A 54,774-nucleotide genomic window follows, 5' to 3' on the forward strand; every position below is an offset into this window, starting at 1 on the left:
GGCACACAGTGAGAAAAAGGTACAGCTGGTCGGAGAACCACAGGCCTTTGCCCCCCACCAGGGCTCTGCCATGGCAGCCTGAAGCCTTCAGCGGGCCTGGGGCACAGGTGAAGGAAGGAAGAGGGACTCCACAAAGCAGGGGGAGGAGTCAGTTACGCACCCCCCACCCCCCGGCTTCTGGTTCCCGACGCTCAGCTAAAAGCTGGGGTTCACTCACCAGTTGAATAGAAACACAGGCGGAAGGTAGCAGCTAACACATAGATGATGCCCAGGAACCCGCTGAGAGGCCCGTCCACGCCGAGGAGCATGGCTGAGGCCAGGCCAAAGGTGGTGTAGACCGCCAAGTCATTCAGCTCCACTCCTGCTCCAGAAGGCCAAGGTTAGAACTTATACTCATTTGTCTCGCACCTTAGTCCACTCTGGTGGGCTCCCCCTGGCTCTGCCTCATGCTGACCATGTGGCCTTGGACAACTCTTCCCCTCTCAGGTCTTACTTTCCCACCCTTCAGCATCCAGCACTGGACTATAACAGGATGCAAACTGACAAGCTATGGAACCATTTTGCGAGCACAATCTTCCATGAAAACATTTTCTTGTATTTGGAACCAGCGGCTCTGCTGGGGGGATTGTTCATTTCCCCACTCCTGACTACCACTGCAGCCACCCGATCCCTGGATCTGTCCCAACTGGGGGCAGGGCAGAGAAGGAAACGGCAAGGCCAGGGCAAGGATGGCTGAAGCTAACAAGTGAGCCAGCAGAGGGTTAGCTCTAGACTGTGGGGCTCCCGGACGGCTCTAGGGCTGCTTCTGCCATCCTTGGAGGGCTGGGAACAGGACTGGTGAATGATGGGAGGCTGGCTGGATGTGAGATGGGGGAGGAGTGACCTGAGGTGGGGGCTCCTGGGGTCAGGGATCAGGGGTCTGAAGCCTGGACTCACCTGACTTGGAGCAGAGGCTGAGGTGTCTGGTTATCACCCCGACTGCCATGTCTAACAGGAAGCTGATCAGAAGCATCCAGGAGGCACAGTGACATCTCCTAGAGTGTATGACAGCAGGTCCAAATAGGACGGCTCTTTCATGGTCTCCACTCGCCAGCCCCTCCCTGTCCCCCCAGTACACCAACACACTCCTTACACTTGCACATAGGCACACATCCCTGCCCTGCATGTTCCCCCTCTCCTCTGCCATACTCTCAAGCCACCATCTGAAAGGGGTGCTTGGAGCCCCCTAGATAATCATTAAGGTCCCTTCCAGCTCTAAGTCCCAGGCGAAGGTCCCGGGGTCCTATGTTTTAGCCCAGCCTTTGCAACCATCTCACTGTGGATTCTCAGATAAATCATTCCCTACATCTCTAGGTCTCTCTTCCTCCATCTGTAAAATGAGGGGTTTGTGCCAAATGACTTAATAGATATAGATTAATAAATATATGCCTATTTAGATGATCTATTTCTCCTAGTGCAAGTTTTGGTAATTTATGACTTAAGGAATTGGTCCATTTCATTTAGGTTATCAAATTTATAGAGTTGTTCATGATTCCACTATTATAATTTTAATGTCTGTGGGATCAGTAGTGATGACTCCTCTTTCATTTCTGATATTGGTATTTTGTGTCTTCTCTTCTTTTCTTTATTTTTCCTGGTTAGCCTGCTTAGAGGCTTGTCAATTTTATTGATCTTTCCAAAGAATCAGCTTTTGGTTTCACTGATTATCTCTTTGGATTTTTTTTTTTCAATTTCATTGATGGCTGCTCTTGTTTTTATTGTTTCTTCTCTTCTACTTACTTTGGATTTAATTTGCATTCTCCCCTCTAGTTTGCTGAGTTGGAAACCTTACATTATTGACTTTCCATCTCCCTTTTTTTCAGTTCTTCTAGACTTATTTTTTTAAGAGAAGTTTTTAGGTTTAGAACAAAATTGAAAGGAAGCTACAGAAATTTCCCATATACCTCCTGCTCCCACACATGAATAGCCTCTCACAATAGCAATACCACTCACCAGATGGTACATTTAGATTCTTGGTACATACCAAGGATGAACCTCCACTGACACATCATAATCACCCAAAGTCTGTAGATTACCTTAGGGTTCACTCTTGGTGTTGTACATTCTATAGTTTTGGACTAATGTGTAATGACATGTATCCATCATTATAGTATCACACTGAGCATTTCCACTGTCCTAAAAATCCTCTAGGCTCTACCTGTTCATTTTCCCCATTCACCCCTGTCAACTACCAATCTTTTTATTATCTTCAGAGTTTTGCCTTTCCAAGTATCATATCATATTATTGTAATCATACAGTAAGTAGCATTTTCAGATTAGCTTCTTTCACTTAGTAATATGTGCTAAAGATTCCTCCATGTCTTCCCATGGCTTGAGAGTTCATTTTTTTTTTTAGCACTAAGTAACACTTTTTGGAAATACCACAGTTTATTCATCTGTTCACTTACTAGAAGAGATCATGGTTGCCCGAAAGTTTTGGCAATTATACATAAAACATCATAAACATCCAACTGCAGATTTTCATGCGGACATAGCTTTTAACTCATTTGGATAAATACCAAACAGTGTGATTGCTGGATCATATGATAAGAGTATGTTTAGTTTTGTAATAAACTGCCAAATTGTCTTCCAAAGTGGCTGCACCATGTCGTACTCCCATTGTCGCTCCACATCCTCGCCAGCCTTTGGTGTTATCAGTGTTCTGGACAATTGGATTGGCTAATGAGTGTAGAGTGGTATCCCATCGCTATTTTAATTTGCATCTCCCTGATAACATATGGTGGAGAGCATCTTTTCGCATGCTTACTTGCCATCTGTAGATCTTCTTTGGTGAGGTGTCTGTTAAGGTCATTGGTCCATTTTTTAATTGTTTATTTTTTTACTGATGAGTTTTTAAGTTTTGTCTATTTTAGATTATAGTCCTTTATCAGATGTACCTTTTGAAAATAATTTCTCCCAACTTGCGTTGTCTTTCAAGTCTCCTGACATTGTCTTTTACAGAGCAGTTTTCTTTTCCAGTATATGCATTTGATGCTATACATTTCCCTCTAACTAATGCTTTTTCTGCATCTCACAAAGTTTGATAAGTTGTCCTTTCATTTTCTTTTGGTTCGAAACACATTTCTTCTTTAAGCCATGTATTATTTAAAATTGTGTTCTTTAACCTCCACATATTTGGGGATTTTCTAGTTATCTTTCTGTTACTGATTTCTACTTTAATTCTATGTGGTCTAAGGGCACACTTTGTATGATTTCTATTCTTTTAAATTTAAGCTCAGTCTTATAGCCTGAATGTGTGAAGAGAAGAATGTGTATTCTGCTGTTCCTGGATAAAATATTCTATAAACATCAATTAGATCCAGTTGATTGATGGTGCAGTTCAGTTCAACTATCTCCTTCCTGATTTTCTGCCAACCGAATCTGTCAATTTCTCAGAGGGGTGTTGAAATATCTAACGATGATAATGGATTTGTCAAGTTCTCCTTGCGGTTCTATCCATTTTCGGCTCACATATTTTGATGCTCTAAACTATTTCCAAGATCTCTTGCAGACCCTACATTCAAGGATTCCGTGCTACAGTCCAGCACATGCTCCCAGACCGCTCTGAAAGCAGCCACCGCAGTCTCAGGCAAGGCTGACCTAGACTGCCATTCCTGAGTCTACACCCTGATTGCAGTGCTCAGATTGTCAAGCAGAAGCAGAGAGCCTGACCCCAGACTTCAGCAGTCTCTAAACAACCTCAGGACTACCTTCCTTTAGATCCATACCTATGTGTCTATAGGAAGCTGGGTTTACCAACCTGCCATAAAAACTACACTTCCTGGCTCAGTCATTTAAATGTCTGCCTTTGGTTCAAGTCATGATCCCGGGATCCTGGGATCGAGTCCCGCAACGGGCTCCTTGCTCAGCGGGGAGCCTGCTTCTCCCTCTACCTGTGGCTCCCCCTACTTGGGCTCTCTCTAGCAAATAAATAAATAAAATATTTAAAAATATATACTTCCAGAAGATTAGATAGAAGAAGATAGAAATTTTCTCTTGCAGGTATGATCTACTTTATAAGACTCCACAAATCCAGACTTAGAGAATCATAACATTTTCAAACTGGAAGGGAACTCAAACATCATCAGGTAAGATCATCCTATTTTATGGATGAGAAATGGATCCAGAGAATTCATGCGCTGATGGTTACAGAGAAGCAAATAATTAGGAGGCAGAAATCTGCATTATAAAAGATTTCTCTTTAAAGAACTGATTTGCCAAGTCATTGAAATATGATTCAATTTACAGAAATAGAATTTCCCTATAAAATATAATTTGCTTTGCTTTGTAGAGGCCCATATACATGTCTCAGATATTCCACGATAGTGCTAATTGTAAATATTCCCCACATCATAGGTTCAAATTTAAGAATCAAAAATTTCAAATGGTAGCTTGCCTACCCGAGAATTATATAAGGGCCACCAGAACAGAACCTCTGATTTTTCTCGCAAAAACCATTCTAGACTGCCATAGCCCAAAAGCATTACAGAGATCACAGTGCACGCTCCTTGTTTTAGCAATGGGGAAACCAAGGCTCAGGATGTGACCTCGCCAAAGTCACATATCAGGATGGCGGTAGAACTGAGGCTAGGATCTTGACCCCATGACTCCCAACCCACTCCACTTTCTCCTGCCCCTGGTTGATTCTGTGCCTCAGTGCCTGGCTCCCTAGGCTCCCCACTCCTTCCCTCATGCCGTTGGCTCTAGCTCTTGACTAGGAGCCCGCTGGGCCCCAGACCTACTTGCAGAAGCTGCAGAAGATGGAGAAGAGCCCCAGGATCAGGTTGGCCAGAGACAAGGCGTTGGTGACATCCTTCCAGGAAAATTCATTCATCTGGAGACAGCTCTGGTCGTTGGTCAGGAAGAAACTGGTGCACGGATCTGGGGCTCAGGGGAGATGGGTAAAGGGTTCCCAAGGTCAAAGAGTCCCAAAAGAGGCTCCCAGAGACCAGGCAGTTCCTGTTCACCGGACCTCATCCCCGAACCGCACCCTCCCAACACTGTTTCACTGACCGTAGTGAGAGAGACAGGAGGCAGATGGCGGAGACCAGGAGGTAAAGACAAAGCTGCTGAGGACGAGTGTCTCGGGAAAGGGCAACGGCCAAGCAAGTGAGCCCGCAGACCAGTTTCCACGCCCTCTGTCTGTACCCCTTGCCTATAGTGCAGACCTCCCTCCAGCCCATGTGGTGAATCCTATTCTATTCTTTTTGAATAAAAAAGAACACTGGGGAAAGGTAACCCTCTCACCCCCCAGGAGTAGCCCAGGGGAAGAGGGTCCCTGAGGGGTAGAAAGCCCAGAAGAGATAGCTATGGAGTCAGACTCCTTTGTCCCACCAGCCGCGCTCGCTCCCTCAGACAGAGCTGCTATTGGGGTGCCCCAAGGTCCTGTTCTGACAGGCCTCAACCAGAACAAGCAGGCCCAGCTCCCGCAGAGGAAGAGGTGAGAAACAAGAAATGAACGTGGACAGCATAGAACATGGACACCACACAACGTGGACAGCACAGTGGATAGTTCACAGGCCCCTTCCACTGTGTTCTCTCTCCTGATCCTGACGACCTCAGAAGATGGTGTTGTCATGATTTTATGGATGAGAAAACTGAGGTTCAGAGAACTGAGACATTGGCTCAAAGTCATGTGCTAGGTGCGTAGAAGGTAATCCTGCCACTGGGTTCTCAGTCTGGTGCTTCCTCGGCTCAGGGCACAGCTCTGAGCAGGAGGAGCTTTGTGGGGTAGGAGACCAAGGAGGAGCTGGGTTGGCCAGCCCTGGAGAGCAGCATCAGCCTCCCCCTGTGGGAGCAGCCTGGCCCAGGGCTTCTCACACCTCCCAGCCCCTCAGGGCGGTGGGGAATCAGCTGGGCCTGCCGATTCTCACAGCCTGGCTGGCTCCACTCTTCCTCTAAGACCAAACATGCACTCCGTACACACAGACTCCTTGTGACCCGAAGTCTCTTTGGGAGAAAGAGCCTCAGGGCTCTCTGGAACAGAGAGGCCCTGCTGGTTGCTGCCAGCACACTACCCACAAAGGGTAATCCTGCCCCCCGAGGAAAATATACAAGTTCCAAGGTGTTTTCAGGACCTTTTCCTCATTTAATCGTCAGTCATTTGAGAGGGGAGGAAATAGATCCTCTGCCTCCGCTCAGCCCGTGTCTAGCCGTGGGCCCTTCTGGTCTGGGCAAGAGTTAAGACAGAGTAGGGTCCTTTCCCATAAACCCAGTCACCGAGATGTTAGAGGCTGGGAGGTGCTGGGTTTGGAGTTTAGAACTGGGAGTTTATCAGGGCAGTCTAGTGGGGCTCACTGCTCCCCCAGGCCATTTACCAAGGCCCTCAGGACTCCTGAGACCCTTTCACGTCAGGGCCCCTCCAAATGTAAGACAGGAAGAATGCTGCCTGAGAAATCAGGGAGGGGAGGGAGGGGAAGGAGCCAAGGGCTGGCTGTGAACTCCCTCCCCAGGAAACGCCTCCTCCCAGGCTCTCCTGGGCCTCAGGGCTGACCCCCACAAGACAAAACACCTCAGCGCCCTGCCCAGCCCACTCCTGCCTGGAGAGCAGCAAGCCAGCCTCTCTGCCCCTCAGAGGCAGTCAGCACATACCTGGGGCACTTCTGCCAATTACCAGACACACCTCAACTGCACTACTTTGGTTACTTTTCAAAATTTATGGTCAATTATCTACTATATTATCCCTTTCATCCAAAGGAAGCACTTTCACATTCATGGCTTCCATTGGCTTCGTGAGGTCGACCAGATGAGGGTTACTATCCCTACTAACAGGATAAGGCAAAGAAGACTCAGAGAGGAGAAGAACCTTGCTCAAAGTCACACCAGATGTGGCAAAACAGGATTTACAATGTCACCTTAATTGTTCTTTCCCTCCTACTCTGCACTCTGCTGTCTACCAACCAATAGAACAGAGCGTCATATTCCCTGTAAGCTCAGACCAAGCTAGGTCCTGGGGAAAATGTTCATGGCATGCCCATTCTACCCAGAGAAACAAGACTCATGCATGCATGTGGGGACTCCCAGACTGTTTGTCTTACAGGTGAGGAAACTGTTTTCAAGATAGTCAAGTGACTTGTCCCAGTGAATGATGGAGCCGGGATTTGAATCTGACCTCCTCCTTTCCAATTAAATGCCATTTTCAGCATACTGCACAGGTCCTGGGTATGAAAGAATGTGGACCTCAGAGTAAGGGCTCTAGAAAGCCAGAGAAAAAAGGAGCAATCCATTCATTCAGCAAACATTTGGTCATGAGGAAGATTCAGTGCCTGGTGCTTGGGACACAGAGGAGATTAAGACCTGGTCTCAAGTCCCAAGGAGCTACGGAAGGCAGAGGTATTCAACACCTGCACAGAGAAGGGGAAGTGGACAAGCTGCCAGGGGAGCACAGAGGAGGGGTCCAGCCTGACAGGGAGCTTAGAGAGGTCTTCTCGGATGAGAGGGTCCTAGCAGAGGCATTGCTGGAGTGTGGCCGCCAGGACTAGATCATGTCACTCCCCCGACTTTGTGCAAGCTGTCTGTGGCTCCCTGGACGCCCAGGATGGAGTCCATCTCTTTCCTTTGATGTATAAGCCCTTATGATAAGGTTGGCTCCATTGTCAGCCTCCTCTCTCGACTGTCCCTTGCTCTCCCTCTGCTCTCAGGGAAGCCTGAGCCCCTCCCCTCCCCGGAGCCAGGCGCCCCTCTACTCTGCGGCGTCTCTGTGTGCTCACCGTGTAACCCCAGGCACTCTGCATTGGCGCAGCCTATCCTGTCTTCCTCCTCTACTACAGGGGAAGCAACTGGAGCGCAGGCTGAAGTCCCCTGTGCCCAGCATGAGGCCTGACAATAGAAGTTGTTCGATGATTGTTAAGTTAGTAGAGGATGTTCCTCTAGTGCTCCCCCAACATCCTCTGGCTGCACCAGGTCACATCTCTCCCCTGCCAGAGTCTGTTCAGTCTATCCTCCAAGAAGCCTTCTCAGATGAACTCTCAACTATCCAGATCCTCAGCACACCCAGCATCTACCCAACGCTTACAATCTCCCATTTACTCATTTTTAAATATATGTGTTGATGCCTGCTCCGAGCCAGGACTGTGTCTGGGGACAGAGAGAACAGAACTCGGCTGCATCCTCAAGAGGCAAGGAGTCTGGTAAGGGAGGCAGATCCGTGTAGGGAAGTCAAGGCAGCGTGGCAAGGCTCCTGTGGGACAGGCGACGTCCCCTTGCTGCGGTGCGCCAGGGAAGACCAGCCTATGTCTGCTGTGGCAGCAGGGGAAACATCCAAGGACGAAGGGGGGCCCCCTCCTGGCAAAGCGAAGAAAGGTGCCAAAGCACAATGAGGAGGCTGGATTCGGGGGGGTGGGGGGTGGTGACTGGAGGTGCGGTGGGCAGGGAGGCCGCCGTTGGGGATATGCCCTTGTGACCCTGTATCGTCGCGGTGATGTTTGGCCAGGAGGTGTCTGGGTCAGATATGGCTGGGAGTGGAGAGGAGAACGGGAAGAAAAGGAAGCCAGTCCCGAGGGCAGCGAGGGCAGAAAAGCCAGCAGGAATGGCAGGCCGCGAAAACTGTGGGCAGCGGAGAAGGGAGAGGCGTATGCCCCCGAGGCCGTGCAGCTCCCGTGCCTGAACGCCAGGCGCAAAATGGAGTGCGCATGCGCTCGGCGGGGACACAGGGCGCAGCCCCTCCAGTTAGAGATGCGTGCACGCCCCGCCCCGCAGGCCGCCTCTCGCCACAGATAGCCACAACCCTCTCCCCGCCTGCAGTTCCGCGGGAGGGTCCCGGCCCCAACGGGCTACGGCGCCAGCCCTAACGCCACCCCGCACCAGAAGATGGAAGAGAGGGAGCCAGGCTGGCCTCCAGGACGGTGCCACACACACACACCAGCCCTCCTCCGGGGACCTGGTCGCAGGGAAGGGACGTGCGCTGCCTCCGATGCCTACCTGGGGACCAGACATCCCTGGAGGGGGGTGAGGGCAGCACTCTTAACCCGCTTCCTGTGCGGTGGAGCAGGCCAGCCGGGGCCTGGAGGAGCCGCACAGGTCCCAAGCCTCTTACCCTGGCTCTTAGCTCACAATCCCCGAGAGGCAGGGGAGGGGCAGGGGGCTCTAGTTGGCAGAAAGAGGGGCTTCAATTAGCAGAGGAGCCTAGGCCACCCTGTGGGCGCCTTAGGGAATGGAGGGATCAGAGGAGAGGACTGGTCTCTCTATGGTGGCCAGCAAGGGGAGGCTTGGGAGGTGAAAGCCCAGAGTGCAGGCAGGGCGTGTGGCAGGCGGGCTGGAAGGGCTTTGGGGAAGGTGGGCATCTGGCTGGGGTCCAGACTGTGAAGGGCCTCCAGGCAGGGCTTTGGTTGTCTGGTTCATGGCTCTTTGCACCTGTAAGAACTGCTTAGGCATATGGTAAGTCCCCCTTCCCACTCCAGTATTTGTCGGGTGGGTGAATGATAAGCCAAGTAATTTACACTTAGTCCTGAAAATAGTTGAAAGTAGGGAAGTGACATGGTCAGGATGGTTCAGAAAGATGACTCTAGCAGCTACTGTGGATGAAGGCTCTGTAAAACTACAAGAGAGTTGGAGCACCTGGGAGGCTCAGTGGGTTAAAGCCTCTGCCTTCGGCTGGGGTCATGATCCCAGAGTCCTGGGATCGAGCCCCGCATGGGGCTCTCTGCTCAGCGGGAGCCTGCCTCCTTCCCTCTCTCTGCCTGCTTGTGATCTCTGTCTGTCAAATAAATAAATAAATAATCTTTAAAACAACAACAACAAAAAAAACTACAGGAGAGTTGAGACAGCCCAGAGCAAGGACATACTGTGGGACCACATACTGTGGGACCACAACAGAAGGGAACGGGAGGAAGTAGCTGGACTAGGAGTGATTGTGAAAGCATCCCAAGGGTGTGGGAGAGAAATGAGAGGGAGAAGGTAAAAGCCTCTCTGAGGGGTCTCGGTTTGGCAGCTGGATGAATAGTGTGCTACAGGAAGAAGCTTGGGTAGGTTCCCAGACACACCTGCCCCACATCCTCCCACCTGCCCTAATGCCGGGTTAGCGCCGCAATGGCTTCCAGGACCCCACAGGAGACTATGCAAGAGAAGAGATGGAATTGGGTGGTCAAATGACACTTTGCTTCTCCTAGCAACCTGGAGGGGAAAGAGCATGCCCTGAGTGGCGACTAGCCACCTGCTCTGTGCTCAATGCTCTACAGACATCTTTATCATCTTCCTGGCCGTTCTCAAATGCTCTCGGCATTAGTTTTAGCATTCCTGTTCTCCAGAAGAGGAAATAGAGGATTTGTTGATTTTCATAAATGATGGAGCTAAGACCTGAACACAGTCCAACACTAAAGTCAGACCTAAGGTGTCCGAGAAAATAAAAGAGAAAACGAGGATGGAGGCATCAGAAACAAGAGGTCAGCTTCTTTCTACCCTCTGTGCTTACCTTAATTTGTCCACGCCACATGGACCATTAGTGGCAGACTAAAAATTACAGCATACGCATTCTAATGCTGGCTTTAACAATTAATCAAGTTCATATGGCCGCTCTAACACCACCGGATGTGTAAATCTGAACACGTTACTTTGCTTTCCTGAAACTATTTCTTCATCTGTAATACGGGATTGTTGTGCGAACTAAGCGAAGTGCTCAGGACAGAGTAGAAGCTCCGTCATTATCATTACTACTATTCTAAGGACCCAATCATGCCTCTATTAGCCTGGACATCACCAAAGCTTCCTTCTGAAGAGGGAGAGGAAGCAAGGGCGGTTACAAAAGACATGTGTCTGCAGCTCTCAGAAGTTTCTAGCTCCCTTCTGTTCTGGATCTCACAAGGAAGTAGAGGACAAGAACGGTAAAGTTAGACTGTTTACGCTTGTACTAATGTGGTTGCCGCCACACATGGCTCTTGACACCTGATATGAGGCTAGTCCGAATTGAGATGTGCTGTAGGTGTAAAAAAACACCAGAGTTTGAATACTTAGTTTAAATATATATATATGTATATATATATATACATATATATATAATTATATATAAATATAATTTTTTAGTATTTGTTGAAATGTTAACATTTAGGATATATCAGGTGGACTTCAAATATATTATTAAGTTCACCTGTTTTTATATATATATATATGTGTGTGTGTGTGTATATATATATATATATATATATATATATAAAAGATTTTATTTATTTACTTGACAGAACGAGACACAGCGAGAGAGGGAACACAAGCAAGGGGAGTGGGAGAGGGAGAAGCAGGCGCCCCTCTGATCAAGGAGCCTGATGTGGGGCTCAATCCCAGGACCCTGGGATCATGACGTGAGCCAAGGACAGATGCTTAATGACTGACCCACCCAGGTGCCCCACCTGCTTGTATTTTTTAATGTAGCTACTAAAAATTTAAAATTGTTTGTGACTTCCATGATATTTCTATTAATTTCTATTTATGACACTGACTTAGATCCCTTGCAGGATATAAGTACACAGACATAGGTGTCCGTGCACTCATACATTATTAGAGTATTTTTTATGTCCCAGGCACTATTTCAGGTGACAGAGCAGTGGACAAGACAGACACTGCTTCTGTCCTTACAGAACGTAAGCTTGAGTATGGAGGAAAGGCAAGCAGTATGTCTGCTCATGAAAAGGGCGAATGGAAAACAAAGCAGGCCAAGCAGTCACTTGGACGTGGGAGGGTTTGGTATTTCTGACAAGGTGATCAGTGAAGTGATATGCAAGCAATGACCAAAATGACAAGAAGCAGCAAACTATGCAAAGATCTTGGGGTCAACTTTGTAGGCAGGAATGCAAAGCCTCAGAAGCAGACATGAGCTTGATTTGTTGAAAGGACAAGGTCATCGGGAACAGGGCGGGTACGGAGAACGCTCCCACAGAACCTTGGCAAGAGGCTTGGATTCTGTTCAAGTGTTTTGAGAAATCGTTGGGTCATTTTTAAAGAGTGGGGATATGCCCCGAATTCTCTTTGTAAAGGACGATGTCCCCAGTCTCTGTGGAGCTAGACTGAAGCAGGGGGAGAAAGAGGGCAGGGAGCAGAGCTGGGAGGCCACTGCGCTAGCCCAGGCCAGAGTTACCGGTGGTCTGGCCCCAGGGGCAGGGGCTGAAGCTGTCAGATTTGTGATAATATTTTGAAGATGGCTGAGAAGACCTGCTGACTGCTGTGGGAAGAACAAGCAGAATCAAGGATAACTTAGACTTCTGGCCTCAAAAAACAGAGGGAGCGAGGTGTTGATGGCGGGAGAGGGGCTCATGATGAAACACGTCTGGGGCAGAATTCAAGACTTCGGGTTTGGACACGTTAGGGTTGTAATGACGTCAAGTGAGGCCGTTGATAGACAAGGCTGCGTGAAGCTGGGGAGAGACCAGGGCTGGAGGCAGGCTATTGAGTCAGCAGGATGGGGGTGGCATGTGATCCCTGGGGACGGATTAGATCCTCTAACAGGGAGAAGAAAAGAGGGTTAAGGAACAGGCCCCAGAGCAATCCAAATGCTAGGTGTCAGGAGACAGAAAAGGCGTAGCCAGCAAAGTGGGAAAAAAGGCAGGAGATCCTAATATCCCGAATAAAAATGAAGAAACGAGCTTTCAAGTAGAGGGTGGTCCACTGAATCAGAAACTTCTTTAGAAATAACTACTCCAGGCACTTGTAGCTCCTTCCTCCCAAGCTCCAGCTCCTTAAGGGCTGAACCCCATCTTGTGCATGAGGGTTTTGCACAGGCTTTAGTGCCAGAAACATGGGCTCCCCCGCTTAGGAGTTGCATCCCCTTGGGTAAGTTACTTAACTTCTCTGGGCCTTGATCTACAGCCCCTCCATGCTCATCACTACACACCCAAGGGAATGCCTCCAATAGCATCCCATAAGCACAGCTTACTGTCACTTTCGTGTTTTAACTTCCTTACACGACTATGTTGGGATCCCCTAGGACTGGTTATAGGCAGACTTGAATCAAACAGGACTGTTCGATCTATATAACCATGGGCCTGTTGCTTAATCTTTGGGCAGATGTTCCCGCTTTTTAAAACAGAGATACTAGGGTGGTTAGGTGGCTCAGTGGGTTAAAGCCTCTGCCTTCGGCTCAGATCATGGTCCCAGGATCCTGGGATGGAGCCCCCCATCAGCCTCTTTGCTCAGCAAGGAGCCTGCTTCCCTTCCTCTCTCTCTCTGCCTGCCTCTCTGCCTGCTTGTTATCTCTGTCAAATAAATAAATAAAATATTAAAAACAAAACAAAACAAAAAACCAGAGATACTATTGGTGCCTGGGTGGCTCAGTCAGTTAAGTATACGCCTGTGGATCAGGTCATAATCCCAGGGTCCTGTATCAAGCCCCATGTTGGGCTCCCTGCTCTATGGGGAGTCCACTTCTCCTTCTCCCTCTACCCTTATAGCCCCACTTGTGCTTGCTCTCTTGCTCTCTCTCATGCTCTAATAAATAAAATCTTAAAACAAGGATACTATATACCTCATAGACAGTTGTTATATGAAAATTAAATCTGATAATGATATGCTTGGCAGAATAAAAGCTCACTAAGCTGTATTTATCATCTTGGTATCTACAACACCAATACTCTCAATGCCTGTGGACTGACAGGTAACTTGAGAAGCTAAGGACATAGCAAACCCTCCTTCCAGACAGCTAGGATGGAGAAAGGGAGGTGTAGTCAGCTGCTACTCACACCCAGTGAGCCTGGACAGGGCCAGCATGGTGAGCTAATAAAGCAAATACAGATCACTCATCATTCTGGGAAGTATCAGGGATGTCTCCCCCTTCCCTGTTTTGTTGAGTGGAACCCCACCATCCATATCAGCATTCAAGCTAGAAATTCAAGCATTATCTGAGAGTCCTTCTTGTCAGTCATCCCCTGCCATCTTATTAGTTAACAAGATGCAGTCTATTGTGGCTTCAAAATGCCATACTTCAGGGTGCCTGGGTGGCTCAGTGGGTTAGGCCTCTGCCTTCAGCTCAGGTCATGATCTCTGGGTCCTGGGATCGCGCCCAGCATTGGGCTCTCTATTCAGCAGGGAGCCTGCTTCCCCCTCTCTCTGCCTACTTGTGATCTCTCTGTCAAATAAATACATAAAGTCTTAAAAAAAAAAATGCCATACTTCCATCAAATCCAAGACGCCAACCCTTCTAAGACACGTGAGACACACCATTATGTTCTGCAGTTCTAAGAAAGAAAAAAATGCTGCCACTGAAACTGTGACATGCCACTGACTTTTAGAAGCATCCAAGTTCCAGAGATATTAAAACGTGGGAGAAGAACAGTACATCTTACAGTTGATGAAACTGTATGTCTCATTCCATCACTGCTCCCTTCGCTCAGACCTTCACCATTGCTTGCCTAGACTAGGGTTGGAAGCTCCTACTCATCTTCCCTACCCTCATCCTCTGATGTCAGAAGGCCAATATTACCAACTCCCTACCCCAAATCTTTCAATTAAACCTTCTCTTGTGGCCCCTGGCCTGCATTCTTCACTTTAAATTGGCTGCAGCTCCCCAGATGTCATATATTCCATAGTCTGGAATCCCTTTTCCTACCATTCTTCAACTACTTATCTCCTAGCTATTAGAAGTAAGTTTTCTAGCCAGGGCTTACCTCACCCCAACCCTCTTGCCTGCCGGGACTGGTTTGGTTAACACGGCTTGTTAAATGGAGATCCCTTTCTTCATTCACAAATAAATGAACCCTACTCCAAACTCCAAAGACAACTGTCCTGCAGAGGACAGTCAGGGTCTCCAAACAAGCTCTAACTCTTGTTTTTTTTTTTTTTTTTTTTCCCTTTTTAAAGATTTTTTTCTTTATTTGACAGACAGAGATCACAAGTAGGCAGAGAGGCAGGCAGAGAGGGAGGAGGAAGCAGGCTCCCTGCTGAGCAGAGAGCCCGATGTGGGGCTCCATCCCAGGACCCTGGGACCATGACCTGAGCCGAAGGCAGAGGCTTTAACCCACTGAGCCACTCAGGCGCCCCTCTTGTTTTTCAATACCTACATGGGCGTCTGCTCTTCCAAGAAGTCTTCCCAGATTCTCCAAGCTGAGTTAGGTACCCTGATGTGGTGCTGCATATCCCATGCATACCACTGTCATAGCCCTTTTTATTCCACATTGTAATTGTTGACTCGGTTTCTCCCCCACTAGGCTGAGAGCTCCTTGGACACAGGTGCCTGTTTTACTCAGCTGTGTTTTCTCCAAAACCTGGATCCTAGAAGGCACTTAATACTTATAAAATGGTTGAATGGAGTGTGGGCGGGCGGTGCCTGGGTGGCTCAATTGGTTGAGAGTCTGCTTTGGCTCAGGTCATGGTCCCAGGTCCTGGGACTGAGCCCCATATTGGGCTCTCTGTTCGGTGGGGAGTCGGCTTCTCCCTCTCCCTCTGCTTGTGCTGTCAAATAAATACATAAAATCTTACAAAAATAAAAATAAAATGGTTGAATGGGTAAATGGCTGGGTGAATGGAAAATGGTTACTGTCTATAGCCAGTGCGTGCTAGTTCCTCACTCTGAGATGCTACCTCCAAAATCACTTCACTTTGCCATGGACTTTCCCGAAGCTTGGTTAATTGGCGGAAGAGCAAAGAGCAATGGCACTACCTGGTGGTCAGTGCGGGAAGCGCACCTTACTGAACGGCAGGACTTTTTTTTTTTTTTTTTTTTCTCCAGTGAGGAGGATTTGTATTTTAAAAAGCCCAAGCTGATGACTGTGTGCAGAATGGATTGGAGAAGGGATCCATGAGGAAGTGGGGATACCAGCTGGGAAGGTGATTTTGTCAGACCTGAGTCCAGGTCCAGATCTGTGACTTGAACACTACCATGCTTAGCCACTTGGTAATACTGCCTCTTTTTCCCAGGACCTTCTTTTCTCCCTCTCAACTGAGCACTGTGGCAGGGATTCCAATGATTTCTGCCTTCCAGCATTCCTGCCTTTGTGTACTTCCCTCCTTCGAGCGTGGGCCTGCCTCTGACTTGCTTCTTACAGACAGAACACAGCCAAAGGATGAACTGTCACTCCCGTGAGGAAGACTACACAATACTGGCACTTTCATCCTGCTGGCAGACTCGTCCTTGCTGGTTTTCATCAAGTTGCCATGTCAGGGAGACCCATGTGCCAAGGAACTGAAGTCAGTTTGGGGTTAATAAGAGTCAACAAACTCAGTCCAACACCCTTGAGGAACTGAAATTCTGCCAACAGCCTAAGTGAGCTGGGAGACAGGCCCTTCTCCAGCCTTCAGATGAGAACCCAGCCCTGGCCAACCATGGGATTGCGGTCTGTGAAAACCTTGAAGCAGAGGGCCCAGGGAAGTGTGCATCAACTCCTGACCCAGAGAAACTAGGGGACCATAAACGTGTGCTGGTTTGAACTACCATGTTTTTGGTCATGTGTGCAGCAACAGACGACTAATAAGCACCGGTTCCAAATGTGTTATTAGAATGCAGGTCAGGAGCTTGTGAAAACCTCGGGAACCTTCTGCAGTCAGAATCAACTACTGTACCACTAATATGTGTGTGTGTGTGCACGCATGCACGCGTGTGCACGTGTCCCCAAGGCCATATCCAACAGAGGCTTTTACAGCTGACTTGTCAAAGCGTTCCCCTGTGAAAGGAGTGATGGGTCACCTGGGTGACCCTGTCAGGTTCTAGCCACGTCCTGTGCCAGAGCTGCACTAACGGCTAACTAGCCTTGACCCCAACTTTTTTTTTTTAATTTTCAAGTTTCTTATTAAATTCTAGTTAGTTAACATATATGCAATATTGGTTTCAGTAGTAGAATTTAGTGATTTATCACTTAACGTGCAACACCCAGGACTCATCACAACAGATGCACTGCTCAATCCCCAACACCCATCTAGCCCGATCCTCCCACCTCCCTCCAACAACCCTTAGTTTCTTCTTTTTTTTTTTTTTTTAAGATTTTATTTATTTCTTTGACAGAGAGATATCTCTATCTCTCTGTAGGCAGAGCAGAGGGCAGAGGGGAGGGTATACGAGGCCCCCTGCTGAGCAGAGAGCCTGATGCGGGGATTGATCCCAGGACGCTGGGATCATGACCCGAGCTGAAGGCAGCTGCTTAACCAACTGAACACCCAGGCGCGCCCCTATCTTTTTTTTTTTTTTTTTTTAAGATTTTACTTAGCTCAGTTTGTTCTTTACAGTTAAGAGTCTCTCTCATGGTTTGCCTCTTTTTTTTCCCCGTGTTCAACCTCAACCCAAACTCAAACACTTCAGGTACAAAAAGACCAAAAAAAAGTCTTCTCTGGAAAATGTCTCACCAAACTTTATGTGAGAAAAGGACTCTTCTTTTTCTAATACTCTGACTTGTGGGAGAACAGCTGGAGATAAAGGAGAAGGAAAGGACACTGGCCAATACTCTGAAAGTGACTTGCTGGGTACCTGTGACCCAGAGAGGATCCAAAGAGACTGACAGGATTCATTACCATCCTAACTAAAAGTAATACTGATAGCATTTATATTCACACAGGGTCTCTTTTCTTTTTTTAATTTTATTTGAGAGAGGAGAGGTGAGAGAAAGAGTGTGTGTGCAAGACTGAGTGAGTACACACGTGAGATGGGGGAGAGGCAGAGGGAGAAGCAGACTCCCTGCTTGATCCCAGGACCCCAGGATCATGACCTGAGCCGAAGGCAGACACTTAACTACTTAACCAATTGAGCCCCCCAGGTGCCCCACACAGGGTCTCTACTCAACAAGTTCATGATTCACCCACAAAACCTTAATTCGCATACCACCTCCCATCAAGGCGGAGAGTGAGGGCAACAAGGAGGTGACAGGACCTTGCTGTGAGAGCTGTTTATGAGTGTCCACTCTCAGTCAGTCCCGAAGGTGGGTTCAGTGCTTGGAGGCAGAGCTGCTGACTGGCTTAGCAACTTGTTCACTGTGTTGATTTTGGCATCGTGTTTCTCAATGTCCTCATACGGAGTCCAGGACAAGTCATGCTGTAGCTTGTAGGCACCAAGGAAGTCATGTGGACAACCCGTCCCCCATTCCTAGAGAAGGCAAAGGAGTCAGTTCTCATCAGGGTAGGAGGTAAAGAAATTAGGTACGTTTCCTCATTTTATGTCACAAACTTCTTTTTTGGTTTTTCCCTTCAGACCAGTCAGAATCATCCTCATTGCATCACACATGAGATCCCTGTCTTAACAGAGATAATGACTGTAAAACAATTTAAGTGTATTTTTCATGTATATTTTTTCTAAGAGTCATGCCTGGGCTCACAATACCTCTAATTTTCTAGAAAACATTTATTAACCCTATGCCTACATTTTTCTCAAAGACCAGAGTAGATTTTTGTGCAAAAATAAACTTTTTTAAAAAACCCTTGAGTAGGGGCGCCTGGGTGGCTCAGTGGGTTAAGCCTCTGCTTTAGGCTCAGGTCATGATCCCAGGGTCCTGGGATCGAGCCCCACATCAGGCTCTCTGCTCAGCAGGGAGCCTGCTTCCCCCTCTCGCTCTGCCTGCCTCTCTGCCTACTTGTGATCTTTCTGTCAAATAAATAAATAAAATCTTAAAAAAAAAAAAACCCTTGAATAATTCATTTTATTTCTGCTTATTAGGAAATTAATGGTCATTACTGGTTGGCCTGGATATATTTTGTTTCAAAAGTATATGCCATCCAGTTATAAACATGGCAGAAAAACATGAGACTTTTATATAACTTTCAATATCACAATTGAAAAGTTTTGAGATTATTTTATAAATATGTAGACCCATATGCACATGATCCTTTTGGATAATTCTCAATATATCCCAATCATCAGTTAGCAAGATGAAGCTTTTTTTTTTTCCCCAAACAGAAATATCACCAGTTAGCAAGATGAAGCTGTTATTTTTTTACAAACAGAAACACTGCCTGGTATTTTCCAAAGTTGAGAATATATATATTGTCAAGTAAAAATGTACTTTATTTCATTGAAATTTAAAAGAATGTTATTATTAGTTGTTTCAAAATGCTCACTGTAAAAAAGAAAAACACAAAACACAAAAAACAAGAAGGGGGGTAATTTTTTTTCAAAGACAGTAAGAAAAGAAACATCCTCTGCCCTCAATTTGATGTATCATATTCATTTGAAAAAAATAAGAGCTGGGTTCTTCAGTAAAAAATTCAATAGTATTCAAGCCCAACTTATTTTATTAATTATCTTAAATATTGTCTATCTAAAAAAAATCTTTGAAATATAAAAAATGTCACTGGGTACTTGTTGACAAGTTTCTCATAATGATATATTAATATTGTGATAAACAAAAGCTAACGACAGCCATTTCTACCAGTAAAAAAATAAATGTTCTTACCTTTGGAGAAATAATAGAAAAATACTGCTGACCACTGTCCCGTTTATAAAGGTAGTAAATGTTGCCAGGTTTTTTTACTATATTGCAAGCTACATGATGTAAGTCAGCGTCTCTGTGAGCGTCTTCCAGTATCTAAGAACCGCAGAAATGTAAAAAGTTAAGTATTAGGTGTAACAGGCACTCACACTTGGTGATTATCCCAGTCAAAATCTGGAAATTCCTCAATGCTTAGGAATTGCTCCCCCATAGCAATTAGTCACTACTAGGATTCAGATGGTTCTGAAGACACAAAATTAAGACTGCTACTAAACTGTAAAAATGCCTTTAAAAGAATTATATTTTAAAATGTCAAACACGACTGGCTGTGAATAGCTTTTCAATTTCTTTCCTGTTTTTCTGTGGTAAGTACATTTCTTTTATAACTGAGAACCTATCTTCCCCCTCAAAATGCTTCGCCTCACTGAAACTGTCTCCCAGTGAAAAAGCTTATCTTGTACATAACCTCTTGAGCCTGTTCTAGTTCACTCAATACTTCTCTATTTCTAGAAGGTACTGAAGACTTAAATAAGTTAAATGATTATAAGTGAGATCAGTCAATACTGTGAATTAAATGAAGAAAATGAATGCCTGCCTAAAAGCCGTTACTTACCTTCCTGGCTTGTTCTTGTAAATGTTGGATTTGTTCAGCTATGACGGTCAGTTTGTTGGTGGCATTTGCTCGGATGAATTCATCAGCCTAAAGGTGACACAAAAGCAAAGGGTAGGTGGAAAAAGGATAAGACTTCTACAATGTTCTTATTTAGAGCCCAGAGTGAGGAGTCACCTCAACATCTTCGCTTATGCCTAATATTCTTCCTGTCCTCCCCATAACCCCACGAGCGCCCACTCCTTGCCGTCGTCAGCACTGCTAATGAGAAGTCTCCCCTGACATGGCCCCACACCACAGAAAGGTCCTCCTCCTCTTCCATGTCCCATAGCTTTCTCCCTTCTTCACTCTATATTCTAGTCACCACTGCACTTCAGTCCTCCTCCATGTCCTACTCCCATGTGCTACCACATACACTGATACATGTAACATGTTCTCCTCCTTACTCTGTGCCTGATTAAACCCACTCATTCCTCAGGCCTCCCTCTATTTTCTCATGCTTAAGTGTTTCTGAAAGCAGGGACAGGTCTTACAATAAAAATCCAAAGATACTTGTGATAGGGCTCTTATCACCTCTTATGTAGTAATTTATATACAGAAACTACCTATTAATCTGACCAATACCTCGGCTAAATTATTTACATCAAAACTACCTATATTTTAACTTATTAAACTATTAAATTAAATTAAACTATTAAATTTTAACTTATTTGTATTCCTAATTGTTACTTCAAATGTATTTTTAAAGATAGCACTAGTATGTAGACCTGAAACAAAGTTATAATGTACACAGGCAACTGCCTGTCATGTACTAGGAAACGCAACTGAAGGCAACTGAAATTGCTTAAAATAAATAATTTTCAAAGCCAGAGAGACAGGTGTGACCAATTTATGTACTGGGAAGGGTCATCACTCAGGCATCAGAAATCTGTCAGAATTCCAGTTTACTTTCAAAAAAGCTGATTAATGTCCAGTGGTATACAATTAAGTTAAGGAGAAGAAATTAGGAGGTTGGGGCGCCTGGGTGGCTCAGAGGGTTAAAGCCTCTGCCTTCGGCTCAGGTCATGATCCCAGGGTCCTGGGATCGAGCCCCGCATCAGGCTCTTTGCTCAGCAGGGAGCCTGCTTCCTCCCCTCTCTCTCTGCCTGCCTCTCTGCCTACTTGTAATCTCTGTCAAATAAAATAAATAAAATCTTTAAAAAAAAAAAAAAGAAATTAGGAGGTTGAACTAGAACGAAAAACTATCAAGAGAATATCAAGAGAATTTGCTGGTTAGTTAAGGACGCTCAAGGTTAAAGTCAGGTATAAGGCAGTACCTGACTTATCATGCGAAAACACAAGCAAACCTGTTAATAAACAGGGTCAATCACTTATCTGTTCCACAAATACAGATTGAGCAACCACTGTGTGTCAGACCCCATGCCAGGCCCTGAGCGCACGGGCAAAGCAGAGAAAGAGGGCCCACCTCTGACAAGATTACAGCCGAAAACACCAGCCTTTAGAATATGAATCAAGTAACATATGTAATTTTTTATTTTCTAGCAGTTGTGTTAAAAGTAAAAATAAGTAAAATTAATTCTAATAATATACTTAACCCAATATATCAAACTACTTTATCATTCCAACATTTAATCAGTATAAAACAATTTTAATTAGATATTTTATTATTCATACTAAGTATGTTTTGTATACCCCCATACTATCAACTGGGATGCCAAATTTTGGTCAGAAATCCTCAATCTGTATAAAATTATAGTTCAAAGAGTCAATTAACATACTCAGCTTGTTCCAAATATACTTAAGAGTGTCCAATAATGGAATCAATTATCAGATTTTAAAATGCAAATTAGTTAAAATTACATAAAATTTAAAATTCAGTTTCTCAACTGCACTAACCACACATTCCAAGTACTCACCATATGTGGGTAAAAGCTACATAATGAACACCACAGCTCTGGTGAGTAATACAGACACCAACAAGAAAGACAATTAGAGCTAATATTATATGGACTCAGAATAATGATGCACTATTATGAAGGAAATAACTCTTAATTATGTGGTAGAAGGAGATCAAAGGTAATGAGTGAAGTAACTGGTGTAGTAACAGGGAGTGAAGAGGATTGTAGGGATTGGAATATGTGTAGCCTAGAGGCAAATTCAATTTAATAATACTTCATTTGGATGGGGTGGGGTAGAGCCATTCTACAGACAAGACCTCACCAAGGATGTGACATGTGACTTAGGTCTGAACAAAAGGAAAAGGCCAACCAGGCAAAAACTGAAGATGTGTCTGAAGAGTAGTTAGTGAGGGGGTTGTCAAAAGGGGGGGGGGGGGCAGGGGAGGCCCCTGGGTGGCTCAGTGGGTTAAAGCCTCTGCCTTTGGCTCAGGACATGATCTCAAGGTCCTGGGATTGAGCCCCGCATCGGGCTCTCTGCTCAGCGGGAAGTCGGCTTCCTCCTCTCTCTCTGCCTGCCTCTCTGCCTGCTTGTAATCTCTCTCTGTCAAATAAATAAAATCTTTAAAGGCGGGGGGGGGGGGGAGGGGGGGGGGACCAGATCACACAAGGCCTTAAGGCCCATGGTGAAAGCGCTGCATTTTGTTCCAAGGAGAATGAGGCACCTATGGTCAAGCTGAGAAAGTAGGTGGTTTCTAGAGCTAAGAGTTCTAGGTTAGGAGTGGAATGGCCTCATTATTCGTCTTCTTCTTCTTAAGGGGGTTAGCAGCAAATCTCTTCCTTGTAAACAAAAGACCCTAACTCAAACAGAAATGAAGAGAAAAGTACTGATAATTACTAAACACGAACTCTGGTCCCAATCATTGTGAGGCTCTTCAGAAAAATTATCTCATTTAGTTTTTTTTAACATCTTATGAAGTTGGAGATTATTTCAGTCTCATTTTAGGAATTGATACTCAGGTGAAGCGACCTGTCCAAGAGTTCACAGCTAATAAATGGCAGTTGAAGATCTGAACACAAATCAGTCCATTCCAAATTTCATGCCTTAATACTGGCCCGTGTGTTTTCTGAACACACATTAATACCAAAATGGCGTTATCAGCTGTCAGTCCTGCTAGAAAGTACATTTCAAGACACAGTCAGTAAATATGCTTGATTCAACCTGTTTGTCTCTAGTGTTTTTAATTCAGAGGCTCAATATCGATAATATTGGAAAAAAACAAGCAGCAGAATAATGCAGCCTCTGTATAATCTGTAGATTATATGCTGTAGGGCAAAAACAGTGTTACGTCTCTGCTTCCGGCTACTCTAATAAACACGATGGTCACTCGGTAACTTATGAAAATGTTTGCCTAACCTTTGGGCCTGGTTGCCTCCCTCCCAATAAGTGATCTAATTAAAGAGACATGAAATTCTCCTAATCCATAAAAGTTATACTTTGCTCCCTAACTTGCTTGAATCAAAGGCACCTTCCTAAGCATTTGAAAATGTCTTAATTAAAAACAAAACAAAACACCCGGGGGGGGGGCGGGGTGACTTGGTTTCAGCTGATGTTGTGATCTCAGGGTCATGAGATCGAGCTCTGCACCGGGCTCCAGACTCAGCATGGATGGAGTCTGATTGAGAGTCTTTCCCTCCTTCTCCCTCTGCCCTTCCCACTTGTGTAGGTGTGCTCTCTCGAGAGCTCTGCCTCTCTAAAATCAATCAATCAATCTTAAAAGAAAAAAAAAAACCACCCTGAAATACAGAGATGGAATTTGAGCACATTAGTAATTAAATATTTTTAAGCAAAATAAAGACCTCTGAATATAACCAAGGCCAATGCAAGAGTGCATACAAGGATGAAGGGATATCAGAAGCATTAAAGCAGCAGGCCTATGTATCTACATTCTAAAGAGGGTTCTACAACTAAAAGTTGTAGAAATTACATGGAATTTGCTTTTTCACAGCTTTGGCTCCAGAAGCTCTCCTAGTTGAAACCCTGCATTTTACAGATATAGAAACTGAAGTCAAGGGGTGCATGGGTGGGTTAGCATGAGATGCTTGATTTTGGCTCACGTCATGATCTCAGGGTCCCGGGACCCACAATGCCCTCAGTGGGGAGTCTGCTTGAAGATTCTCTCCCTCTCTGATAAATAAATCTTTAAAAAGAAGGTGAAGCCCAAGAAAAGTAATTTGCTTCAAGTCACATGCAAGTTAATACCAAAAGGCGGGGAAACCAAAAGACAACTGACAGTATGGGAGAAGATATTTGCAAACAACATATCAGATAAAGGACTAGTGTCCAAAATCTATAAGAGACTTAGCAAACTCAACACCCAAAGAACAAATAATCCAATCAAGAAATGGGCAGAGGACATGAACAGACATTTCTGCAAAGAAGACATCCAGATGGCCAACAGACACATGAAAAAGTGCTCCATATCACTTGGCATCAGGGAAATACAAATCAAAACCACAATGAGATATCACCTCACACCAGTCAGAATGGCTAAAATCAACAAGTCAGGAAATGACAGATGCTGGCGAGGATGCGGAGAAAGGGGAACCCTCCTACACTGTTGGTGGGAATGCAAGCTGGTGCAACCACTCTCAAAAACAGCATGGAGGTTCCTCAAAATGTTGAAAATAGAACTGCCCTATGACCCAGCAATTGCACTACTGGGTATTTACCCTAAAGATACAAACGTAGTGATCCGAAGGGGCACGTGCACCCAAATGTTTATAGCAGCAATGTCAACAGCCAAACTATGGAAAGAACCTAGATGTCCATCAACAGATGAATGGATAAAGAAGATGTGGTATATATACACAATGGAATACTATGCAGCCATCAAAAGAAATGAAATCTTGCCATTTGAGACAACATGGATGGAACTAGAGCGTATCATGCTTAGCGAAATAAGTCAAGCGGAGAAAGACAACTATCATATGATCTCTCTGATAGGAGGAAGTGGTGATGCAACATGGGGGCTTAAGTGGGTAGGAGAAGAATAAATGAAACAAGATGGGATTGGGAGGGAGACAAACCATAAATGACTCTTAATCTCACAAAACAAACTGAGGGTTGCTGGGGGGGAGGGGGTTGGGAGAAGGGGGGTGGGGTTATGGACATTGGGGAGGGTATGTGCTTTGGTGAGTGCTGTGAAGTGTGTAAACCTGGCGATTCACAGACCTGTACCCCTGGGGATAAAAATATATGTTTATAAAAAATAGAAAATTATTAAAAAAAAAATACCAAAAGGTGGGGCACTGCCTGGTGGCTCAGCTGGTTAGGAGAAAGATTTCTGATGTCAGCTCAGGTCTTGATCTCAACTGGGTGAGTTCAAGCTGCATGGGACTCCACACTGGGTGTGGAGCCTACTTAACAAATGAAACAAACAAACAAAAAAACCCTCTAAAGGGGGATTAACACTCATGTGTCCAAACTTCCAATGCTTTTTCTGTTATTTCACATTTCCTCTCTCTTTTTTTTTTTTTTACTTTTGGCAATGCATATCTAAGCACTGGGCTTGGGAATGTTGTCCAGTGAATGACAGCACAGGACAAAACTTAAGAGTCCTTGTCCTTCCAGAAGATGTTACGTTCTAAAAGCATTGAGGTCACAGATAAAGATTATACGGGAGGCAGTTTAAAGTAAGTGGACTATACCTGCAGAATCTGCGTTAGAGTGATCCCGAAACTTCCACGGAAACTTCTCTTCACCCATAAAATGGGAAGAAGAACCTAGGTACTTCTTACCTTCCAGGGCTGTCCTAGGGCCCAAATGAAATACTGAATATTGGAAGTGCGTGCAAAACTTCCCGCCAAAGAATACGGGCACTCATGTTGCAGCTGAAGGAGACTTTGGTCTCAGAAGTTCAGAGTTCGAGTCAAGGGCAATCGGTTTTCCCGTGTTGTACAATGCAGACAAAACAAATGCTACCCCACGCCAGGTGGCTGTTGAGGTCCCAGTCCTAAGACGCAGGGCCAAACGTGAACCAAGACGGTAATTTACTTCCCCAGCCGCACTTCCTCACCTTCTGCACCTGCTCTGCGAGCGCCACGAGGTCTAAGGGGTCCCCGACCCGGTGGGTATGGTAGGGGCTCACCAGGGCCAGGCCGCCGGGGGTCGCGGTGCGCTCCACCAGGGCTCCTGCGACACATACCCAGGAACACAGCCCGTGAGCGCCCGCCCTCGGCCTCCCGCGCAACCCGGGAGACTAGCTGCTCCGTGAGGGCTTCTTTCCCCGGCCGGACTCCCGTCCTGCCTACCTCCCCGACCTGTCGCCGGCTGAACTCTTTGGTTTTCGGGGACCTCCTCCGCCTGCCCCAGCCTCTTGGCGTCCTCCATGACAACACCTGAAGCTCCCTACCACCTTCTCGTCAGGAGGCGGAAGAGCATGCGCATAAAGGCCCGTGGGCGGAGCTTCCGTGTTCACCGTCCATTGGACATCACGGCCGAGGAGCATCACCAGAGCCTGGGGGCGGGGCCCCGGCCAAGGCCCAGAGCTCCGCTGAGGGGCGGGGTCCAGGCTTGTGGTAGGCCGAAAAGGAGGTGCAAGCTTCCTGGGCATGCGCTGCCTGGCAAGGGCGGGACGGGGCTCCACTCAGGGGCGGGACTCCTCGGGGGTGGGACTCCGGCCTCCGTGGCGGGTGGCTGGCTGTCCCGTTAGGTTTTAGGAGGCAATGGCTGCACGCGCCTTGAGGCTGCTGACCACACTGCTGGCCGTCGCCGCCGCTTCCTCCCGGGCCGAGGTCGAGTCCGAGGCGGGATGGGACATGGCGGCGCCTGACCTGCTCTTCGCGGAGGGGACCGCGGCCTACGCGCGCGGGGACTGGGCGGGAGTGGTACTGAGCATGGAGCGGGCGCTGCGCTCGCGGGCCGCCCTGCGCGCCCTCCGCCTGCGCTGCCGCACCCGCTGTGCCGCCGACCTCCCGTGGGAGCTGGACCCCGGCTTGTCCCCGAGCCCGGCGCAGTCTTCGGGAGCCAACGCCCTGCACGACCTGCGGTTCTTTGGGGGCCTGCTGCGCCGCGCCGCCTGCCTGCGCCGCTGCCTCGGGCCGCCGGCCTCCCACTCGCTCAGCGAGGAGCTGGAGCTGGAGTTCCGCAAGCGGAGCCCCTACAACTACCTGCAGGTCGCCTACTTCAAGGTGCAGACCTGCGGGGGCCTGGGCGGCGGGGATCCTTCTGGGCGCGGTTGCAGATGACCCGGGCGAACTTGGGGGGCCGGGGAAGTGCCCGCGGAGAGGGAAGGTAGCCTCCTGGCCGGAGACCTCTCCTCGGACCCGGGGAAAACAGGGACCCTGCTGGGAAACCTGCTTCGCCCGGTTCGCATAGGCAGATGATAGCCCCAAAGGTCCAGCTTGGGGTTAAGGCATGGACCTAGCAAAACTTGTCCTTGTGTTCCCGGGAGGCCTCCTAGAGGTAACTAAAGCGGCAGCTTGGGTCTCTCATCCAGATTTCATTGTAAGTGCCCGAGTGAGAAGCTAGGACCTTTCTACAATATCTTCCTTCCGGTTGACTGTTCAGTGATGCTTTTCCTGCTGCCCGAGTCCAGCAGCTCTTTCAGGACGTGAGGTTGCCACGTCGCCAGTAGGGGCTGTCTGGCCACTCCCTGTAGCGGGACCCTCCAGCTATTGCCAGGTTTTCAAAGAAAATGAGTTTTTTTAGGAATTCCAGAGTGGCTTAAGTCCAAGTGCCTGCATATATTTGGAGTGCCCCTGGCATGCATGGTGATGATGATGACGGTGATGGTGATGATAACCAGCACATACTAACAGGCACTGTTTTTAGTACTTTGTGTTTATTGATTTATTTGCCCAGATCCTGTCAATGTCCTGTAAGGTAAGTGCTATTATTAGCCCCATTTTACTGGGGGAGGGGATAGGAAGAAGGAGCTATGTTGCATATTGTTACATCCATAGTTTAACAGACCTTCAGTTCCATCTAAAGAGAGACTTAAGGAACCGTGGGGACCACACACTTCCGCCTCTGCACAAGCATTTTGCTTACACAGTTTGCTTACATTCCTCCTTGTTACTGGGAAAAGTACCGTATTTGAGACCAAAACACGTGGGTCACGTCTTTGGTCTTGTCACTTAACAGCACGCTCTCAGATTCTTTGACTATCGTTTCCTGAATACCTGCTACTTTCCAATTCTGGTACAGGTCATTGAAACACTTGACTTTATATTGTTTTGACTTATATCACTTCCCTAGTAAGAATCACTTCAGAAAAGGCTATTAAAAGTGTGTGTACATAGGCTGTGGGAGCACAAAGGAGGGAGAATCTAGCTTCGTCTCAGAGAAACAAGGGAGACTGAAAGAAGAGGTGACAATTGAAGTCGATCCCAAATATCACTAGAGGAGAGGAAGGATGGCCATTCCAGGTAAAGTGAGGCCAGACTGCTAAGAGAGTTCTGCAGGCTTCAGGAGCCTGTGTCAGACTCAGCTTTTAGAATGCGAGTTCTGGAATGTGCAATAAGCCTTGGGAGAAGGAGAAAGTGCTGGCAGGGCTAACCATTAAGAGATGAGCTGGTTGTCCATTTGAGAGGAAATTTGGTGCCTCGGTGCTTAGGGACTAAAGAAGGACTGGGGTGCAGAGAGAAGGTGAGAGAGACCAGGGAAATGCATGAGCAATGCACAAAGATAAGGGCAGGAGAATAAATCCATGAAAGGGACAGACTTGTGAGGATTTCTAATTGTACAGTTAACAAAACAGGGACAGAGATGGGGATTATTGATGTGGGGTCACCTACCTATTCTAGGGTCAAAGCCAGGGCTGACTCCTTGTTTAGCATGCATTTACTAGTACTGATGGAAAAAGGAAAAGGAAAAAATTCTTAGCGTATTAGTAATACCAGCTAAGATTCTTTGTGCACTTGTAGGCACCCAGGACCAGGTGTTAGAAGCTGCATGTCTAATGCATCGTTTTAACATTACCAACAAGCTTGTGAGACAGTGAGTGCTTTAGCTCCAGATGGCAGATTAGGGACTCAGTTTAGAGAGTAAGCTTTAAGTATCTAAAGCCCCAGCAAGTGACTAATTAAACCTAGCTTTGTCACAGGTCTGTCTGACACTTAAGCCCGTGTTAATCATTAGATCATCAGTGATTTATTTTGGCTTCTACCTAAAGAACCCGTGTAACACTGATAGGCTGGAGTCCATTGCTGAGGTCATTGTGGTGTGTGGGATGCTTTTTTCTCCTCAGATTTCATAACCACTTGTGGGTTTCTTTCCTTTTTCATTAACATATAATGTATTATTTGTTCCAGGGGTACAGGGTTCCAGGTCTGTCAGTCATCTGTCTTACACAATTCATAGCACTCACCATAGCACATACCCTCCCCAGTGGTCATCACCCAACCACCCCATCTCTCCCAGCCCCCTCTCCTCCAGCAGCCATCAGTATGTTTCCTGAGATTAAGAGTCTCTTATGATTTGTCTCCCTCTCTGGTTTCATCTTGTTTCATTTTTCCCTCCCTTCCCCTGGGATCCTCTGTCTTATTTCTCCAATTCCTCATATTGGCGAGATCATATGATAATTGTCTTTCTCTGATTGACTTATTTTACTTAGCATAATACCCTCTGGTTCCATCTATACCATTGCAAATATAACCTCTTGTTTTAACCTCATGAGCCCTGGGCTTTGAGTCAGAAGATGCCATATCCTGATTTTGTATAAAACCTTAGGATTTTTCCATCACCCATCCATCTTTTCCTTGAATGTGTCAAAAACACTTGATTATATTTTATGCAAAAAAAAAAAAAAGTATCTTCTAGGGAAATCCTTAGGCACAGTCTAACCATTAACTGCTCTTTCCTCCCTATTTCTAAATTCTTAAAGCCTTCAAGACTTTTTTCAGTGGCTCAGTCGCCACTTCTGAATCTTGAGAATATATTATTTGGGCAGTCAGTCTTCCATAGCATTCCCCCCAAGAATATGACCTTTGTTTAAAAATAGAATGTTTACACTGTTGGAAGTTTACCTCCTATGATTTGGAGAATTGCTAAGCTTGATTTGGGAAATGGCTGAAATTCTGCTCAGGGCCCTGTGCTCCTGGTTTCTGGTATGTAGTTCCTTCAGTAGGTGTGTTTTCTGGGGCTGGCAAGGTCTGGAGCAAACTGGGGAGTGGAAGGCTCAGGAAGGCTAGGATTTCCTGTTTACTGTGGACTGCGCATTTGGACACAAACCTTCAGGGTTTGGAGGTGAGGCTTACGGTCTTGTGTCTTATTCTTAGATCAACAAGTTGGAGAAAGCCGTAGCAGCAGCACACACCTTCTTCGTGGGCAATCCTGAACACATGGAGATGAGGCAGAACCTAGACTATTACCAAACCATGTCTGGAGTGAAGGAAGCCGATTTCAAGGATCTTGAGTCCAAACCCCATATGGTGAAAAAAACTTTGTTCCCCCATTCTTTTTTTATTCAATTGATATTTCCTAGGCTTGTTTTCTTTTTCTTTAAGATTTTATTTATTTGACACACAGAGAGAGATCACAAGTAGGCAGAGAGGCAGGCAGAGAGAGATGGGGAAGCAGGCTCCCGGCTGAGCAGGGAGCCCAACACGGGACTCGATTCTAGGACCCTGAGATCATGATCTGAGCCGAAGGCAGAGGCCCAACCCACTGAGCCACCCAGGCGCCCTAGGCTTGTTTTCTGATTATAGAAGTAGTAGACATTCATTGTACAACACTAGAGAAAAATGCAGATAAGTATAAAACAGGAAGTGATTATAATCCTGCTGCCTTAAAAAAAGAAAACCAGTAATTCATATTTTGGCCTTTTTAAAAAGATTTTATTTATTTATTTGTCAGAGAGAGAGAGGGGGGAAGAAGGGTAGACAGAGGGAGAAGCAGGCTCCCTGCTGAGCAAAGAGCCCGATACAGAACTCAATCCTAGGACCCTGGGATCATGACCTGAGCTGAAGGTAGATGCTTAACCAACTGAGCCACACAGGTATCCCTATTTTTGCCTATTTTAAAAACTCTTCTAGATCTTAATTTTGGTGTTACATTGACACTAACATGGTGTCATATTGTGTATGTATTTTTCATCATCCTCTGAACTAACACTATATCATGAGTCTTCTCTCATATCTTCAGATTTTCTTTGAAAATAAAATTTTTAAAAGATTTTATTGATTTCACAGAGAGAGACAATGAGAGAGGGAACACAAGCAGAGGGAGTGGGAGAGGGAGAAGCAGGCTTCCCGCAGAGCAGGGAGCCCAGTGTGGGGCTGGATCCCAGGACGCTGGGATCATGACCTGAGCTGAAGCAGATGCTTAACAACTGAGCCACCCAGGTGCCCCGAATATACAATTTTTAATGGCTGCATGATAGTCCCTTTTATGCATAATTGTATTAATGTACTGTTAAGGTTTTTGCTTTCACTACTATAAGTAGTGCAGCATTCCTCAGTGTTCTTACTCTGTTTAGCAGAAGTCTGTGTTCCAAGAGAGATTTTTGTCTGTGATGATATGGCATTTTATAAAGAGCTTTTGTTCTCATAAGTTTTAATAGTTTAGAAGTAGAGATATCAGAAACAAATAATATCTAAGTGACTTTTCTTTAAGATTTTTATTTATTTATTTGACAGAGAGCACAAAGCAGAGGAAGCAGCAGGCAAAGGAAGAGGGAGAGGCAGACTCCCTGATGAGCAGGGATCCCTACGCGGGTCTCGATCCCAGGACTCTGGGACCATGACCTGAGCTGAAGGCAGCCGCTTAATCAGCTGAGCCACCCAAGTGTCCCTCAAAATGACTTTTAAAAGTAAATTGTATAGGGACACCTGGGTGGTTTAGTCCATTAAGCGCCAGACTCTTGATCTCAACTCTGGTCTTGATCTCAGAGTCCTGAGTTCAGGCCCCTGTTGGGCTCCATGCTGGCTGTGGAGACTATTTAAAAAAAAGAAAAAAAAGTCGGGGTGCGTGGGTGGCTCAGTGGGTTGAAGCCTCTGCCCTCGGCTCAGGTCATGATCTCAGGGTCCTGGGATCAAGCCCCGCGTCAGGCTCTCTGCTCAGCAGGGGAGCCTGCTTCTCTCTCTCTCTCTCTCTGCCTGCCTCTCTTCCTACTTGAGGTCTCTATCTGTCAAATAAATAAAATCTTTTTTTAAAAAGTGGATTGTGTACATCTAGTACATCACACAATCACACACAACATTTTTAAGTGATTCTGTGACAAACGGAAATGGTTATGTTCACAAGGATGGAGGCTGTGTCCTACAGATAGCAAAACCCATCCTGTAATCAGTGGCAGTCCTAATTCCCCCTTATGCTGGAAGGATTGCTCCCATCAGCACAGACCTCATTCTAGCATCTAAGAGGTTTTTTTTTTGTTTTTTTTTTTTAAGATTTTTATTACTTATTTGACAGGCAGATCACAAGTAGTCAGAGAGGCAGGCAGAGAGAGAAAGGAGGAAGGAAGCAGGCTCCCCGCCCAGCAGAGAGCCCGCTGTGGGGCTCGATTCCAGGATGCTGGGATCATGACCCAAGCCAAAGGCAGAGGCCCAACCCACTGAGCCACCCAGGCACCCCTCTAAGAGTTCTTTTTAATTAAACTTTTATTTTGAACACTCTTATCCCTACAGAAGTGCAAGAAAATTACAATGGACTCCCGTGTATCTTTTATCTAGATTGAGTTTAATGCTTTTGAGTTTCCAGAGAAACCTGTGGAGACCACTTACAGAAGGCCTTCACTAGGCAGTGGCCACCCTTTTCCATCCCTAACCTTCACCGGAGACAGAGAGACAGGCCATGAGGACGTAGATGCAGGCTGTCGGGGTGTGGGGAAGCGAGGGCCCAGGTTGTATGCGGGCGGGCAGTTGAGTCCACATTCCTCCCAGTAGCACGAGTTCCGGCTGGGAGTGCGGCTCTACTCGGAGGAGCAGCCGCATGAAGCCGTGGCCCATCTGGAGGCAGCGCTGCAAGAGTACTTGGTGGCCGACGCGGAGTGCCGGGCCCTGTGCGAGGGGCCCTACGACTATGACGGCTACAACTACCTGGAGTACAACGCAGACCTCTTCCAGGCCATAGCAGGTGCATGTCTGCGAGCCTGCCCCGCGTGCCTGCCCTGCTCCCCGCCCCTGCACCCCTGCACCCCCCCACACCTGTCCACACCTGCCCTCCACTGCTAGCCTGGGCTCCCGGGGCCACATGCAGACAGTACCACCTCAAACCTAAATTTAGTACATCTGGGAATCCGACTGAAAATTCCTTGCATTTGAATTTGCTCCCGTCCCCCAGAATTTGCATGCTAAAGATCGACCTGATGGTTATTCCCTGTCTTTGCTTCCTTTCAGATCATTACATCCAGGTCCTTAGCTGTAAGCAGAACTGCGTCACGGAGCTGGCTTCCCACCCAAGCCGAGAGAAGCCCTTTGAAGACTTCCTTCCATCACATTATAATTATCTGCAATTCGCCTACTATAACAGTAAGGCCTACTTTCTTCCGTCTCTGCCGCTTCCCAGCAGGAGGCCAAAAGTAAGGGAGGCAGGGCTGATGGGTGCTGTGCATATCAGCGTGTTTGGCTTCTCACTGTGACCTGGAACTCCGGGAGGCATGGTGCCAGGTAACCCCTGCCTGCTTTGTGACAAGCCACTGGCCCCAGCAGCCGATGCCAGCCACCCAGAGAGCTGGGAGACGGAGACCTAAGACCTCTCTCCCGTCCCTTCTAGAACACTGATAATCTGACTCTTCATCTGAGTTCAGTTAGACCAAAGGCAAGGGCGTACTACTGTTGAAACCAGCTCCTGGGACGTTTTCCAGCCCTTCGTCCCAGGATAGCGCTGATGCTCTGGGTGGGGGGGCTGCCAGGACCCAAACCAGCAACAAGTCAGCAGGTGCTTACCGAGTTCTGACTGTGCGCTAAGCATCACTGCATATTCGAGAGTGTGAGGTGTTTATTGTTGAGTTGAGACAACGCATGCGAGTGAGCTTTGCTCGCTCGGTGGAAGAGGCCACTTACTGTTGTAGTGTCCCCATATCCTGAAAGTCTGTGGGGAAAACAAGGTAGGGAGATGGGGCCCTTCCTGAAATGGGTCTACTAGGAGGCCAGTGTTTAATTGTAAATTGTGAAATTGTAAAGATATGGGCGTCCGGTAGTAGGCAGGCCAGAGGACCCTGCGTTCCTTACATCAGTTCTGCCTTCTGTGTTCATGTAATTCCTATCCTTCTCACTCTTCTAGAACTTCTCCCTCAGATCAGGCAGCTATGGTAGGTAGCAGGACCACAGTGACACCCGTGTCATCACTGTCTTGGGCTGTGCTGAGACTCGAGACAGTGGTTCCTGGCGCCCAGGATTGGACGCTCTCTTCTCAGCCATGTCTTTTTGGCTTTGCAGTTGGGAATTATACGCAGGCTATTGAATGTGCCAAGACCTATCTCCTCTTCTTCCCCAATGACGAGGTGATGAACCAGAATCTGGCCTACTATACAGCCATGCTTGGAGAAGAAGCAGCCAGATCCATTGGCCCCCGTGAGGTGAGAGACTTGCACTAGGGCAGCTGCCAGCTGAGCCCAGACCAAACAGAGGGAGGTGGGGGGATGGGTTGGCAGTGCTCAGGCAGGGGGCGGGACCAGGCGGAAGTGCACTGACACACTTGTCACTTAGTGCACTGACACACTTGTCACTTAGGAACCGGGGAGCAGCCTTCCTCCCACCACTGGGGTCCAGAAGTCTGCTGTCTTAAGTCGTGAAGGAGAAACAGAACTGCGGTGCCGGCACTCCTTTCCCCCCTTGTGCAGCACCTCTGCTTTGAGATTTGATACCATTTGGCCAAGAGCTATCATTTTTTACTTCCAGCTAAATTCTTTTTTCACTCACCTGTTTCCTTGCGCCTGTTTCCTCCCTGTCCCTCCTCTGAGCTCTCCTTCCCTCAGCGTCACTCCCAGTTCAGTTCTCAAGCAGACCCAGTGACAAAGTGAAATGCACTGACGTGTTAACAGTGGTTATTTCTAGGTGGTGGAATATGGGTAATTTTTGTATTTTGCTCATTTATGTTTTCTAAATTCCCTTCAGCGGAATTACAAATCTTTTTTTAAAGATTTTAGTTACTTTTTTGACACAGAGAGAGATCACAACTAGGCATAGAGGCAGGCAGAGTGGGGGGTGAAGCAGGCTCCCTGCTGAGCAGAGAGCCTAATGCAGAACTCAATCCCAGGACCCTGAGATCATGACCTGAGCCAAAGGCAGAGGCTTAACCCACTGAGCCACCCAGGCGCCATAACCGGCCGTTCTGCCTCCGGCGAGCCACCGCGGTAAGCGGTGTCGCACAAGGATGGGAAGGCAGGTGTCCTGGGACACGTGTCAGAACCTTTCTCCTGACAGCAACCAACCAAAGCAAGCTAAATGCTACCCATTTGGGAACCAGCGAAATGAATCGCAGTAGATTCATTCCGTGGTGTGCAAGACAATTGCATGAGTCGATTACTACGCACCCGTGTGAGATGGTCTCTGTGTTACTACCCTAGGTAAAGAAAAAAAAAGATCTAGAACTATAATTCTATTCTGTTGTACTCATGTTTCTTTAAAATACATATGTACCTTTTGCGTCGTCAACTCTGTGGACAGATTGCTAAGAAACTGTGCCTCGTCTTACCCCTGAGGCTGGGGCCTACAAGTCAGGGTAGGGAGGGAGACCAAACTGTTTCTATTTATGTCTGTCGATACTTTGTGGATCTCTTTTAGCTATACGGGCATGACCTTCGTGTCTTTTTGAGTGCCATCTAAAGTGCACCTCAGGGACTAATGATACAGAAGGGGGCGTGATCCAGACCTTGGAGAGTACTGTAGTGAATCCAAGAGTGGCCATGGAGGCCAGCTGGAGTGGAGGAAGGAAGAAATCGACTGACTGGCAAGCCATGGGAGGCTTTGCAAGGGGAAGTGCTGTTGGCGTTTGGTTTTAAAAGCCTTCATGTGGTGAATGAGGCAATGGAGGGCCTCTGAGATGGAGGACAGCATGTGCAGACGGCCTGGGAAATTGCCCCATATACCTGCAAGCTGATATGAGGAGTTACAGGAGATGAGACCCGCGAGGGTCAGATTTGGAAGGGTCTTGAGTGCCCTGTAAGGACTTTGGTCTCTGTCCCATAAGGCAGGCAGTGGTGGGCACTCAAAGGGTTTTAAGCAGTGGCTGAGCCAGCTGTGTAAGGCTCAGAATGGGAAGGCGCTAGACGCGGGGAGACCGATGCAGGGCTGCTGTGGCGGTGCTGAGGTTAGCTGCTGGGTGGAGGAAGTGGGGACACTGGCTGGAGGGGGGAACTGACTAGGTGGGGTAGGAGATGGCCTTGGCAGAATGGTGGGGGGTTCACACCTCCCTCCTCATGTCTAATGACACACGAGTCTCCTGCTTGGGAGACGCAGACATGGTGTTGCCCACCCGCACAGGGGGCACAGGATGCTTTCGTCACAGGTCTGCGCTGCCTGTACTCCAGCCCGGGGGGCTAAGCTCTCCTCTGTTCACCGAGAGAAGGAGGTAGCGGATGGGGCAGTAGTCTGCTTCCCGGTGTGGTTGTTTTCTGAGTTTGCTATTGAGGATAGCCACCTTTCACATGTGTGGGGCATCTCGTCTGCAAAATTCCTCCATAGCCTCTATTTTATTTCATTGATTCTCATCACAACCTGCCCCGAGGGGAGGGACCCAGGTTCCATCTTCCCAGCTCTGGAACCCGGAGTCTCCACTAGAAATGATCCCGCCCTCTCCTCACCTGTGAGGACATTACCTTGTAGTTGTCCTCTTTGGCCACTAGATGGAGACAGTCTGCCTTTGAGAAGGCACTTCTCCATGTCTCTCTGGCTTGCTGAGTTAAGAGCCTCCCTCGCTACCCCTCACTTTATGGTCATAGTAGTGAATTGGGGCAGAGAGGGAAAATAAACCCCTTTTAACTGGAACCGTCCTTCGCGAAAGAAAGTAACTAGTATTTGTTGAGCCCTGTCCCAGTCTACAGGTTGTGTGGTTCAACCCCCATTATCTTGTTTCCTCCCCATGGGGGCCGTGGTAGGGGACGCTATTCTCCCATTTTAGAGATGAGAACATCCAGGCTCCAGGAGTTGGGCTAGCTTGCACGGTGGCCTGTGGCTGAGAGTAGCGACCCGGATCCCTCCCCGGGTCCCGCATTGTCTCGGGGCTGGCGCAGTTCCCAGCTCGTAGCTCCTACTCCATGAATCAGTGCCGAGCAAATAAACGTGGGCATGGGATTTGCTTCGCAGCTGCCTCAGGGCTGTGGGAGAGGGTTTAACGAGAGAACGCCCCAAGCGTGGTGTCTAGCACTCGGTGAATCACTTACGCGCCTTAGGAGAAAATTTTTATCTCCCTGTTGGGTAAATATGCTAGATAACGTAGGACTCATTGAGGTTTTGCTAACATTTTCCTTACTGCCTTCATCTTGTATTTCAACTGATGATGTCTTTTCCTTTTCTTTCCTCCTCCTGCGGCTTGGAGACTAGCAGGGCACCTAGGGAGAGCTGTGGCCCCCAAAAGGTACTTAGTCTCCCAGCCCTGGGTCAGCCCTACCTGTGAGCACATGTGGGAAGGGCCAGAGGGCCCAGGCCATCGGCTCCAGATGCCGCAGCCCAACTCCGGGAGGGGCCCATCCAGTCTGTTCAGAGTCTCAGGGGAGGCAGGGGGCCTAATGAAAAAGCACCCGGGCTTTGCTTCTTTCCTGTAGCATCAACTATGCGCCTTGCCCCCCAGTGTCTCCATCTGTAAGACAAGAAGCACAGTGTCAACGTCAGAGGTGGCTGAAAAGGATCAGTGAATAACACATTGGTCACCCAACCCCTAGGTCTCCTGCCTCCGCCTTGAACCCCTACGGAAGTCAAGAAAGAACGCTCCTTCTTTGAGGACTATTTCCACGTCTCCTGAGAGCCTCAGCTCTCCTGTCTAGGAGATTCATGGGGGACACGATGGGGGGTTAGGTCACCCTCAGACGAGTTGCTTGTGCCAGGCCAGAGCTACCCTTAGCGCAGAGGTGAGGCTGCTGTCCCACACTGGAGAACAGACATAGCGGTGGTGGTGGGAGAGGAAGCTCAGGTCACAGTGGGAGCAATAGCCCAGAATGTGGGGCTCCCCCAACCCAGAGTTAACAGGGCTGAATTCCAGGGCATCCCTTCCACTTGGTTTTCTCAGAGTGCCCAGGAGTATCGCCAGCGCAGCCTGCTCGAGAAAGAGCTGCTCTTCTACGCATACGATGTCTTCGGAATTCCCTTCGTGGATCCAGTAAGCCCGGCTGCGGGAGTGGGGGGCCGGGGCAAGCCTTGTAGCTCTGTTTGGGGGCTTGAGCCAGACACGGGATCTGTGAAACCCGTGGACGAGAGGCAGAGGAAGACGGAGGGGAGTTTCGGGCAGCCAGAGGTGACTCCGGTTTGGAGACTCACTTTCTGTCCTGCGAGGAGGCGGCTGATAAGGGGGATTCTCCCGGAGGCCCGGGTCTCTGCGCAGAGACCCGGAAGATGAAGCAGGTCACCCTACAGCATTGATTTTCCTCTTGATCTGCTTTTAGGATTCGTGGACCCCAGAAGAGGTGATTCCTAAAAGATTGCAGGAGAAACAAAAGTGAGGACCTTGAAGAGGCTGCGTGGCCGGAGCGGCCTGATGGAGCACCTGAGGCCTCCTGAGCCCAGGCAGATGTGCACCCCTGGAAGCGGGGGGATTGTGGGGGGCGGTCCAGGCTGGGAAGCTGGGGAGGGAGCCGGGGTAGCCCCAGAACACAGTCCTCAGAGCAGCTGTGCGCGCAGGTCCGAGCGGGAAACGGCCGTCCGCATCTCCCAGGAGATCGGAAACCTGATGAAGGAGATTGAGACCCTGGTGGAGGAGAAGACCAAGGAGTCGCTGGATGTGAGCCGGCTGACGCGGGAAGGTGAGAGGACAGAGCTCCGGCCTCTGCAAGGCAGGCGTCCCCGTCCTAGCTGTCCGGCCCCCGGAGCAGGCTTGGCCTCTCCTGGAGCCCTTCCTGACTCCCCGGGCTTCCACCCGGAGAAGGCACTGAGATTGGCCTCCGGTGAAGATGTAGGACTCCTGGGTCACAGCAACACTAGTTTAGCTCGCTGCAGTTCTAGCACAAACCTCATCCGTCTCTCCACATCCCTCAGGCGTCCTACTCCCAAGCCTCCAAATCGGAGATCTCTGCCCCGGTCTGCCCACTCCAAGCTGCACTGAGACTGCTTTTCCTCGCCTCTCTCCCCAAGCCTCTCCTCCCCACCACTGCACCTGCTGTCTGCCCTCCTGTCCCTCCTTGATCTGTGCTTCCCCTTCCCCTTCCCGGAGGCCCGGCCCCTACCCGCCCTTCCTGCTCCTCCAACCACCTGCTTCTACCTTCTGTTCATCTGCCCTGGGATGCTCCTGCTCTTTGGGCCCATCTGTCCCCAGGCCAAGCTCATGCCTGTCCTTCCTCCCTGTACCCTCCCATTGCCTCTGCGCACCAAGCCTTGCTTCATCTCCCGGGCCGGGGGATCCTCTCCCTCTTTCTCTGGAACGTCCATGGCAGCTCTCTCTGTGCTTGCGTCCTTGCTGGGAGAGGTGCCATCTTCAGGTGTGAGACCCTCACCTCTCTCGGGCTGGGCCTGGCGCCCACCATGGCCTCAGGAAGTAGACGGAGCTGAGCTGAGTCTCCTCCAGCAGGTCCAGCACAGAGGGACACCATGAGAAACAGGAGAGAAAGTTGGCCTTCATTCCACCGTTACTTACATGAACGATGGTTAATTTAATAAGATGAGCTCTTGAAAAGAATTTGTCCCGCATTCCTTGGTTTTCAGGCAGCTTTCACTGTTGTTTCTCTTCTCTGGGGGAGGTGGGCTGGGCAGCTGGAAGTCCTCGTTTGAAATGAGGGCTGCTGGCGGCTGGTGCGATGGCAGCTAAGATTCTGAGCCTTTCCTGTGTGCCCAGTACTGTGCTGAGCTTTTAACTTGCGTCGTCGTTGCTCTTTACGTCAAACAAGCACCCATCTCAGGAGGTGGCTGCTGTCTTACAGATGAGAGGAAAGCTCAGGGAGGTTAAGTAACTTGCTGAGGTCACACAGCTAATAGATGGAGGATTCAGGAGTCCTTCCTTTCTGATTCTAGAGCTCAAGGTTTTAAAGAATTTGTTGGTGATGTTTCCTCAGCAATTGGCGGAGGCCCAAGAACCAATAACTGTTCTGGAAGGGAGCTAGGACTAGGGCGTGGCTCTCCCACCTTGTCAGCTCCAGGTGCTGTCCTGTGGGCCACGCCACCTTTGGAGGTGACGGAACAGGAAGTTTCTCTGGTGACTTGGAAACAACGGGAATTTCTATTCCCATTCAATGGAGAGTGTCTGGACAGAGCCGTCGCTGGATTCAGCCCAGTCTTGTCGTTCGTTGCTTTGCAGGTGGCCCTCTACTCTACGAAGGCATCAGTCTCACCATGAACTCCAAAGTCCTGAATGGCTCTCAGAGGGTGGTGATGGACGGTGTAATCTCCGCAGACGAGTGCCGGGAGCTGCAGAGACTGACCAACGTAAGGGAGGCCCCTTCTCCCCAGGGCCCAGCCTCCCCTTCACCTAGTGCCTCCGGGCACTGAGCTCGCCTGCCCCTTGTGGCACATCGGCAACCACCTCTCTCATCGGCGACCACCTCTGTGGGCCCTCAGCTGCCCCATCTAAGCCCCCCTGTGTTTTGGACCTTGCAGGCCGCAGCGACCTCGGGAGATGGCTACCGGGGTCAGACCTCCCCACACACGCCCAGTGAGAAGTTCTATGGTGTCACGGTCTTCAAAGCCCTTAAGGTAGAATCAATTCTCGGCACTCTAGAGTGAGGCTCAGGCTTTGGGGGGCATTCAGGGGCCGGAAAGGTGAAGGTGTCTGCTAGCCGCATTCCAGCAGCCACGGAGGGGGATGAATTAAGTTGAGGGAGGTTGACTTTTGCATCCTGGCTGGTGAAGCAAGTGTGATCAAAGTGAGGCAGGCCAGACAAGACTGATGTCCAGAGTGCTTTCTGCCCACAAAGAGAAGCATGGAGGAGGGGCAGGTGGAACACGGGAGGGCTATTGTGCATGGGAGCAGAGGCAGGGGGGTGGGGGGTGATGCCTCAGCGGGTTCTGTTGGCCCGCAGCCAGGGCGTTCAGGGCGGCTGACCACTGGTCTCCTCGGCAGCTGGGACAGGAAGGGAAAGTTCCGCTGCAGAGTGCCCACCTGTACTACAACGTGACCGAGAAGGTGCGGCGCGTCATGGAGTCCTACTTCCGCCTGGACACCCCCCTCTACTTCTCCTACTCCCACCTGGTGTGCCGCACCGCCATCGAAGGTGGGCCTTTTCTCCATCCCTGGCACGGGTGCTGAGGACATGGAAAGGCACAGGATATGGTCCTTTTCATCTTAGCTGAGGAACCAACACAGAATGTGGCAACCCCGTGCGATCAGTGCAGTGGAGAAAGTTCTAGTCGGCCCACGAGGGAGTCAGGAGGACTTCCTGGAGGAGGTGGTGACCATTGTGCAGGATAAGTAGGACTGGTGGAGTGTCCAGGTGATGAGAGGACATTCGAGCCAGAAAGAACAGCACATACAAAGAAGGGCAGGCACTGGGCAGCCTGGTGGTGGGGACTAAGAAAGTGGCCGTTTTGGGGGTATGGGGTTGAAGTTGGGGGCATCAGAAGCTAAGCTGTGGAGAGCTACATTCCGAAGTGTGTTTTCATCCTGTAGGCTACTGGGTCTCAGTGATGCTCTTGGGCATCCAGGTATCTGGACCAGTCATGGTCAATACCAAACCTGTGAGAGATGGACTTTCACAAGTCAGAGCTGAGTCGAGGTCCTTCCTTGTCAGCTGTCCTGAGGAGGGTGAGGTGTGGCCAGTGCCCCAGGGGTCACAGGTGGCCCACAGCCTGATCTGTCATGCCTAAGCCTTCATGGGCCCCTGGCACTGATGGACCACTAGGTGGCAGAAATGAGAGGGCTTGACTGTCCCCAGAAGGTTTGGAGTTCTCTCAAAATCTGGACACACCCAAAGGAATGTGTCAGACACACCCCTGCACCTGCCCCAGCCTCTCCAGGTGGGGGCCAGGCAGTGGGAAGCCAGGAAGGGTCCTCAAACACGAAGGACTCCGTGAGACCTCTGTGTTCCCAAGGTTAGTTCTGCCGCTTTGTGGCGAGAGGTCCGGAGGGTGTACCTCAAGCCCGAGGGAGGGAAGCTGGTCAGCGGTGAGCTGGCTGGGCAAGGTCAGAGGCCCGGACCCGGCCAGTGGCAGTGGGCGTAGAGAGGAGGGAGCAGGTGAGGGAGATGGAGGAGGTGGAAGGACGGGCCTGGCCCCTGGCCGCACAGGTGGGGACAGATAGGAGGGCTCTACCGGGACCTGACGGTGCCGCGGCCTGCTCGGGGGGCGATGGTTCCATGTCATGAGAGGCTTGCCTGGCGTCACGCAGTACACACTGTGCCCTTCCACGGCCTTCCTCCTGCGTGGCTTCCCCCGCGGAGCCCTGCGGAAGCGAACTGCTTACCTTTGCTCCCGTCCGTTCCCCTTCATGCCGTCCCCACCTCGTCTCCCGCTGCATAGCGAGTCTCGCCGGGCCCTGCTTCTGGCCACCCTCCTGACCGCTCAGCTTCACCTCCCTGGGGATTCCTGGTTTATAAATTCGAGCCAGAAGACCGAGGTTGTGCCGCTCAGACCAGAACCCGCCCTCGCTTAGAGCCTCATGACCCTGCTTGTCCCACCCAGAACCTTCCTGGGAAGCCTGCAGATTCATCCTGACCTGTGGGCTGATGGCTTAGCCAGAGACCCCGTAGTTCACTGGCCATTCCCACAGACCCAGGCGCATTTTGGGAAGCACCCCGCCCCCCTGCCCCCCCCCCCCCCCCGCCCTGTGCCAATAAGAGAGCTACGGTATCTCCTGAGGTGTTCCCACGCTAACGTGCATTACCTCGGCCCCAGAGGCACAGGCTGAGAGGAAGGACAGTAGCCACCCAGTCCACGTGGACAACTGCATCCTGAATGCCGAGGCCCTCGTGTGCATCAAGGAGCCTCCCGCCTACACCTTCCGGGACTACAGGTGCCAGCCGTTTCTCTGAGGCTCCCAGTCCCCTGCGCCTTGCCCTGTCCCCAACACACACACACAGGTGTGGGACCAGCTGTCCCCAGAATCCAGTCCCCATCCCCACGCCCTCCGACTAGAAGGTTGGACAGAAAGGGAGTCATTCCGGTGCAGTGTGAGGAGGACAGTGGATTCTCTGGAGTGAGGGTGGTGTGGTGGGAAGACCCTTCCCGTGGCAGGCCCTGTCCAGCTGCTGGAGGAGAGTGCCTGGAGATGTGGGCACGGGAGCCGTGGACTGTCGGGGAGCGGGGCCGGGGGAGGCCCATGGCAAGACCGTGTCTGTCGTTCCCAGTGCCATTCTTTATCTGAATGGGGACTTCGACGGAGGAGCATTCTACTTCACTGAACTAGATGCCAAGACAGTGACGGTGAGTGTGCCCTCGTGCCTGTCCCTGGGAGACAAACCCTCACAGCGCTGTGGGCAGAGTGGCCAGGCCTCGCCTCCTCAAACCCGGGGGGCTCTGAGCTATGTCGCTCACTCCTCTGACTGGCTGCCTTTTCTCTTCAGACCCTAATGATCCCGTGTCCCCTCTGAAGGCAGCTTACAGTCTTCTGTGTCCCCCCTGCTTTGTGTCTCCTTCAGGCAGAGGTGCAGCCCCAGTGCGGGAGGGCCGTGGGATTCTCTTCAGGCACGGAGAACCCGCACGGGGTGAAGGCTGTCACCAGAGGTCAGCGCTGTGCCATTGCCCTGTGGTTCACATTGGACGCGCGGCACAGTGAGCGGGTGAGAGCCCTCAGTGGCACTGGGATCTGCCTCTCGAAGGGCCCCGCTTCTGCTTTCCCCTCCCCTAGTCTCACTGCCAGTGGCTTAGACACCAGAGGAACATCGGGCCTGGTGTCCACAGAGACTCCCCCTGGCCCCATATACTTGTCCTCTCTGGCCCTTCTCCTGTACTTGTAAATGGGGCTCTGGGGTGCGGTGCCAAGATGGGCCGCCTGGTTGGGCAGCACCTCAGCTGTGAGGACCTGCCGGGAAGCAGAGGAGCTCAGAGGCCATGGAGGAAGAACTTGTTGCTCTCCAGGAAGCAGCGCCTGAACGGAGCTGAGCACCTGGTCTGGAGGCCTCTCTGAATAGGCAGGGATTTGTCCTTGCAGGACCGGGTGCAGGCGGATGACCTGGTGAAGATGCTCTTCAGCCCGGAGGAGATGGACCTCTCCCAGGAGCAGCCTCAGGAGGCCCAGGAGGGGCCCCCCAAACCAGAGACCCCTCTGTCCAGCGGTGAGGTGGGACATAAAGATGAGCTCTGACGGCATCCGGCTTGCTGTGGATGGGTGAGCGGACCCACCTTGAGGAACTGTGTCCTCCACCGGCTGGCCCCCGGGGGCTGTGTGTCTGGCGCCCAGCCAGCGGGACCCTGCTCGCGGCCGTCCGCACGGTGCTACCGCTCCCGGAGTGGACATGGCGGGACGGCCCTCTCGCCTCTGGACCCGGCTGAGGGCTCAGGACGCAGGCCAGAGCCACCCCTAGGGGCCTGGACGGGCAGCCGAGTGACAGCACTACAGTATTTAAGTGTCTGTGTAGACAACCAAAGAATAAATGATTTGTGGTTTTTTACTCAGGAGTTGGTTCAGAGAGTAGGAGTACGGCCACCTGCTGGCCCACTCTCACCGCAGCCCGCACAGCCTTGGGCCCGCACAGAACCCCAGGTGCCTCAGACTTGTCTGTAGAACGGGACCCCAGTGCTCACTTGGCGCCCCTTCTGGGTGGATTCAGGGTCGGAGGTGACGGCACTCTGTCAGCAGGAATGCTCTGGATGGAGGGCGGGGATTATGACTAATCCCTCACTGGAAGCCCCGGCCAGTCAGCAGTGCTCTGGCATTTCGCCCCCCGTGTCGGTCCCACTTCGCTGTCTGGCCTTGGAGGCCCTGGGCCCCAGGATAACACACATCTCTGGGAGACAGATCACAAGTGAAGGTTCTGCCCCTCTGGCCACAAGCCTGTCTCCCCTTCCTGGGCTCGAGATGCTGTATGGTGCTGAGTTTGGGAGCTGCACTCCGGGCCCTCCTCTGTTCAGCTGGCCAGTGGCAGTTGACAGAGCACCAGCTCAGGGCCCAGGGCTGGGAGCATGGGAGCAGACAGAGCAAATCCCTGCTGTCCCACAGGGGCTGTTTCAGTGGGGAAAACAAGTAACACACTTGTGTGTGCGTGTGTGTGTGCATGCTTGCACGTGTGTGTAAGCCTTAGAGGTGGAGAAGGCAGCCAGGCCCCGAGGGGGGCCCAGCAGCAGGAAGGCCGATGGGGCACAGAGTGGGCAAGAAGGGGGACAGCCAGGGCAGGTGGGGTCTCGGGGGCCTCATCAGTCACCGTGGGCACGTGGGCTCTGTGTCCCCGTGCCAGGAGCAGAGGAGTGACAGCCTCAGAGAAGGGCCTTTAGGGCAAGGACCAGCTGAGGAGAGGTGAGAGGCGGCTGCAGTCCCCAGTGGGCGGGGAAGGCAGCGTGGAACAGGGTGCCAGCAGGAGCAGTGGTGAATCCATTTCTGAGGTAGAGCCCACAGGAGTTGCTGATGGGTCAGGTGGTGTGAGAGAAAGGAGCATCAGGAAGGCTTCCGGCCTCCGCAGTGGGGAGAATGGAGTCACCTGCCCTCTGGCAGAGGGGCCGTGGGGGGATGGCACCGGGCATGGACGCTGGGACTCCAGTGTCACGCGTGTCGTGCTTGAGTCCCAGGAGCCCGTTAGGCCTCCAAGCAGAAATGTCAGCTACACAGACAGTCTGATGTGTGGGTCGGGAGTTCAGGGGGAAGAGGAGGGGAGCCATCGTTCTGGGAGTCGTCACTGGCCGTGGATGGTGTTCAGAGCTAGGAGACTGGGGTCTGTGTGGACAGGAAGAGGCAGAAGACCGAGTCTGCTGGAGGCAAGGAGGCTGGGGACTGGGGGGCCCAACGGAGGACAGGTGCCAGCTGCAAGCAGGGGACCCAGAGTCTTGGCGGCTGATGGCAGCAGCTCACGGAGGACTGGGGAGCAAGAGGTCAGTGCTGCTGAGCCTGAACCAAGGACAACTGAGGAGCTGCTTGGGACCTGGTGACACGGAGATCCGTGAGAGCTTTGGCAAGAGATGCTCTGGAGGGGCTGCAAGGACGGAAGGTGGCTGGAGGAGAGTGAAGTGGTGATGGAGGTGTAGACGGCTCATCTCAGGAGCTCAGCCCTACGTGGGGACAGAAGGACAAGCTGGAGGGACATGCGAAACGGAGGAGCAGCCGTTCTGAAGCTGGGAGACAGCAGCACGTGTGAGCACGTTCAAGGGCAGAACCCCATAGGCACAGTCACTCCTCTGCTAGTCACCTGCGATCATGTCCTACTTGGTGATGCACGCGCCATAGGGAGAGAGGATGCACTGATGGGAAGAGTGTAAGCTTTGCCCCCAGGCTGAGCTGGGCGAAGCTCACTTCTGCCGTTGGAGTCATGTGAGGTCGGAGTGCGTGTCCACCACAGTAACATGGGAGACTCCACAGAACAGAAAACTCCATCAGCCTGATTCTGGTCCAACAGAAGTTTCCACATCAAGGCAGATGACCTTTACTATTTCAATGTATGCTAACCACACAGAGCCAGCCCACTGTCTCCACTTAACTCATGAAAGGCCCAAAGTTCTCAGTGCCTACAGGACTGGGGATACGTGTGTGTAAGGGGGGTGGGCTACAGGTCCAGGCAGATAGCAGGGCTCTCCGCAGGGGTGCCAAAGACAGCCTGTGCCCAGGGTTGTTTGGGGAGAAGGGAGCACCCCAGCAACTACACAGGTTACACAGACCCTGCCCCACTCCCACCCTGGGTGACACGTGTGGGGTCCCCCAAATGAGGCTGGGGTCTGGAGGTGCTTGCAGTCCCGGGGAAGGAAGCAAACACCACAGCAACTGCTATGAGTAGAGGGAGGTGCAGAGCATTACATCTCCGGGCACTTGGCCCTGCAGGGACACCGCTGGTGGCCTGAGGCAAGTCCCCTCCATTCCACGGGGGAGTGAGTCTGAGTTGCGAGGGGGAGTAAGAGCAGCACCACCCCCTGAGCCCTCAGCATTTCAGGGGGTGCCTGCCGAGCATGCTGGATGAAAACCATCTGAATCAGACCCTCCCAATGGGCAGAGGGAGGGGGCCAAGGAAACCGCTTCAGTGTGTCGCTGGAAGGGAGGCAGAAACACAGAATCCCCAAACCAGTCAATGATCAACACGCAGCAGCAGAGCCTGGCTCTCTGCCAGGCACCACCGGGCAGGAGGGGGCCCGTGGGTCTCCAGCCACAGGCGGCGCTCACACCCAGGATGAGAGAGCACTGGGTCTCATTCAGGAGGGAGGCTTTTGGGAAGAGCTTTCATTAGCCAGCCTCATTTCTCCAGGCACAGTATGCTTTCCAAAAGTGCTTTTGCCCATTGTTTGATCCCTGTAACTCTCTCATGACCCAGACAGGGCCAGGGCCATTATCCCTATTTTATCTCAGAGAGGCTAAGGGACTTGCCCAATGTCACAAAGGTTTTTGGGGGCAGAGGTAGAGCTAAGCTTCTTGTCACATACATGAAGCCACTTGTTAGGAAGCGTGGCACCCAGGGCGGTTTCTAGTTAGCTCCAAACAGAGACTGGGCCAGGACCCTGATCCATCCCGATCTCCCCGCATGCCTGGGAGTCACTGGACTGCAGGGGACCATGGAGGCAGGGGGAAGGGAACTTCCCCCAGGACTGAGATCTGTGGACCTGGAAGGATTTGGAACCTTGGTGAGGGAAGTCCCTCAGGGTAGGAGAGGATATTCTAACAGAACAGACTGGAAACCTCAAATAGCAAAGAGGAGGGTTACCCAGAAGAGCTTCAGAGGAGACGTGAGCCTCATTCTGGACCACAGAGTGGCTCTGGGGCCCCAGTGCAAGGGAGGGAGGCCATGGACAGAGGGGCATGCAGGCATCCCGACATCTCTACGGCCTCAGCATCCCTAGACTTCGCTCCTGGGGGCAACAGTGTGATGTTAAGTGGCTCACTTCCCTTCTTTGGCTCTCAGCCCCCTCATTCATCAGAGTCCTCCTAAGAAAGCAGCGTGTGGCACTAGCACACTGATCTGCTGCATCCTGGGCCCACATAGGTCACCTCTTGGCCTGCCCAGTGCCAGCGGCTGCCTTGAGGACCACACAGCTCATGCGCAGAAACTGTGCTCACTGTGTCCCCAGGTGTCCTGCTCTGGGCCCTGGCCATGTCCTGTTTCCCCTAATCCCAAGGTCTCCAAACTGCCTGTGGTAGAAGAGGGATCCCAACTCAGGACTGACTTCTCCACTCTTCTAGGCCCCCTTTGAATTCGGGGACCCTTGGTCCATCCCAGGAAGCCGGTCTGTGCGTCCGTGGGTCCACGTGGCTCTGGCCTTCTCAGCACAGACGGGACCCAGTGTTGGCCCCATGTGCGGAACTGCAGGCCACACAGTGCCCACTCCTGCCCCCCAGCTGCTGGAGCTGCAGGCCATACCAGGGGCCCACGCCCTGGGCGGGTGCACAGGGCAGCCATTGTCTGCGCAGTGCCTGGCACCCTCTCGTTTGCATAGCCATGTGAAGAATGTGAGGGAGCAGGCTGGGGACGAGTCCCTGCAGAGCACCCCCCACCCCGCCCCCCTCCTGCGGGGGAAGAAGACTATGGGGGAGGTTGGGGGGTCGTCGGCAGCCAGACCCTGCTTTCCCCCAGTGCGGTCTGGGAAAGGCAGGTGGGCCGCTGGGGACAGAGGGGGCAGCCTGGGGCTGGCAGGAGTTAGAGCAGGATTGTGACATTCCCCTTGCGCCCACGCCCGCTGGAGCCCAGGGGCCAAACTGAACGTGAGGGGATTGCTAATGAGCTAGAGGAGAGTTAAATATTCCCCCGCTCTAGAGGGCTGAGCTGGGATGGGAGAGAGAAGGGGGAGGCCCCTGGGAGGGGCAGCCTGAACCCCAGGAATGTGCAGAGGCCACAGCTCCTGGCTCCCCATCAGGCTGTTCTGGAGCAGGGGGGCCAGGGCCCGGTTCCTCTAGCCCCAGCAGGAGCTGCTAAACCAGCCAGCAAAAGGATTAGTGGGGTTGAACAGTCTGCCTTCCCTCAGGCTGATGCCAGATGGTCAGCGCTATCTCCCACCTCCCTGGCCGGGACCCTTGCTGGCTGGCCACCAGGTCTGACCCAGCCTTGATGGGGTCCCTCTTCTGCCCCACTCAGATCTCAAACAGACCCCATAAGTGCATATTCCCTGGACTGGCCTCCCCTGCTTTTGATACATATGGTCCCCCAGAACCTGGGACCCCTCCTCCCTAACATCCATCCCTGTCTGGCCTCAGAGTCCTCTCCAAAAAGTTCTCCCTGATGTCTAACTCTAGTCTTACCTGCTGCAAAGTAGAATTCTATTTCTGTCCTACAGTCAGAGGACTGAAAACCCCAAGGGTCAGTTCAGCCATGCAGTAGCAAAATCCATTATCTTGGGGCTGGCGCTTGGGCAGGAACTAGAACTTTCGTGGTTCCTAAAGGGGGTTCCCTAGCAGGAAGGCCCTGAGGGCAAGCAGGGTCACCCCTCCCAGTCCCTCCCCTCTCTATCCCTGGGAGGTGGGGCAAGGGCACCCACCTGGACCACGGCTCCGCCCCCCGCCCCCAGGGGGCTGGCAGGAGCTCAGCTGGGGACCCTGTCCTGGCTTAGGCAGCTGCTGTGGGCGGGCCCCTGGCCTTTCCAGCCCCTGGGCCTCCCCCTGCATTCTAGAGCCCAGAGCCGCTGCCTTTGGCTCCGCTGCTCCTGCTGGACTAACACCTCTCCTTCTCAGCCTCTGGCCACTCACTGCTCCCCCGCCCTCCACCCAGCAGCTCCTTTCACCTGGCCATGACCCCTGTCCCCCTAGGGACCCTGGCTCAGCCCTGAGCCCTGGAACCTCCAGCCCCCTCCCCTGGGCCATGGCCAACTCAGGCCTCCAGCTCCTGGGCTACTTCCTGGCCCTGGGTGGCTGGGTGGGCATCATCGCCAGCACCGCCCTCCCGCAGTGGAAGCAGTCCTCCTACGCGGGTGACGCCATCATCACGGCCGTGGGCCTCTACGAAGGGCTCTGGATGTCCTGCGCCTCCCAGAGCACCGGGCAGGTGCAGTGCAAGCTCTATGACTCCCTGCTCGCCCTGGAAGGTAGGCCTCCATCTAGCTGGGTTGGGAAGGTGGGGTGCCGGGGAAGGGGAGGTCCAGAGCAAGCTCGCGCACAGGCTGCCGCCTGTATGGGGCTCCATTCTCCACCCCCGGCCCCCATGTGCTTTTGAAAACCTGGGCCCGCCTGGTGCTCCGTGGAGGGCAGGTACTCCAGGCTCCAGCCACCCTGGGCCCAGATCCCAGCTCTGCCACTGTCACCTTCAAGGAGTCGCCAAGCCTCTCTGTGTTCTAATGTCCTCATCTGTAGAGGGGAGCACTAAGACGTCACAGGACTGCAGAGGGTTAGACAAGATAGATGAGTGGCGGAGTGCCTGGCACTCGGGCTCCCCTCCACCCCCGCCCATGCTCTGTCTGCAGACACACTGTGACACACACCTTCACGCCAGGCTTGCCGTCTGAACAAGCACGCTCCATTTGGGTGTGCAACACACACACACACATGCGTGCCTATGCCCACAGGTTCTTGGGTACATAGGTCCTTCTCCTGGGGTGTGCATTTGAACTTGACAAGTTGGCTTGCAAACAGGCTCCACTGCAGCTCTAGCCCCGGCTCTGGGCTGACCCACCCACCCTCTGCCCAGGGCGGCGCAGGCCTGAGCCAGGCAGCTATCACAAGACACCCATCCAGGCAGGTCACCTGGTCTCCTTCAGGGACCTAGCTCCCCGGAGTGGCCTGCGGCCCAGGACTGAACTGCGCACAGGTGTCCAGCTGCCGTGGGTGACTCAGAGGGCAGAGGGGAAGGTGACCAGGAGCCAGAATGGCTGATGGGGAAAATGTCCCTTTCCGAGAGCCAGCTTGGGGCTGAGATGGGCCTTAGACGCCCTCACTCCCTCCTGCTGAATCTGCAAGGCCCCATTGCTTGGGAGGCCAAGCCCCAAAGGGAGTCTCACCGCCAGGGAGCAGCAGAGGAGAGAAGTCCTCCAAGTACCCTGGCAGGGCACACAACCCCTGAAGGAACCTGCAGGGAGAGTGAGCGGCGGGGAGGCAGGGGTGGAGGGTGTAGAGGGGAAGCTCATTCTCACAGCCTGTCCGCAGGGGCCCCTCACACCTGCTGCAGGTGGTCCTGGGAGGCGCTTCTGGCCCCTGCCCCAGCCCTTTCCCTGCCAGGCTGCTCACACCCGCCCGCTTCTCCCGGCGCCTGCTCAGTCCCCCTGCTCTGCTCTGCCCAGGTCACATCCAGTCAGCGCGGGCCCTGATGGTGGTGGCCGTGCTTCTGGGCTTTGTGGCCATGGTCCTCAGTGTGGTCGGCATGAAGTGCACTCGGGTTGGAGACAGCAACCCCATCGCCAAGGGCCGCATCGCCATCTCTGGGGGTGTCCTCTTCCTCCTGGCAGGTCAGTGTCCCTGGCTCCCTGTCCACCATCTCAGTCATGGCAGGTGGCCCCACTCTGGGTGGCCGGCCGGAGGCCAGAGCAGAGCTGAGTGCTCCCTCCTCCATCCTTAGGCCTCTGCACCTTGACAGCCGTCTCGTGGTATGCTACCCTAGTGACCCAGGAGTTCTTCAACCCCAGCACACCAGTCAATGCCAGGTGAGTGCCGGGGTGTGGCCTGGACCAGGAAAGGAGCTGCGCCTCCCACTCTGCTGCCTTTGTTTAGCAGGACACATGGGTGGGAGAAATGGGGGCGGGGTGGGGGGGAGCCACGGGTGCTGTCGGTGAGAAGGTCTCTGGAGTGGGGCGCCAGGCAGGGTGTGGCTGAATCCTCTGAGGGGGTGAGAGTCCTGTGGGGAACACCGCAGGAGCTCAGCAACCTGGATCTGCACTGAAATCCCAGCTCTGTGCATGCTGGTTGTGTGAAGGGCGAGTCCCTGTCCAACGGAGCTGGGACCCAAGGGCTCGGGAAGATGTTGCAGGGAGGACACAGCACAAGGCCGGCCCCGGACAGCACTCAGTGCACCCCTTGCTGTGACTCCTACCCAAGGCGGCAGGTGTCCTGGGCTGGGAGATGGCCATTGGACAAGTGGTCAGGGCAGATGTGGGGGGCCTTACAGCTAGAGGAAGATTTGGTTCCCCATCCTGGGTGGAAGGCAGCCAACAATCTGGGCTCTGGCACGCAGCACGGTGGGGCGAGAATATGACCAGGAAGGGGCAAAAGGTCTGGAGCAGGGCTTGGGGCCCCAAGGCTAGCAGTGCAGAGTAGGCTCCGGGACATTTAGGAGCTAGAATGGCCAGGACTAGGAAGGCCAAGGGCAGGAGGGCGGAATAGGAGGCTCGGTGAAGAGCCTGGACCCACCAGGCTCCACCCCACCTCTCAGCTATGCCAGAGCAGAGACTGGGACGGTCTCAACCCCAGACATACCAACAGACCTGGGGCCCTGGGCCTGAGGGAGAATGAGAAAAGACACCCAAGCTACTGCAATCAGGAGGGCTGCCTGGAGAAGGCAGAAGTGTGGCAGGGGAAGAAAAGGAGACCACAGGCATGGTGATCGCTCCCTGAGGTGGGCAGCTGTAGCCACAAAGATCTCCAACCAAGAGGCAGCTCAACTCAGAAACAGACTCCTCGCTGGCACCCCTCCCTACCCCTCCAGCACTCCCCCAAGACACCTGGTATGCAGGCCCTGTGCTGGGTCCTGGGGAAGTGGAAATCTGGTGCTGTCCACCCTCCAGGCACTGCCAAGGGAGCCAGGCTGAAGCCAGGAGCTGAAGGCCACCCAGGAGGCGTCAGCAGGAGGCACAGCAGGAGGGGTCAGGGAGAGCCCCTGGAGAGGGGGCCACTGAAGTGGGCCCTGAAGTCAGAGGAGCATAGGAGGCGCAGAAAGGGGACTTTCCAGGAGGGGGCGCCTCCAGCAAAGCATGGAGGCAGGGAGCTGGGGGCGGGGGTGGGAGGGTACCAGGCCGGGATGGGGGGGGGCGTGGCAAAGCCGTGTGGGAGTAGAGGCTGAGCCCGCTCGCTGCAGCACAAGGAGGGGAGCCCTGAGTGCCAGGGGAAGGGCCCGGTGTGCCCCCAGAAGACAGCGAGAAGCCTGGGCTGGGCGTTCTGTGGGCTGGAGGGGCACTGAGAGGAAGATAGCAGGGATTGCCCTGCTCCTCTCCACGGGATTCGGCAGCCCTCCTGGACCACCACCTCTGGCTGGGGGGGGGGGGGAGTGAAGGGGGAGGGAGGGGCCCAAATCTGCACGGAGCAGACCCACCCTGGGCCCTGGGTGGTGGTGATGGGCTGGCTGGAGGTCGGGAGGAGCGATGGGCACGCCCCAGAACTTCTCCGGAGAGACTGAGGAGGCTTGGGAGGCCCCCAGTCTCAGCTCCCCCTACCCTACACGACCCCTGCCCCCACGTAGGGATCACTGTGATGGGGCAGGCTCGCAGCGCCCCTACTCTACGCGACCCCTGCCCCCACGTGGGGATCGCTGTGATGGGGCAGGCTCGCAGCTCCCCCTCCCCTACACGACCCCTGCCCCCACGTGGGGATCGCTGTGACGGGGCAGGCTCGCAGCCACCCCTGATGCCGTCCCCCCTCCCCCTTGCAGGTACGAGTTTGGCTCAGCCCTATTCGTGGGCTGGGCATCCGCCGGCCTGGCCATGCTGGGGGGCTCCTTCCTGTGCTGCACGTGCCCGGAGCCTGAGAGGTCCAGCAGCAGCCCACAGCCTTACCGGCCCGGCCCCTCCGCTGCAGCCCGAGAGTACGTCTGAGCCTGAGCCCCGTCTCTGCCGGCCCCTGCGGCACCCCAGGCAGGGCCAGTAGGGGCACAGCACGCCCTGAGAGGACTCTGAGCAGCTTGTCCCCACACAAGCACCCACCCTGCGCTCTGAGACTAGACCCAGACACTCAGAGGGAGGCCGGAGGCAGGCCCCAGCCTGCAGGTGCACACGCGTGTCCCGGTTCGGGCATGGACCCATCTGCACAGCTCATGGGTACCAGCCCGTTTCCTGTCCAGGTGCCATCGCTTTCCTCCGGCGGCTTATTTACTTCCTGCAGGGCGACACAGGTATCTGCTCTGTGCTGGGCCCTGGGGACACAGCCACAAAGATGGCCATTGGTGCCCCATGCCCTGGTATGGCCAGAGCCTTTCCCCTCAGCAGGCCAACAGGCTGCTCACAGCAAGCCCAGGCAGGGGCCAGTGTGCGGGGATGAACATCCCCCTCACACACCAGGAAACAGGTTTGGGGGTACCGAGAGGCTTGGCCCCACCGTTCCTGAGTTCAGGTCTCAGGCTTTTCGTGGACGCCACCCCGCACGACTAGGCCAGCCTGCCCCCCGCCAGGAACGGGCCCCAAGAAGGGCCACTGTAGGCACCCGGGGCCAACTGCGCTGGTCAGTCCCTGCGTCTGGGCCTGCACCCCGCAGCCCCCGCCCCACCCCACTGCTCACCCCACTAACCAGCTCTCCTCTCTTTTGACTTTCAGACCAGTTGTTAAGTTGTCTGCCTCCGCCAAGGGCCCCCTGGGTGTGTAATGTCCGGGTTCCCACCTGACTCTGTCCCCCTGCCACACCTAGACCGTGTGTTCGGTATTTTTTGGAAAGAGAAGTGAACATCAGCCCCGAGTGTGGTGTCATTTGATGTGTCCCTGGTGTGACTACGGTGGGTCCTGGCTCAGAGAGGTCAGAGCTGGTCCCTGGGGTCTTCAGGAGTCAAGATGGGAAGACAGACCTGCAGAGTGAGTCACACCCACATCCAGGGTCAATCAGGGTTCCAGAAACTTCCCTAGCCTGACTCTTACCTCAGAGCTGGGGTGAGGGGACCCTGGAGGAGCTCACTACATGGAGAAGGACCTTAGGACCTTCCAGCCA

At 51.6% G+C, this 54,774-nt stretch overlaps 4 protein-coding genes across 5 annotated transcripts in view; 2 read left to right on the top strand and 2 right to left on the bottom strand.

Annotated features, from left to right (window-relative positions):
• TMEM269 (transmembrane protein 269) overlaps positions 1-9,681 on the bottom strand; it is a 15,688-nt gene extending 6,007 nt beyond the window's left edge. Inside the window, exons 1-5 of one of the 2 annotated variants that reach the window (XM_032361227.1) lie at positions 8,959-9,681; positions 7,749-7,857; positions 4,782-4,920; positions 937-1,034; positions 218-361 (exon numbers count right to left, since the gene is read on the bottom strand). In XM_032361227.1, coding sequence (XP_032217118.1) covers positions 218-361; positions 937-1,034; positions 4,782-4,920; positions 7,749-7,857; positions 8,959-8,973 — 505 coding nt within the window. In that variant the 5' untranslated portion in view covers positions 8,974-9,681. The remainder of the gene's footprint in view (positions 1-217; positions 362-936; positions 1,035-4,781; positions 4,921-7,748; positions 7,858-8,958) is intronic. The other variant, XM_032361226.1, reaches the window with a different exon arrangement.
• A 7,941-nt stretch (positions 9,682-17,622) lies between these two features.
• C10H1orf50 (chromosome 10 C1orf50 homolog) lies at positions 17,623-26,324 on the bottom strand. The gene is made up of 5 exons (XM_032361229.1): positions 26,181-26,324; positions 25,946-26,070; positions 19,975-20,061; positions 19,326-19,457; positions 17,623-18,022 (listed from the first exon to the last, which is right to left on the bottom strand). The coding sequence occupies exons 1-5, from the start codon at positions 26,257-26,259 to the stop codon at positions 17,843-17,845; spliced, it is 603 nt and encodes a 200-aa protein (XP_032217120.1). The 5' UTR covers positions 26,260-26,324; the 3' UTR covers positions 17,623-17,842.
• Positions 26,325-26,485: 161 nt separating this feature from the next.
• Positions 26,486-44,497, top strand: P3H1 (prolyl 3-hydroxylase 1). The gene is made up of 15 exons (XM_032361228.1): positions 26,486-27,059; positions 30,150-30,302; positions 32,757-32,946; positions 33,210-33,341; positions 34,251-34,390; positions 38,038-38,127; positions 38,411-38,463; positions 38,646-38,767; positions 40,252-40,379; positions 40,551-40,646; positions 41,014-41,164; positions 42,783-42,900; positions 43,235-43,310; positions 43,526-43,666; positions 44,038-44,497. The coding sequence occupies exons 1-15, from the start codon at positions 26,595-26,597 to the stop codon at positions 44,188-44,190; spliced, it is 2,208 nt and encodes a 735-aa protein (XP_032217119.1). The 5' UTR covers positions 26,486-26,594; the 3' UTR covers positions 44,191-44,497.
• Positions 44,498-49,500: 5,003 nt separating this feature from the next.
• CLDN19 (claudin 19) lies at positions 49,501-54,548 on the top strand. The gene is made up of 5 exons (XM_032303420.1): positions 49,501-50,027; positions 51,216-51,380; positions 51,491-51,575; positions 53,513-53,665; positions 54,390-54,548. The coding sequence occupies exons 1-5, from the start codon at positions 49,805-49,807 to the stop codon at positions 54,436-54,438; spliced, it is 675 nt and encodes a 224-aa protein (XP_032159311.1). The 5' UTR covers positions 49,501-49,804; the 3' UTR covers positions 54,439-54,548.
• Positions 54,549-54,774: the final 226 nt, after the last annotated feature.

This window comes from Mustela erminea, chromosome 10, assembly GCF_009829155.1.
Source record: "Mustela erminea isolate mMusErm1 chromosome 10, mMusErm1.Pri, whole genome shotgun sequence".
NCBI classification, from domain to species: domain Eukaryota; kingdom Metazoa; phylum Chordata; class Mammalia; order Carnivora; family Mustelidae; genus Mustela; species Mustela erminea.

Coding starts and splice junctions, on each gene's coding strand:
- C10H1orf50 (XM_032361229.1), bottom strand. CDS start 26,259: ATGGAGGACGCCAAGAGGCTGGGGCAGGCGGAGGAGGTCCCCGAAAAC. Junction 19,458..19,974: donor TACAAGAACAAGCCAGGAAG/GTAAGTAACGGC, acceptor TGCGGTTCTTAG/ATACTGGAAGACGCTCACAG. Junction 18,023..19,325: donor TTTCTATTATTTCTCCAAAG/GTAAGAACATTT, acceptor TGCCTTCTCTAG/GAATGGGGGACGGGTTGTCC.
- P3H1 (XM_032361228.1), top strand. CDS start 26,595: ATGGCTGCACGCGCCTTGAGGCTGCTGACCACACTGCTGGCCGTCGCC. Junction 40,380..40,550: donor AGCTGCAGAGACTGACCAAC/GTAAGGGAGGCC, acceptor TGGACCTTGCAG/GCCGCAGCGACCTCGGGAGA. Junction 40,647..41,013: donor CGGTCTTCAAAGCCCTTAAG/GTAGAATCAATT, acceptor TCTCCTCGGCAG/CTGGGACAGGAAGGGAAAGT.
- CLDN19 (XM_032303420.1), top strand. CDS start 49,805: ATGGCCAACTCAGGCCTCCAGCTCCTGGGCTACTTCCTGGCCCTGGGT. Junction 50,028..51,215: donor CTCCCTGCTCGCCCTGGAAG/GTAGGCCTCCAT, acceptor TGCTCTGCCCAG/GTCACATCCAGTCAGCGCGG. Junction 51,381..51,490: donor TGTCCTCTTCCTCCTGGCAG/GTCAGTGTCCCT, acceptor CTCCATCCTTAG/GCCTCTGCACCTTGACAGCC.